The sequence below is a fragment of the Rutidosis leptorrhynchoides genome, chromosome 7 (assembly GCF_046630445.1).
Source record: "Rutidosis leptorrhynchoides isolate AG116_Rl617_1_P2 chromosome 7, CSIRO_AGI_Rlap_v1, whole genome shotgun sequence".
Taxonomy (NCBI): Eukaryota; Viridiplantae; Streptophyta; class Magnoliopsida; order Asterales; family Asteraceae; genus Rutidosis; species Rutidosis leptorrhynchoides.
Window position 1 is genome coordinate 316968605 of NC_092339.1, and position 72089 is coordinate 317040693.

A 72089-nucleotide genomic window follows, 5' to 3' on the forward strand; every position below is an offset into this window, starting at 1 on the left:
CCCCGGGTGGTAACGAATCTCAAAGTCGTAATCATTCAACAATTCAATCCACCTACGCTGCCTCATATTCAGTTGTTTCTGATTAAATATGTGTTGAAGACTTTTGTGGTCGGTATATATAATACTTTTGACCCCATATAAGTAGTGCCTCCAAGTCTTTAATGCAAAAACAACCGCACCTAATTCCAAATCATGCGTCGTATAATTTTGCTCGTGAATCTTCAATTGTCTAGACGCATAAGCAATCACCTTCATTCGTTGCATTAATACACAACCGAGACCTTGCTTTGATGCGTCACAATAAATCACAAAATCATCATTCCCTTCAGGCAATGACAATATAGGTGCCGTAGTTAGCTTTTTCTTCAATAACTGAAACGCTTTCTCTTGTTCATCCTTCCATTCAAATTTCTTCCCTTTATGCGTTAATGCAGTCAAGGGTTTTGCTATTCTGGAAAAGTCTTGGATGAACCTTCTGTAGTAACCAGCTAGTCCTAAAAACTGGCGTATGTGTTTCGGAGTTTTCGGGGTTTCCCACTTTTCAACAGTTTCTATCTTTGCCGGATCCACCTTAATACCTTCTTTGTTCACTATGTGACCGAGAAATTGAACTTCTTCCAATCAAAATGCACACTTTGAAAACTTAGCGTACAATTCTTCCTTCCTCAATACTTCTAACACCTTTCTCAAATGTTCATCGTGTTCTTGGTCATTCTTTGAGTAAATAAGTATGTCATCAATGAAAACAATGACAAACTTGTCAAGGTATGGTCCACACACTCGGTTCATAAGGTCCATGAACACAGCTGGTGCATTAGTTAAACCAAACGGCATGACCATAAACTCGTAATGACCGTAACGTGTTCTGAAAGCAGTCTTTGGAATATCATCTTCTTTCACCCGCATTTGATGATACCCGGAACGTAAGTCAATCTTTGAATAAACAGACGAGCCTTGTAGTTGATCAAATAAGTCGTCGATTCTCGGTAGTGGGTAGCGGTTCTTGATGGTAAGTTTGTTCAACTCTCGGTAGTCGATACACAACCTGAATGTACCATCTTTCTTCTTGACAAACAAAACAGGAGCTCCCCACGGTGATTTGCTTGGTCGAATGAAACCACGCTCTAAAAGTTCTTGTAATTGGCTTTGTAGTTCTTTCATCTCGCTGGGTGCGAGTCTGTAAGGAGCACGAGCTATTGGTGCAGCTCCTGGTACAAGATCTATTTGAAATTCAACGGATCGATGTGGGGGTAATCCCGGTAATTCTTTCGGAAATACATCGGGAAATTCTTTTGCAATGGGAACATCATTGATGCTCTTTTCTTCAGTTTGTACTTTCTTGACATGTGCTAGAACAGCATAGCAACCTTTTCTTATTAGTTTTTGTGCCTTCAAATTACTAATAAGATGTAGCTTCGTGTTACCCTTTTCTCCGTACACCATTAAGGGTTTTCCTTTTTCTCGTATAATGCGAATTGCATTTTTGTAACAAACGATCTCTGCTTTCACTTCTTTCAACCAGTCCATACCGATTATCACATCAAAACTCCCTAACTCTACAGGTATCAAATCAATCTTAAATGTTTTGCTAACCAGTTTAATTTCTCGATTCCGACATATATTATCTGCTGAAGTTAATTTACCATTTGCTAATTCGAGTAAAAATTTACTATCCAAAGGCGTCAATGGACAACTTAATTTAGCACAAAAATCTCTACTCATATAGCTTCTATCCGTACCCGAATCAAATAAAATGTAAGCAGATTTATTGTCAATAAGAAACGTACCCGTAACAAGCTCCGGGTCTTCCTGTGCCTCTGCCGCATTAATATTGAAAACTCTTCCGCGGCCTTGTCCATTCGTGTTCTCCTGGTTCGGGCAATTTCTAATAATGTGGCCCGGTTTTCCACATTTATAACAAACTATATTGGCATAACTTGCTCCGACACTACTTCCTCCGCCATTACTCGTTCCGACACCATTTGTTCCTTTCGTTCTATTAACCCCGGGTCCATAGACCTCACACTTCGCCGCGCTATGACCATTTCTTTTACACTTGTTGCAAAATTTGGTGCAGAACTGTAACATCCTCAAGTGGGGCTAGATGTAAGATTACTAGATTGCCCTTAAGTTGGTGTTGCGTTATTATATGCTTTTATTTTTATTTAATGTTTATTATTAATTAATGATGAGGTTAGGACCAGTTTGTGACAAGGGTCACAGAACATGTTTGTTTATTTAATTTGGACTTCGTTTGGTTTGCCAAATGATGTACGAAAGATATCAGATAACTGATAAATACCCGTGTGTCACTCAGTGTGGGAATTAAACCCAATTAAGTGACTAAGTGCTGGCTTCCCTTCTCATTTTCTAGAAAACTCCCAAACCCTCCCGTACCTTCATCTCTTTCACATACCAAACCCTAATTTCTAATCTTTGTTCTTGAGCTCAAATCATTTACATTTTCGTGTTCCTTATGATCTACTGATTCTATCAAGGTAAGAATCACAAGTTTTCATGATTTAATCTTCAAGAAAATTGGGTTTTTGTGATAGTTTTTACAAAGTGGGTAATTTGGGTCAAAAGAGTTGAATTTGATGTTGTTTGAGTCCAAATCTTGTGGGTTTATGTTTCTTGATGTATAGTGTCTTAGATTTGGTCAGTTTTGAGGTAAAAATCGAGCTCTAGAGCAAGAATTGGATGAATTTGGGTGAAACCCGTCACTTTGGCTTCAGCTTCTGCAGATGAACACGGTCGGCCGAGTGTCTCGAGACACTCGACCGACTGACTCGACCATCGACCGAGTGAGTGAGACCCACGGCCGAGTGTGTCTGTGAAAGACCATCGACCGAGTGACTTGTCAATCGGCCGAGTGTGTGTAGACAATCGGCCGACTGTCTCTGACAGTCGACCGAGTGTCTTGGGCAGTGGAAATTTTACCAAGTGTTGATTTCTAGCCGTTATGCTGCCCGTTTGTATTTTGAGATTTTGATGAAAATTTCAAAAGTGCATAAGTGTTAAACAGAAAAATTTTAGCGGACAGATTTTCTGACAAAATTTCTATATTTGTGTTATTTGGTGTTTATGGACATAAACTAACTCGTGTATATGTATTTCTCAGGAGAAAAGGAGAAAGAGAAGGTTCAGTGATTAGATAGCTGAACACCTTCTCGTTTGCTGGTAATCGGTGAGTGGGACTAACTGTGGAAATTAGTATAGAGTAGCATGTTATATTATGACTGCCATGCTAGTCAGTTGTACTTATTGATACAGTTAGTTAGTTTATTGTGATGACTGCATGTTAGTTGATGCTTGTCTGCTGGAGCCCAGTGCGTCCCTATTGTGTGGTAGCCTCGGTAGGAGAGATCAACCTGCGGGTTGGGTTCCTCTGTGGTAGCCTAGACAGCCGTGGTGTGTAATATGTGAATGACGCGTCCGTCGCGTGTGGATTATGTATATACATACGGTGGTGGAGGAACTTCTGGTAAGCCCCAGCCCGATCAACTGGTGGTTAATGGTTTGGGCCGAGCCGCCAGAGTCTCTGTAGACGGCACTTGGGTGATGTTTGTGTGTTAGCTCTTTGTGACATGATTAGTACAACTGTTCTGTATACTATTGCCTGTGGTTAGTCGTACTCACTTAGCTTTGTGCTAATTTCCCCTCCATTTCCTCCCTGCAGGTTATTAGCTTTTGTAGAGATGATGCTTTTGGGGAGAAGACGGGGCATGCTGATGTTATGTTTGACAGGAGCCAACTCTGATGTGTCTTTTCCTATAAAACTAAACTTTTGTTGAAACGTCACGTGACACCATATGTATTAGTTAAATGCTAGCTGTCAACTGCTTTGGTTATGTAATTATGATATGTTTATATTAGTATAATGGTTTAATTAACGTTAATGCTTCCGCCACGGATCATTTGGTTAGTATAATGGTAGTACTAATCGAGTTTATACTAAGCTTTGGTGTGAGTGTTGTGGTAGTGCAGTAATGGCAGATAATGAAGCTAACGCTACTGGCCCTACCGCCCCCGGAACTGGTACATTCAGAGCCCCTGACGAAGATGGGCACGTCTCATCAGAGGAAGAAACCTCCCAAGAAGTTATAAACCTACAGAGTCGATTATTAGAAGCTCAGGAGAAAATAAAGGAACTAGAACAAGAACGGGCGCAATGGAACCCTAATACCACTGCATTAAACACAACTTTTCCTCCAAACTATTATAACCAAGCTGGTGGTAGTTCCCAATCCCAGTTTCCACAAAACACTTACCAAAATCTCCAAATGCCATTCCCGTTTAACCAGGCATTTCCAAACCAAATGATGTACCCATTCCAAGTTCCTGAAACAAGAAAGAAGTGTACTTATAAACAGTTTATTGATTGCAAACCTCCAGAATATCATGGTCACACAAACCCTACCGTGACACTTAATTGGCTAAGAGAAGTAGAAAGAGCATTAGAAGCGTGTTTCTGTGAACCTGAATCTATGGTACTGTTTGCAAGTAGACTTCTCAAGGGTGAAGCGATGGAGTGGTGGGATTCTATTACAGCATACTTGCCTAGGGAACAGATCAGTCAGATTACCTGGGAACAATTTGCTGCTAAAGTTCGTGAGCAGTATTGTTCTGAGTATGAAATGGAAAGGTTGAAAACTGAGTTTTTGAATATGAGGTTGACAGAAAGTATGACGATTGATGAAGTTTTCAGAGACTTCACATCTAAGTTAAGGTTTGTTCAGCAATGGGTACCAACTGAGAAGGATAAGATTCAGCATTTCATGCGGGTAATTAAACCAGAATATAGAACAGTTGCGAGATTTGCAACAACCTTGGCACATGCTCATGAAATGGCCAAGGTTACGGAAGGTGATGTAATGGCAGCAAGAAGAGAAAGTTCACAAAGTGGATCTATTGGGGGAAAATCATAAAGTCAATCAGGTGGTCAGTCTGTTCAACAATCAAGTAAACAATCTGGTTTTCGTGGTAAAAAGTCAGGTGGGTTTAAACAGAAAAGTAAATCTGGTATGAGTGGATCGGGTTCTACTCAGTCTGGTTGGTGCAATGTTTGTAAGTCAACCCATACAGGCCCGTGTTCTCCAATGACTAGAAGGTGTTTGAAATGCGGAGTGTTAGGTCATGAATCAACAGCTTGTTCCTTTAAGTCAAATGTTTGTTGGAGTTGCCATCAAGAGGGACATAGATCAGCAAATTGTCCAACTGCGTCAAGATCCGGTTCTGGGGCAGGGTCAGGGGCGAGGTCGGCTACTTCTGGGGGATCTTCTGCTTCTACTGCCGGGCAGAAGAGAAAGAATCCTCCAACAGCAGAGGCGAGGGCGTTTCAGATGACGGTAGACGCTGCAACCGCTACCGATGGCGTCATTGCCGGTATGTTCTTGGTTAACTCCTTGCCAGCTCGTGTGTTATTTGATTCAGGAGCGAATCGTTCTTTTATGTCCTTAGGCTTCTGTGATAAGTTGAAGTTGCCTGTTAGGAAGTTAGATGAACCTTTGGGAATAGAAGTAGCTGATGGTAAGAGGGTTCCATGCACATCATCTGTGTCTGGACTTACCATCGAGATTGACGGCCATTCTTTTCCTTTAATCTGTTTGTTGATGCCTATACCTAGCTTTGATGTAGTCATAGGCATGAATTGGTTAAGAGCTAATAGGGCTAATATTAAGTGTGATAAGAAGATGCTTTCTTTCCGTTTGGCCGACGGATCCCGAGTGATAGCTAGGGGAGAGCGCAGTGGATTTAACTTCCCTATGGTTTCCCTAATGAAAGCTCAGAAGGCGATATCGAAAGGGTGTGATACGTTTTTAGCTTATGTGATTGATGTTAAGAAAGAAAAGAAACAGGTGACCGATATTCCCGTTGTGTCAGAATTTCCCGAAGTGTTTCCAGATGATCTACCCGGGTTACCTCCAGTACGTGAAGTAGAGTATAAAATCGATTTGGTTCCAGGTGCTACGCCAGTTGCAAAAGCTCCTTACAGATTAGCTCCGTCAGAAATCCGAGAAATGATGTCTCAGATTCAGGAACTGTTAGATAAGGGGTTTATCCGACCAAGTTCTTCACCATGGGGTGCTCCTGTTCTGTTTGTGAAAAAGAAAGATGGGTCGCTTCGTATGTGTATAGATTACCGCGATTTGAATAAGAGAACGATAAAGAATAAGTATCCGATACCGAGAATAGATGATTTATTTGATCAATTACAGGGTGCTTCCTACTTTTCAAAGATTGATCTACGTTCAGGGTATCATCAGGTACGTGTTGCAGAGAACGATATACCGAAAACAGCGTTCAGAACTAGATATGGTTATTATGAGTTTTTAGTTATGCCATTCGGGTTAACAAACGCGCCAGCAGTGTTTATGGATTTAATGAACAGGGTGTGTCGTCAGTATCTTGACAAATTTGTGATTGTCTTCATAGATGATATCTTGATATATTCGAAAACCGAGAAAGATCATGCTACGCATCTGAGGTTAGTATTAGAGCTTTTGAAACAGGAACAATTGTACGCTAAGTTCTCCAAGTGTGAATTTTGGTTACGAGAAGTACAGTTTCTGGGTCATGTGATTTGTGAGCAGGGTATCAAAGTAGATCTGTCAAAAATAGAAGCTGTAATGAATTGGAACTCGCCGAAAATGCCAACAGAAATTAAGAGTTTTCTGGGTTTAGCAGGTTATTACCGCAGATTTATCAAAGACTTTTCTAAAATAGCAGGTCCGTTGACTAAGTTAACCAGAAAAGATGTAGCCTTTCGATGGACTGATGAACAAGAAAAGGCTTTTCAGACTCTCAAACAGTTGTTATGTCAAGCGCCAGTTTTAGCTTTACCAGAAGGAACAGAAGATTTTGTAGTCTATTGCGATGCGTCACGTGTAGGTCTGGGATGTGTTTTGATGCAAAGAAATAAAGTTATAGCGTATGCTTCACGACAGTTAAAGAATCATGAACGAAACTACCTTACTCATGATTTAGAGTTAACTGCAGTTGTGTTTGCTTTGAAGCTTTGGAGACACTATTTGTATGGTACACATTGTGAAATTTATACAGGTCATCACAGCCTTCAATATCTCTTTTCGCAGAAGGAAGTCAATATGCGTCAACTACGAGGTTTAGAATTGATTAAAGACTATGATTGTGAGATTAAATACCATCCGGGTAAAGCAAATGTGGTTGCAGATGCTCTGAGTCGCAAGAAAATAGTCGAAAATGTCAGATTTAAGAGAATTGAGCTAGTTTCAGACTTGATCGATCGTTTGAAAACCGTTCAGTTAGTAGCATTAAATGATGAAAACCTAAAGACTGAGCTAATGAAGAAAAGAAAATTTGACCTATGCAATGATTCTAGAGGATTAAAGACCTATAAAGACCGAATTTGGGTGCCTATGCTTGGAGATTTGAGGGATTTAATCCTTACTGAAGCGCATAAATCTCGATTGACCGTTCATCCAGGTAGTACAAAGATGTATAGAGACTTGAAAACGTTGTATTGGTGGCCGACAATGAAGACAGATGTTGCAAGTTTCGTCGAAAAATGTCATATTTGTGCACAAGTTAAAGCAGAACATCAGAAACCGTATGGGTCTTTACGACAGTTAGAAATTCCTCAGTGGAAATGGGATCACATAACGATGGATTTTGTAACCAAGTTACCCCGAACCCAGAAAGGACATGACATGATCTGGGTGATAGTGGATCGTCTGACAAAGAGTGCTCACTTTTTAGCTACTCGTGAAACAGCTTCGTTGAGTGATTTAGCAGAATTGTACTTGAAAGAGATTGTTAGCCGACATGGTGTGCCGTTGTCTATAGTTTCCGACAGAGATACTAGGTTTGTATCGAACTTCTGGAACAGTTTGCAGCAGAATCTGGGTACGTGTGTGAATCTTAGTACAACTTATCATCCTCAGACAGATGGTCAGAGTGAGCGAACAATTCATACATTAGAAGACATGTTGAGAGCGTGTGTCTTAGAATATGGTGGTTCTTGGGATTCGCATCTTCCTTTGATAGAGTTTGCTTACAACAATTCATATCACTCGAGTATCGGTATGCCGCCGTATGAAATGTTGTATGGTCGAAAGTGTAGAACTCCTACATGTTGGTTAGAAGCAGGTGAGAAACAATTTGCAGGTCCCGAAATTGTTCAGATAACCGCAGAAAAAGTTGAAATTGCACGTGAGAAGTTAAAAGCAGCTAGAGATAGACAAAAGATGTATGCTGATCCGCGCAGGCGTCCGGTAACATTTGATGTAGGTGATCGTGTTTACTTGAAGGTTTTGCCATGGAAAGGGGTTATCAGATTTGGTAAACGTGGTAAGTTAGCACCGAGATTTATTGGACCATTTCCAATCAAAGAGATTTTAAATGATCAGACCGTTGTTTTGGATCTTCCTTCAGAGTTAGCAGGGATTCATAACACCTTCAATGTGTGCTATTTGAGAAAATGCAAGGTAGAGGATGAAAGTTTGATTCTTCCGCTGAAGGATTTGAAAGTGGATTTAAGTAAAAAGTTAGTAGAAGAACCGATTAAGATAGTGGACAAGAAAGTCACCAAGTTAAGAAGGAAGCTGATTCCAATGGTGTTAGTAGAGTGGCAACACAGTTTAGGTTCCAACCTAACGTGGGAAACCGAGGAGTTAATGAGGACGCGCTATCCCCAGTTGTTTGACTTTGATCATATTCTGAGGACGGAATCTTCTTAAGGGGGGTAGATTTGTAACATCCTCAAGTGGGCCTAGATGTAAGATTACTAGATTGCCCTTAAGTTGGTGTTGCGTTATTATATGCTTTTATTTTTATTTAATGTTTATTATTAATTAATGATGAGGTTAGGACCAGTTTGTGACAAGGGTCACAGAACATGTTTGTTTATTTAATTTGGACTTCGTTTGGTTTGCCAAATGATGTACGAAAGATATCAGATAACTGATAAATACCCGTGTGTCACTCAGTGTGGGAATTAAACCCAATTAAGTGACTAAGTGCTGGCTTCCCTTCTCATTTTTTAGAAAACTCCCAAACCCTCCCGTACCTTCATCTCTTTCACATACCAAACCCTAATTTCTAATCTTTGTTCTTGAGCTCAAATCATTTACATTTTCGTGTTCCTTATGATCTACTGATTCTATCAAGGTAATAATCACAAGTTTTCATGATTTAATCTTCAAGAAAATTGGGTTTTTGTGATAGTTTTTACAAATTGGGTAATTTGGGTCAAAAGAGTTGAATTTGATGTTGTTTGAGTCCAAATCTTGTGGGTTTATGTTTCTTGATGTATAGTGTCTTAGATTTGGTCAGTTTTGAGGTAAAAATCGAGCTCTAGAGCAAGAATTGGATGAATTTGGGTGAAACCCGTCACTTTGGCTTCAGCTTCTGCAGATGAACACGGTCGGCCGAGTGTCTCGAGACACTCGACCGACTGACTCGACCATCGACCGAGTGAGTGAGACCCACGGCCGAGTGTGTCTGTGAAAGACCATCGACCGAGTGACTTGTCAATCGGCCGAGTGTGTGTAGACAATCGGCCGACTGTCTCTGACAGTCGACCGAGTGTCTTGGGCAGTGGAAATTTTACCAAGTGTTGATTTCTAGCCGTTATGCTGCCCGTTTGTATTTTGAGATTTTGATGAAAATTTCAAAAGTGCATAAGTGTTAAACAGAAAAATTTAGCGGACAGATTTTCTGACAAAATTTCTATATTTGTGTTATTTGGTGTTTATGGACATAAACTAACTCGTGTATATGTATTTCTCAGGAGAAAAGGAGAAAGAGAAGGTTCAGTGATTAGATAGCTGAACACCTTCTCGTTTGCTGGTAATCGGTGAGTGGGACTAACTGTGGAAATTAGTATAGAGTAGCATGTTATATTATGACTGCCATGCTAGTCAGTTGTACTTATTGATACAGTTAGTTAGTTTATTGTGATGACTGCATGTTAGTTGATGCTTGTCTGCTGGAGCCCAGTGCGTCCCTATTGTGTGGTAGCCTCGGTAGGAGAGATCAACCTGCGGGTTGGGTTCCTCTGTGGTAGCCTAGACAGCCGTGGTGTGTAATATGTGAATGACGCGTCCGTCGCGTGTGGATTATGTATATACATACGGTGGTGGAGGAACTTCTGGTAAGCCCCAGCCCGATCAACTGGTGGTTAATGGTTTGGGCCGAGCCGCCAGAGTCTCTGTAGACGGCACTTGGGTGATGTTTGTGTGTTAGCTCTTTGTGACATGATTAGTACAACTGTTCTGTATACTATTGCCTGTGGTTAGTCGTACTCACTTAGCTTTGTGCTAATTTCCCCTCCATCTCCTCCCTGCAGGTTATTAGCTTTTGTAGAGATGATGCTTTTGGGGAGAAGACGGGGCATGCTGATGTTATGTTTGACAGGAGCCAACTCTGATGTGTCTTTTCCTATAAAACTAAACTTTTGTTGAAACGTCACGTGACACCATATGTATTAGTTAAATGCTAGCTGTCAACTGCTTTGGTTATGTAATTATGATATGTTTATATTAGTATAATGGTTTAATTAACGTTAATGCTTCCGCCACGGATTTATAAAAAAAAAAAAAAAAAAAAATTCAGCGGTGTCACAAGAACCCCGTGTGATACTTTTCACACCTTTGACATAGCTGCTTCTGATTGTTGTTGTTGTTGCGGTTATTATTGTTGTTGGGATGATTGTTGTAGTTGCTGTTGTTGTTGTTGTTGGGCCGTTTGTTGTAGTTGCGATTGATGTTGCGATTGTTGGGATAATTGTTGCGATTATTGTTGTAATTGCTGTTGTTGTTGTATTGGTGATTTTTATCACCGTTTTCCTCCCACTTTCTTTTGACTTGCTTCACATTGGCCTCTTCAGCAGTCTGTTCTTTAATTCTTTCTTCAATCTGGTTCACTAGTTTGTGAGCCATTCTACATGCCTGTTGTATGGAGGCGGGCTCGTGTGAACTTATATCTTCTTGGATTCTTTCCGGTAATCCTTTCACAAACGCGTCGATCTTCTCTTCCTCATCTTCGAACGCTCCCGGACACAATAGGCACAATTCTGTGAATCGTCTTTCGTACGTGGTAAAATCAAATCCTTGGGTTCGTAACCCTCTAAGTTCTGTCTTGAGCTTATTGACCTCGGTTCTGGGACGGTACTTCTCGTTCATCAAGTGCTTGAATGCTGACCACGGTAGTGCGTACGCATCGTCTTGTCCCACTTGCTCTAGATAGGTATTCCACCATGTTAACGCAGAACCTGTGAAGGTATGCGTAGCGTACTTTACTTTGTCCTCTTCAGTACACTTACTTATGGCAAACACCGATTCGACCTTCTCGGTCCACCGTTTCAATCCGATCGGTCCTTCGGTTCCATCAAATTCCAAAGGTTTGCAGGCAGTGAATTCTTTGTAGGTGCATCCTACACGATTTCCTGTACTGCTAGATCCAAGGTTATTGTTGGTATGTAGCGCAGCCTGTACTGCGGCTATGTTTGAAGCTAGAAAAGTACGGAATTCCTCTTCATTCATATTCACGGTGTGTCGAGTAGTCGGTGCCATTTCCTTCAAAATAGTCAAATGGAACAAGTTAATCATACAGAATATTAAGAGTAGTTAATAGTATTTTGTAGCATAGTATGAACTCATTTATAAAAGCTTTTTCTTCATATTAGCATTTTATAAGTTTAAATTCGGGTAGTACCTACCCGTTAAGTTCATACTTAGTAGCTAATATACAATTCAACTACTACAATTCTATATGAAAAACTGATTATAATAATATTTCGCGTTCAAACTTTTACACAATATTTTACAAACTTACAATACCGCTTATTTTACATATAGCATGAAATATAGCACACAATAAATTTGATACAAGATGGTTGTGAAGATAATTCTAGCTAGTACACAAGTCGTTCAGCAAAGGCAATAAAGACACGTAATTCATACGTCCAGAAACAAGTCATGCATTCTGATTTTACTAGGATTACTTCCCATCCTTGGTCTTGTGGAACATAACCATTATGGCCGTTGATAAGACAGCGTGTTGTAACGTCGTCAAAGGGACGAGGGTTACGTAATGTCCAACAGTCCCGTAACAATCTAAAAACCTCATTTCTTACCCCAATTACCAACTCCGTCACTTGTGGGAACGTTTTGTTTAATAGTTGTAGCCCGATGTTCTTGTTCTCACTTTGGTGAGAAGCGAACATTACTAATCCGTAAGCATAACATGCTTCTTTATGTTGCATGTTAGCCGCTTTTTCTAAATCACGAAGTCCAATATTCGGATATATTGAGTCAAAATAATTTCTTAACCCATTGCGTAAAATAGCATTTGGGTTCCCCGCAATATATGCGTCAAAGTAAACACATCGTAACTTATGGATTTCCCAATGTGATATCCCCCATCTTTCGAACGAAAGCCTTTTATAAACCAAGGCATTCTTGGAACGTTCTTGGAATGTCTTACAAACTGATCTCGCCTTAAATAGTTGTGCCGAAGAATTCTGACCGACTCTAGACAAGATTTCATCAATCATGTCTCCGGGTAGGTCTCTTAAAATATTGGGTTGTCTATCCATTTTGTGTTTTTATACTGTAAAATAGACAAGAGTTAGATTCATAAAAAAAATACTTATTAATACAAGCAATTTTTACATATATCATAAAGCATAAGCACACTATATTACATATATTACACCACACGAATACAACTATCTTATTCCGACTCGCTTGTTTCTTCTTCTTCTGTTTTGGTTCGTTTTTCCAAGTTTCTAGGGATATATGATGTTCCCCTAATACGAGCCGTCGTTTTCCACATTGGTTTAGAAAAACCTGGTGGTTTAGAGGTTCCCGGGTCATTGTTACAACTTAAGGACTTCGGGGGTTGACGATACATATAAAGTTCATCGGGGTTGAAATTAGATTTCTCTATTTTTATGCCCTTTCCCTTATTATTTTCTTTTGCCTTTTTAAATTCAGTTGGGGTAATTTCTATAACATCATCGGAATTCTCGTCGGAATCCGATTCATCGGAGAATTGGTAATCCTCCCAATATTTTGCTTCCTTGGCGGAAACACCATTGACCATAATTAACCTTGGTCGGTTGGTTGAGGATTTTCTTTTACTTAACCGTATTATTATTTCCCCCACTGGTTCTATTTCTTCTTCCGGTTCCGATTCTTCTTCCGGTTCTGACTCTTCTTCCGGTTCCTCTTCGGGAACTTGTGAATCAGTCCACGAATCATTCCAATTTACATTTGACTCTTCATTATTATTAGGTGAGTCAATGGGACTTGTTCTAGAGGTAGACATCTATCACATAATATCAAACGCGTTAAGAGATTAATATATCACATAATATTCACATGTTAAAAATATATAGTTTCCAACAAAATTTGTTAAGCAATCATTTTTCAAGTAAACACGGTCGAAGTCCAGACTCACTAATGCATCCTAACAAACTCGATAAGACACACTAATGCAAAATTCTGGTTCTCTAAGACCAACACTCGGATACCAACTGAAATATCCCGTTCTTATTGATTAAAAACGTTCCATATTAATTGATTTCGTTGCGAGGTTTTGACCTCTATATGAGACGTTTTTCAAAGACTGCATTCATTTTAAAACAAACCATAACCTTTATTTCATCAATAAAGGTTTAAAAAGCTTTAGGTAGATTATCAAATAATGATAATCTAAAATATCCTGTTTACACACGACCATTACATAATGGTTTACAATACAAATATGTTACAACAAAATAAGTTTCTTGAATGCAGTTTTTACACAATATCATGCAAGCATGGACTCCAAATCTCGTCCTTATTTAAGTATGCGACAGCGGAAGCTCTTAATAATCACCTGAGAATAAACATGCTTAAAACGTCAACAAAAATGTTGGTGAGTTATAGGTTTAACCTATATATATCAAATCGTAACAATAGACCACAAGATTTCATATTTCAATACACATCCCATACATAGAGATAAAAATCATTCATATGGTGAACACCTGGTAACCGACATTAACAAGATGCATATATAAGAATATCCCCATCATTCCGGGACACCCTTCGGATATGATATAAATTTCGAAGTACTAAAGCATCCGGTACTTTGGATGGGGTTTGTTAGGCCCAATAGATCTATCTTTAGGATTCGCGTCAATTAGGGTGTCTGTTCCCTAATTCTTAGATTACCAGACTTAATAAAAAGGGGCATATTCGATTTCGATAATTCAACCATAGAATGTAGTTTCACGTACTTGTGTCTATTTTGTAAATCATTTATAAAACCTGCATGTATTCTCATCCCAAAAATATTAGATTTTAAAAGTGGGACTATAACTCACTTTCACAGATTTTTACTTCGTCGGGAAGTAAGACTTGGCCACTGGTTGATTCACGAACCTATAACAATATATACATATATATCAAAGTATGTTCAAAATATATTTACAACACTTTTAATATATTTTGATGTTTTAAGTTTATTAAGTCAGCTGTCCTCGTTAGTAACCTACAACTAGTTGTCCACAGTTAGATGTACAGAAATAAATCGATAAATATTATCTTGAATCAATCCACGACCCAGTGTATACGTATCTCAGTATTGATCACAACTCAAACTATATATATTTTGGAATCAACCTCAACCCTGTATAGCTAACTCCAACATTCACATATAGAGTGTCTATGGTTGTTCCGAAATATATATAGATGTGTCGACATGATAGGTCGAAACATTGTATACGTGTCTATGGTATCTCAAGATTACATAATATACAATACAAGTTGATTAAGTTATGGTTGGAATAGATTTGTTACCAATTTTCACGTAGCTAAAATGAGAAAAATTATCCAATTTTGTTTTACCCATAACTTCTTCATTTTAAATCCGTTTTGAGTGAATTAAATTGCTATGGTTTCATATTGAACTCTATTTTATGAATCTAAACAGAAAAAGTATAGGTTTCTAGTCGGAAAAATAAGTTACAAGTCATTTTTGTAAAGGTAGTCATTTCAGTCGAAAGAACGACGTCTAGATGACCATTTTAGAAAACATACTTCCACTTTGAGTTTAACCATAATTTTTGGATATAGTTTCATGTTCATAATAAAATCATTTTCTCAGAATAACAACTTTTAAATCAAAGTTTATCATAGTTTTTAATTAACTAACCCAAAACAGCCCGCGGTGTTACTACGACGACGTAAATCCGGTTTTACGGTGTTTTTCGTGTTTCCAGGTTTTAAATCATTAAGTTAGCATATCATATAGATATAGAACATGTGTTTAGTTGATTTTAAAAGTCAAGTTAGAAGGATTAACTTTTGTTTGCGAACAAGTTTAGAATTAACTAAACTTTGTTCTAGTGATTACAAGTTTAAACCTTCGAATAAGATAGCTTTATATGTATGAATTGAATGATATTATGAACATCATTACTACCTTAAGTTCCTTGGATAAACCTACTGGAAAAGAAAAAAATGGATCTAGCTTCAACGGATCCTTGGATGGCTCGAAGTTCTTGAAGCAGAATCATGACACGAAAACAAGTTCAAGTAAGATCATCACTTGAAATAAGATTGTTATAGTTATAGAAATTGAACCAAAGTTTGAATATGATTATTACCTTGTATTAGAATGATAACCTACTGTAAGAAACAAAGATTTCTTGAGGTTGGATGATCACCTTACAAGATTGGAAGTGAGCTAGCAAACTTGAAAGTATTCTTGATTTTATGAAACTAGAACTTTTGAAATTTATGAAGAACACTTAGAACTTGAAGATAGAACTTGAGAGAGATCAATTAGATGAAGAAAATTGAAGAATTAAAGTGTTTGTAGGTGTTTTTGGTCATTGGTGTATGGATTAGATATAAAGGATATGTAATTTTGTTTTCATGTAAATAAGTCATGAATGATTACTCATATTTTTGTAATTTTATGAGATATTTCATGCTAGTTTCCAAATGATGGTTCCCACATGTGTTAGGTGACTCACATGGGCTGCTAAGAGCTGATCATTGGAGTGTATATACCAATAGTGCATACATCTAAAAGCTGTGTATTGTACGAGTACAAATACGGGTGCATACGAGTAGAATTGTTGATGAAACTGAACGAGGATGTAATTGTAAGCATTTTTGTTAAGTAGAAGTATTTTGATAAGTGTATTGAAGTCTTTCAAAAGTGTATAAATACATATTAAAACACTACATGTATATACATTTTAACTGAGTCGTTAAGTCATCGTTAGTCGTTACATGTAAGTGTTGTTTTGAAACCTTTAGGTTAACGATCTTGTTAAATGTTGTTAACCCAATGTTTATAATATCAAATGAGATTTTAAATTATTATATTATCATGATATTATCATGTATGAATATCTCTTAATATGATATATATACATTTAAATGTCGTTACAACGATAATCGTTACATATATGTCTCGTTTCGAAATCCTTAAGTTAGTAGTCTTGTTTATATGTATATAACTCATTGTTAATATACTTATGGAGATACTTACTTATCATAATCTCATGTTAACCATATGTATATCCATATATATATATCGTCATGTCGTTTTTACAAGTTTTAACATTCGTGAATCGCCGGTCAACTTGGGTGGTCAATTGTCTATATGAAACATATTTCAATTAATCAAGTCTTAACAAGTTTGATTGCTTAACATGTTGGAAACATTTAATCATGTAAATATCAATCTCAATTAATATATATAAACATGGAAAAGTTCGGGTCACTACAGTTTTCTTCTGCACATTTTAAAGGTCCTTCTCGGCATAAGGTTACGTACTCGTAATTAGAGTCCGTTTGGTTCTTTGGGCAATCTCCGGAGTGAGTCGGTTTTCCACATTTCACACATTTACCCAAATGACGTGCTTGACGCCTTTTAGCTGATTTAGATTTTCCTCTTGCATAGTTTGTCTCATTTAGTTTCTGTCTTTCTTCTTTCCTCGCCTTATCGCATCTTTTCTTAATATCTAACACCACATCCCTCGGTAAAATCTTATCGCACTTTAAAATGAAATGGTTGTTGATATACTGACTGCGCATCTTGAAATTACACAATAAAAACAAAAAGAAATTAAAAAGGTAGAATGGAGGGAGAAGACTAGTTCTTTAGGGTCTGCTAGGGAAAGACCAATCTAACCCCACTCTTAAAGATAAGAATAAAAATCGAGAATGGAGTTTAAAACCTTAGAGTTACCCTGAATTTATTTGTCCTTAGGGTAGAAGGTGGTTTCGTCTCTTTCCGTAGTATTGATTTCTTCAAAGTATAACTTGAGTCTGTGTCCGTTCACTTTGAAAGTTCCACCGTCTTTACCATACAACTCTGCATATCCAGATGGAAAAACCTATTTTATTATATATGGCCCAGTCCATCGGGATCTAAGTTTACCAGGTGAAAACTTGAAACGTGATTGGAATACCAATACTTTATCCCCTTGTTCAAATTCTTTCTTTTTTAATCGTGCATCGTGCCATACTTTAGTTTTTTCTTTATATGTTTTAGAATTTTCGTAGGCTTGTAATCTTAATTCATCTAGTTCGTTAAGTTGTAATAACCTATTTTCTCCGGCTTGTACAAGGTCAGTATTACATTCTCTCATAGCCCAGTATGCCTTGTGTTCAACTTCAACAGGTAGATGACACGCTTTACCGTATACAAGTCTAAATGGCGTGGTACCTATTGGTGTTTTATACGCAGTCCTAAAAGCCCACAACGCGTCATCTAACTTGCGTTGCCAGATTTTAGGGTTGTTATTAACCATCTTCTCAAGTATGCGTTTTAAGGCACGATTCGTGTTCTCCACTTGACCACTTGTTTGCGGGTGGTACGGAGTAGAGAAACGATGAGTTACGCCATACTTCTTCAACACCTTTTTAAGAAGGTTATTGGTAAAATGTGTTCCTCGGTCGGATATGAGTGCTTTTGGGATTCCAAAGCGTGAGAAGAGATTTTTCAAGAAGTTTACCACCACCCTAGCATCATTTGTAGGCAAAGCTTTTGCTTCAGCCCACTTGGATACATAGTCAACGGCTACTAGTATGTACTTGCACTTATGTGAACTTGGAAAGGGTCCCATGAAATCGATTCCCCAAATGTCAAAGATTTCACAAACTTGGATGCCGGTTTGAGGCATCTCATCCTTTTTCGTGATGTTACCCGTTCGTTGGCATGCGTTACAAGTCCGAACGAAATCATGGGCATCTTTAAAGATCGTGGGCCAATAAAAGCCCGATTCAAGGATTTTTCTTGCAGTGTGGTTTGGTCCGAAATGACCGCCGGTTGGCCCTTGATGGCAATGCTCAAGAATTTGTTGAGCTTCTTGTCCGTACACACAACGGCGAATTATTTGATCCGCACCAACACGAAATAGGTCTGGGTATTCCCAGAAATATGACTTCAAATCTGTAAAGAATTTCTTCTTTTGCTGATAAGTAAGTCCTTTTTGTAGAATGTCTGAAGCAAGATAGTTTGCAAAATGGGCAAACCATGGGATTTCAGATTCTTTTTCAACCCTCATTAGAGATTCGTCAGGAAATGTATCTTTGATGATTGTATCATCAAGTTTATCTAATTCGGGGTTTTCAAGTCGGGATAAATGATCGGCAGCTAGATTCTCAGCTCCTTTCTTGTCACGTATCTCAATGTCAAATTCTTGAAGTAAAAGAACCCAACGTATGAGACGATGTTTTGCATCTAGTTTCGAGAATAAATACCTAAGTGCCGAATGGTCCGTGTAAACAATGGTCTTGGACAACACCAAATATGACCGAAATTTATCAAATGCATAAACAACCGCTAGGAGTTCTTTTTCCGTGGTGGTATAATTAATTTGGGCTCCCGTTAGAGTTTTACTTGCATAATAAATCGGTAGAAAATGATTATCTTGACGTTGTCCTAAAACAGCACCTAAGGCATAATCGCTTGCGTCACACATTAGCTCAAATGGCATACTCCAATCCGGAGATACCATAATTGGAGCTTGTGTGAGTTTTGACTTTAGAATCGAGAATGCATTCTCGCAATTAGAATCGAAGTCAAATGGAGCATCCTTTTCAAGAAGTTTGGTCAATGGGCGGGCGATTTTAGAAAAATCTTTGATAAATCGCCTATAGAATCCTGCGTGACCAAGAAAGCTTCTAATTGCTTTAACATTTGATGGTTTAGGTAGCTTAGAGATAACTTCAATTTTAGCTTTATCTACCTCTATTCCCGCACGAGATATTTTGTGACCAAGTACAATGCCCTCTTTCACCATGAAGTAGCATTTTTCCCAATTTAGGACCAAGTTTGCTTTCTCACATCGGATAAGCATACGTTCTAGATTGAAAAGACATGATTCAAAGGAGTCTCCAAACACGGAAAAGTCATCCATGAAGACTTCCATACAATCCTCTACCATATCATCAAAGATTGCCATCATGCACCTTTGAAAGGTTCCGGGTGCATTGCATAAACCAAACGGCATGCAGCGATAGGCAAAGGTACCGAAAGGACAAGTGAATGTGGTCTTTTCTTGGTCGTTGGGATCAATTGGAATTTGAAAGTAACCGGAGAAATCGTCTAAAAAGCAATAATATTCTTTTCCCGCTAATCGTTCAAGCATTTGATCAATAAAAGGTAACGGGAAATGATCCTTTCTAGTGGCATCATTTAGACGTCTGTAATCAATATAGACTCTCCAGCCGGTAACTGTTCTAGTTGGGACGAGTTCGTCCTTTTCATTTAATATAACGGTTGTACCCCCTTTTTGGGTACTACTTGTACTGGACTAACCCATGGACTATCGGAGATGGGGTAGATTAACCCGGCGTCAAGAAGCTTGACGACCTCCTTTTTAACAACCTCTTTCATGTTGGGATTTAGCCTGCGTTGTCTTTATACTACGGGTTTGTAGTCATTCTCAAGGAGAATTTTATGTGTACAATAAGACGGGTTTATTCCCGGAATGTCGGTTGTTTTCCAGGCTATAGCCTTTTTATGGGTTTTTAATACAGAAATTAGCTTATCCTTCTCATTATCTGAAAGATGTGAAGCAATAATTACTGGTAATTGAGATGTACCTTCAAGATAAGCATACTCTAAGTGTTTGGGTAGCTCTTTAAGCTCTAGTACGGGTGGTTCTTCTAAGGAATTTTTTATACGAAATCTATCTTCATTTTTGATTTCCTCAAACGATTCCTCTTCCATGGGAATTTCTTCTATTATGGTCTCGTCATCCGTGACCACCTTCATCAACTCATCAAAATCTTTATCAATATTGAAGTATTCATTCTCACTTACCGGGGCTAACCCCGGGATATCCATTTCAAGTAGCTCCTTCAATTCATTCTCGACACAAAGATCTATAACATCAATTTGAAAACAAGAGTCATCGGTAGAAGTGGGTCTTTTCATGGCTTTGTCAATGTGACAAATTATTCTCTCGTTTTCCACACCTAGACTCAATTGTTCTTTTTGGACATTAATGATAGCATCTGCAGTGTTTAGGAAAGGACGTCCTAAAATGATAGGAACTTTTGTGTCCTCTTGCATTTATAGAATAACAAAGTCGACGGGAAAGATAAGTGAGCCAACTTTTACAAGTATATCCTCGGCTATACCTATGGGAGTATCAAATGATTGGTTTGCTAATCGAATACCCATTCGGGTTGGTTTTAAGTCTCCTAAGTCAAGTTTTAAATATAATGAGTAAGGCATTAGGTTAACACTTGCACCTAGGTCGGCTAGTGCATCGTACACCACCGAATCACCCATCATACATGGTATGATAAAACTACCAGGGTCTCCTAATTTTGGAGGTACATTTTGTTTCTTTAAGATGGCCGAACATTCCTCATGGAGGAATGTGGCAGAAACGTCGTGGTATTTACCCTTCGAGGATATGAGATCCTTTAAAAACTTCCCGTAATTGGGCATATCCCTAAGAACTTCTGCGAGTGGCATGTTAATGCTAATTTGCTTAATCATGTCCGCAAATTTCTCATACTGCCTTGCGAGTCTGTCTTTCTTTAATGCTTTTGGGTATGGAATGGGTTCCTTATGCACCTTTACTGTTGGTTCTTCACTTTTCTTTGGTATGACCTCGGGTGGATCATCTTTCTCTTGTTCTTTGTCAACTTGCTCATTTTCATCAACCGGTATTTGTAAAACAGAAGGACATAAAGGAACTTCCGGGGACTTAAGAGTCTCCGGTTTAGTAGTTAAACCACTTCTAGTAGTTATAGCATTTACATGCTCGTTCCTTGTTTGGGGGTTGTTGGGATTCACTTGAGTATTTAAGGGGAGAGTACCTGGTGGTCTCTCTGATAGTAACTGTGATATCCTTCCAACATCCCTTTCTAAGTTTTGTATTGTGGCTTGTTGATTTCGGATTTGCTGAGTTTGGAGCTCTGCATTTTGCTCGTGCTTAACCATAAAATCTCTTAAGAGATCTTCTAAACCAGATTTTCTCTCAGGTTGAGGTTGCATAATTGCTAATGGTTGTGGTTGCATAAGTGCTAGTGGTTGTGGTTGATTGTGTTGGAAATTATTTTGATAATTTCGTTGAGGTTGATTTCGGTTATTATAACCTGGTGGCGGATTTCTTTGATTTTGATTTGGGAAATTCCAGTTATTTTGGTAACCTGGATTTCCTCCTTGATAGTTATTATTATTTTGAAAGTTATTATTATTTGATCCTGAAGGTCCTCCTACTTGATAGCTGTTTATAGGAGGATATTTTCGGTTGTTTGCTTCTATAGCTGGAAAATCACTGAAGTTCATTTCACCTTTTCGTAAGTAACCTAAGAAATTTGCTTGCTCTTCCATTGTACTTTGATCACAATCTCTAGTAAGATGGGGACCTTGGCATAGTTCACATCCTACTCTGATAGCATGCATTTCCTTGGTTACTTTCTCGATTTGCCTTGCTTGATTTGCTATTTGAACTTTTAAAGAAGCAATTTCATCATTGCTTTCAATACTAGCAACATTTGATGATCTAGAGAATTCTATTTCTTGATGCCAATTATGGGAATGGGAAGCTAAATCAGCAATGATTGTGTGAGCGTCTTCAGGTGTTTTCTTCATGATCGAACCTCCGGCTGCAACATCTATATCTTTTCTAGTTGCCACATTGACTCCTTTATAGAATATTTGGACCTTTTGGAATGTATTCAACCCGTGTTGAGGACATACCCTAAGCATTTTGTTGAATCGGGTCCAAGCTTCATAAAGAGTTTCATTAGGCTTTTGCATAAAGTGATTTATATCACTATGCAATTTTGCTGCTTTTGAAGCAGGAAAGAATTCTGACAAAAACTTATCCATCATATCATTCCAGTTTTCAATATAACCTTCTGGTAATGAGTCTAGCCAATCTCTTGCATCATCTTTTAAGGACCATGGAAAGATTTTTAAACATGCAACTTCATCGGTGACATCTTTGATTTTGAAAAGCTTGCAAATGCTTACAAACTTACGAAGATGCTCGTTAGCATCCTCATTTGGGGCTCCACCGAATTGACATGTATTAGTCACCATGTGTAAAAATTGACCTTTTATTTCAAAGCCATCACTCATCGTGGGTTGGATGATTGCGTGGCCTTGACCTTTTCTTGTGGCCTTCATTAATGCTTCCATCGTTTGATTTGTATCAGCCATTTCTTCTTCTTCTTTAATAATCGGCTCTATGATTGGTTGAATTATTGGTTCAGAGTCGGATTCTAAGGAAAGTGACTCTAAATTTTTAGCAAGAGATTCTACTTCTTGAGCTCTTAAGCGTTCGTGGAATTTTCTTTCGGGTTCAGGATGTGAAGGAGTTAATTCAGCGTTGGAGGAACGTAAGTTCATACATTAATTTCTATTATGAGATCACTTCACTAAAGGTTTATCTATGGTTACCTATTTGTTTCTCTTTTTTAGTGTTTTTCGGTGTTTTAAAATTACTAGTACTTCCTATTTCTTTTTGTTGTTTTTGTCCTTTATTAATTCTTTGAGGTTCCGGATTAAGTTTAACGAGTTTAGGATTGAATGGATCATACAATTTGGGAAATTGTACAAAGAATTAAAGGATTTATTCAAAAACTTTGAACTTTCTTGGAAATGAATTTCCTCGAGAGTATCGAATAACATAAAAACAATGATAAAAACCTTTAAACAAACAGATTATCCTTCTGATTTTGCCCACGTTCCGAATAGCCAAAAGATGCAGCAGAGGGGCAGGATCCTTCTATTGACCAATAAAATTGGTGATCCAACAACCCGGTCCACGTACAAATCCAACTACTACTATGAATCAGAAAAATTATCTATTTATTTAACTGCCAACTCCCCGGCAGCGGCGCCAAAAAGTTGATGTTGTGAAACGTAACCTTTATTTTGAACGGATTTGAGTTGTTTTGTTACACGAATTGATTTATTGTATATGTGGTATTTTATTGAGTTTAGGTTGATTTCACACATATATAGGCAACTAGTCCTATCCGTGCAGTTTAGTTTGTCGATAAATCCGATTCGTTCCACAGGGAGATGGAGTGTTTAATGGTTTTTAATAGTCTTTAATGTTAAACTTAATTAAAGGGGGTTTTGGATTAGGAATTTATAAAATAACAGTAAAAGAAAATAACTTAAACTAATTTACTAAATAAAATTACAAGATTATAATAATTAACTTAAAAAGGAACTAAATGAAATTATACTAATTATGATGCATTAATTATATTACTAAATGGTAATTAGTAAAATAGTAACTTTTAATAAAACTATATGTGTAGAATTTTGTTTTGAGCAATTATAATATAAACTTATTTAAATTAACTAAATGACATGTTTAAAAAGATTAATACAAATTAAAAGGAATTAAAATAATTAACTAATTGTAAACTAATTTCTAATTATAAAGTATTATAATTAACACTAATTATTAGGATTTAACATGTATTAAAGTATTTTATAAGAACTAATACTAATTATATAGTAATAACCTAAATATAAATAATTAAATAACTAAAACCCTAATTTTAAACTAATTAAATAATTAAAACCCTAATTTTAACCCTACTGGTACTGTAGCCGGATTACTGTCTACGCGTTTCGCGTATTTATAAGCGTATCGCGTATATCTTAAACCTTACACGAATTGTGTAGATCTGATCGTACAGTTTGATAAACAGGCGTACGCGTTTCGCGTATACATACGCGTTTCGCGTATGACTTATACGATGTGACAAACAGTCTGGTACGAATTTTAAGTATTTTTATATAATCTTTTATATTTTATAATAATAATTCGTAAATAATAATAATAATACTTTTATAATAAATATAAATGAGATAAATGGGAGTGTTTACTTAAATGTGTCACCCCTAGGTCCATGGATTGTTTTAAGTTTACGCCCTATTTAAAATGTTTTAGTAATAAACTTTATATTTTTCTTTCGAATAAATATAAGGTTACAACTAACTAAAATAAATCTAATTTTCATCGGATTCTTTTTAGATAGCTACTATTCCCCAAGTATTTAAATTGAGACCTAGCCTAGTTTTGACTTTCGCCAATACCCAAATCGTAACGGTTTCCCTTTTTACAATTTCACTATCATATAATTATTGATATTACCCAAACCACCGAAGTTTATTTCTAAATTGGTGTTAATAACTTATCCATAAATTCGTCTAGATTATTTTTAATGTTGAAGCTTAATTTATATAAATAAAAACAACTTTCGTTATTTAAATTTAATAAATTAAGTGGCAAGGGTTAAATACCTAATTACATAAAAATGGTTCTTTTAACTAGGCTCAATATTAAAAATACTAAAGTTACATTTTAACTTTTACAAATGTTAACAATCCATTTCACTAGGGGCTCTACATCTAAGCAAACACTATAGAAATTTAGCTATTCATTACACTAGGGTAAACATAAAAATATAGATATGCAAACATAATAACAACGCTAATTTTAATAGAGTAAACTTACTAAAATATCTTCACTTTCATTAACTTCAAACGGTAGGAAAATTACAATAATAACACCCCTTTCACGCGTACAATAACACCCTTCATCACGAACAATACACCCTTAATATTTGAAACTATCCTAAATACTTGAAACTAATTATACAGAGTAATAAGATGACACTATATTTGACTATAGTAATTGTTGTGTGTGTTGTTTTTTGTCTTGTACTAAAAATATGTCTCTTCATTCTGTTGATAGTACTCCATATTTATCATCACAATGGAAGTAGTAGGTAAGTTCAATTGAATCCTTGCTGTAGCTCATTGAACCAAAAGAATTGATTTAAAACACAAAAAGCAGCCGCCCCTTATCTGATTCATAATTAAATTCGGCCTAATATTACGCGTTTCGTGTATGGCTACACGATTCGCGTATGACCAATATTCTACACGTTTCGTGTAGCTCTACACGATTCGTGTAAGAGTAACTGACAGTTTTCTTTATTTTTCTTTTTCGTTTGTTCTTTGTTGATCCCGTGTTGACGTGTACTGATTTGGCACTTTCCATTTAAACTCTTTTCTTCTTTTATCTTGTACTTTCATTCGGATAAACGTTTCTTGATATAAATTTGGTTAAAACTATCGTTTTATCGTCGTTTCTTCGAATAGCAAGCTCTTGTCTACTTTTATCGTTTTTCTCGTGAAATGCTCATTGAATGTCTTTGTAGATGGTAAAAACCTATGAAATATAAGTGATATTGCGTCGAATAATATGTATGTTTAGAGCAATATCAATCACTTATGACCTTTGACGATGCCCACGAATCTTTACTAAACACCTTGGAGTTCTATTTTTCCAAATAAAATACCCGGTAGCCCATGGAACCGCTTGCCAAGCCTTCTTCAACGGACCCGAAATAAGACTATCTCCTTCACCTAGAAAAGCATTTGCTATACTCAAATTTCCCAGGACAATTAAATCCCACCACCTATAAATACCTTGCAAACATGTTTCGCGAAGCTACACGATATGATAGTATGCTCCACTGATTCAACATCATTGTTACAACACGGACAAAGAAGGGAGTCGAGGTCGATGTCACGCTTATCGAGCTCAACCCGGACCGGATTCCTCTCACCCATAGCACGCCACACAAAATTGCCAACCTTATCAAGAATGTTCAAGAAAAAGGATCCGATATCTCGAATAAAAGTACAAATATTAGTCATAGGTATTGTATTAAATAGACTTTTATGTTCTCTTAATTTATTGAAAAACCAATGTCAAAAGAAGGTCTGAACTTTAGCCCAAAGGTAGAGATTCCTACAATGAACGCGTATTACAACATTTATTTATTTATACTTTTTTTTTTTTTTTTTTTTAATACTTGTTAGCTCTCTCTATATATTAATTGAATCAGTCAATATACATTTTAAATCATGCACAATCGTATTTTTATAGCATTACAAACGTAACTTCACATATTATATACGATCATCAGGTAGGTAGGATATATTAAAGTTATTATTACTCCGGTAAGAGCTCCCGGAGTGGTACCCCGTCTCCCTCGGGTCGCACCCCAAGTGACTTAGTCACCTACTCCCCGATCGCGTCGCAGTTGCCCGTTCCCCCTGGGTTAGTCGCATATGCGACGCAAATTGCATGGTTAATAAAAAAAAAAAAATTAAAATAGCAATTGAATATAACGGCTAGTTTGAAGTTTTTTTTTTTTTTTTAAATCGTCTATATATACAACTAACTCAACTCATATTCAGACAATCAAATCCACATTCTTTCATCAAATTCAATATATTTCTTTAAAAGATGAGTAGTTCCGACGAAGAAAGTGTGATGAACGCAATGCAAACTATTTTTGTTTATCGAAATAACGTGCTTATTCCTAGAGTGTGAGGAACAAAATGTCGCTGAAAGCTCACTTGTTGGTGCATAATCCCAAGTTCTATGTTGTAATGAGTTCTATTCGTTTTGTATTTTCTATTTCAGTCGTGTAAGGATTACGTCATTAATACATTGTGTTTGGATTGTTTAATATGATGACGTGAAATGGTTCGAGCAGTTTGGTTGGCTGCTCAGACCATCGACCGATGGTAGAGACCATCGGTCGAGGGACTATCACCATCGGCCGTAGGTCCCAGACCACCGGCCGATGGTCACTGTGATTATATATAAATACGGGGTTTGGGTTTCATTGTTAGGTTACACACCCAATATCCTTTAGCCGTCGTAATTCTCTGTGATTACAGTCCCAGACCAAACCCCAACCGAATACAAACCTCTAGGCGTCGATTATATCAACGTAGTGTTGGTTAGATTGATCCCGAAAGTGAAACACGTATTCGATTCACCCTAGTTATTGTTTTCCGCCTTTCATCTAGGTTTCATGTTTGATCTAAGATCCAAATAACGTCTTCAAAGTGGTATCAGAGCTGTGGCTTCCTGATCAAAACGTTTTTGAGTTGAATCAAGTGTTTTTGTTTTAGGGTTTTGGTCTAAACGGGTTTTTGAGTAAAAGTTGAGATTTTTACGTTTAATTTTTGTGTTTTTGTGTTTATTATTGTTACTGGGTGTTTTTCTGAAGTTTCTACCGGTTTTGTTTAAGTCTAGAACGTCAAAATTGATCAGATTTGTAGTTTTTATCGAAAACCCTAGGTTTTTCTGCCCAGAATTCGTAAGAACTACCCTCGGCCGAGCGTCTCTGACCATCGACCGTTCGTCCCGACCCTCGACCGTTCGTCATACACAATCGACCAATCGTCTCTTATTGAACCGGAGGACAGTCTTTCATAACATTGAATCGTTTGTCTTTACCCTCGGCCGTTCGTCTCTTGACCATCGACCGATCGTCACCTACCATCGGCCGATAGTACCTTCCATCGACCGATAGTACCTTCCATCGACCGACGGACATAATTCTAAGATTCAGTTACAAAGTCTACACCATCGACCGTTAGTCATCGACCTCCGGCCGATTGTCTTGTCCTTCGGCCGATCCTCTTTTGAGACAGAATCTTATAATTATTTTTAATTAATCTTAATCAGTTAAAATGTCTGACTCAAACGAACAAGTGATGAGTGAATACAGTGCATTAGTTATTGCACCTGGACTACAAAAGCTATTACTGAATGAAAGTGAATCTGGTTCTTCGAATAAAGTACCTAGACTTGACAACCTTAAGAATTTCTTGGACTGGAAAGTTAGGTTTGTTATTTACTTAAACGGTGTCGACTCTAGACTTTGGGAATGTATTGAGAATCCGTATGTATGGCCATGCGGAGCAGATGGTGAACCCAAAGAAACATCACAGTTTAGTCCCACAGAGCGTGAAGAGTACAATCTTGAGTGTAGATGTTATGCTCAGCTAACCCAAGCGTTGTCTAAGGAGATTTTTCAGCAATTTAAGAGCCGAAACAAAACATCGTATACTATCTGGTTGGCTATTCAATCAGCAACAGAGGGTACAGCTACTTATCGTGCGACTAAGGGTAAGGTTTTGAAGGATGAATGGAGGGTGCTTGCAGCTCTTCCATCAGAATCTCTAGGACAGACTTTGGAAAGATATCGATTATTGGTTGCAGAGATGGCAGATTATGGGATTGAGGTGCCTGATGAAAAGGCAGTAAGGGTGTTGAAAGATGGTCTTCCAGAAAAGTGGGATCATGAGATTGAAAAGATTCAGAACAGGTACAGCTCATCAGGTCGTCCGTTGACACTAACAATGTTTACGTCGAAGTTGATGGAGAAGGACATTCAAGATGAAGCAAAGAGAAAGAGACTTGGTTCTGTAGCTGTTGCTGCATCATCTTTAGCTTCATCTTCTGGTACTCATGCTCCACTACAGACAGCATACATATCAGCCAATGCTTCACAAATGTCTGCACCATCGTCTCAGTCCGGCTACTTTAATGCTAAATTACAAGCTCAAAATTCTACAATTAAGATGATTGAGGATTCTCCGATTCAACAGACTCAGACTCAGACTCAAACTCCTGTTTTTCAAACTGAGAATATCAAGAAGAGATCTCGCGAATCTATTAAGGAAGATATGGCATTGGCAGCTATTGTTGTTAACTCATACAACGATATGATTGGTGGACAAGAGCTTAATAGTCATCTTGAAAATGAAGACTATGATCAGATTGATGAGGACGAGCTTGAGAGAATGGATATACTCTACTGTATGGGTAGCATTGTGAGACGCGCTAGAAAGTACTTGAACAGAACAGGACAAAGATCGTTGAGTTTGAATCGAGATTCGAAATTTGGTTTTGATATGTCAAAGGTTAGGTGCTACAATTGTGATGAATATGGTCATTTTAAGAAGACTTGCACGAGACCACCCAAGCCTGGTTTTCATGATCCTTTTCACCAGACAACCATCTCAGTTACACCACAACATGTAATTATAGAGAAAGAATCTTCGGGTTCTGTTCAATCCAAGGCTTTGACTACAACGTATGCGGATGAAGTATGTGACTGGTCCATCTCGGTAGATACGCAAAAAGCTAATGTTGTATTTGTAGGTAAAATCGAAGCAGAAATTGAAGAGGAAAGAATTGATCGGAAAAATTCAGGTTGTATGGGTAAGGATAATCCGAATTGCACATGCTATGTATGCAAATGTGATGCTAGGTTGAAGAGAGCAGAAGAGCTGATGAAATTTTGCTTCAGGAAGAGGATTAAGGATAGGTTGTATGATAAGTTTCGCAAAGCTCAGGACTTATCAGATCTTGAGTTTACTACTGACTCGTCTGATGAAGAAGAAGGGATGAGTTGTCATGTTGGTACTTGGTTCAGAAAGGAGCTGGAACATTTGCTCAACTGTGATCTTAAGAGTGGTGATGAGAAGATTGTTACTGTTCAGAGTCCAGTTTGTGGAGATCAAGGTGAGGGTAACGGAGGTTATGAGGCTGATTACTCGGATAGTACGAGCTCAGAGTCAGAGTCAGAATCAGATGCAGATTCTCAGGTTGGAAGAAATGACTATGCATTCATGGCCAACAAGCCCGGAAATGATAAGGTATGTATTGACTCAGTTTCTAATTGTTCTAAATGCATTGGTTATGAACAGGAAATTGAGAGGCTTGAATGTGTTATCACAAAGCTTAATGAGATATCGGTTACATGTGAGACTTGTCCTAAGCTTAGAATTGACCTTAAGAATTTAAGTTTGGAGAATCAGACTAATAAAAATGAAATGACCCGTCCTAATCCATCTGGACGAAGTCTTCAACAGCTGATTCCATTGCGATGATCGACTCCAAATAATATCTTTAAAATGAGCAAATGCACAGCGGAAGGTTTCTTTCATACCTGAGAATAAACATGCTTTAAAGTGTCAACCAAAAGGTTGGTGTGTTCATAGGTTTATTATAAAACAATAAAATTCATCATTTTGATAGACCACAAGATTTAAATCCTGCATGGTATAAATGGGCCCGAATCCTATACCCACCTGTAATGTACATGCGATATCTTTTAAATACAGTACACCTTTTTCGTGTACAAAATCATGTTTCATAAATCTTAGTAATCGTACACATATCTCGTGCACAAAAATAACATACACGTAACCTGTGTATAAAATCATTCTCTCGATACATAACATTCATATCAATTGGTGGCAATTATCATATCCACATAATTCAATGGTGGCAATTATCATGTCCACATAATTCAATGGTGGCAATTATCATGTCCACATAATTCAATAATAATCCGCAGAACTTCTGTCTGCATAATAATTCATTCGAGGAATGTTTTGCTTGTGTCTATCTCGTCAAACATTTATAAAAGCATTTCATGTATTCGCAGTTCAAAATATATTTCAAAAGCATTTAATAAATCAGTTGTAAAAACAGCGCATGTATTCTCAGTCCCAAAAATGTAAAGAGTAAAAGGGAGCAAATGAAACTCACTATCCAATATTTTGTAGTAAAAATATTCATACGACGAAACTGAACAATGCAGGGTAGGCCTCGGATTCACGAACCTATATCAATTATGTATATTAACACATTGTAAACGAACAAATTTATATATATAATTATTAGTGTTAACAGTGTTATTTTAATAATTTAAGTGTTTCATTATTAACTTAAATATATTTATATAAAAATTTATAAAGTATTAGTATAGTTTTATTAAGTATATTTTTATATAATCAACTTTAATTGTAATAATAATAATAATATTAATTGTAATATTGATAATAATAATAATATGGTTTTTATAAAAAAATAATAAGGATGTTAGTAATAATAGTAATGATAATAACAGTAGTAATGATACTACTAATAATAATAGTACTAATAATAATAATAATAATATTAGTAATAATAATAATAATAATAATAATAATAATAATAATAATAATAATAATAATAATAATAATAATAATAATAATAATAATAATAATAATGATAACCATAACAATAGCAATAATACTACCTTAAGAGAATTAATAATCTTCAAAAAAATAGAAACTGTCATTGCCCGGATTAGAACCCACGACCTCTTGATAAACAAACACAAGCCCAAACCATTGCTCCACTCGTTCATTCACATATCAATCAGTACGTTTAATTACATAATCCCTTTTTTCTATGTTTCCCCTTATTCTCCAACTTCATAGGACCCGTTCTGCAGGCAACACATCTCGGCCCATACATAAATTAGAAGCCCAATACATGTAATCTTATAAAAATGTTCACGGGCCAATTGTAAATCCATGAATACGGATCAAAATAAAAAAAACAGGGTGGCCCAACAAAAAAACTTTGTAGCCACCGATTTACAAAACAAGTGGGGTTTAACTTGTTAAGGGTTGTCAACGAATCAAGGAAAAAAAAATCAAAATTGCTGTAAAGTGTGGATATACAGAAATAGCTGTAAAGTTTGATTATAAAAGGAAATAATAGTCGCCAATATTCAATCAACAAAATGCATAAGTGGGGTTTTGATGGTGAATTTGTTTAGGGTTTCCTCTTGGTTTATACATAGCTAACATCTAACAGACATGGCTAATAGTAGCAGCAAAAACATGATTAATAGTGGTGGTTGAGTGTTGAATTTTGATGGGGTTGGGTCTGTTTCGAAAGACTACTATTACAGCAATGTCTTGGTGATCGAAAAGGAGGGAAAAATAATGGTGAAGGTGATGATAAGATGATCACGAGTGGTGGAATGGTGATCACGGCTATATATGGTGATAGTCATGGTGTATTGAAGGATGTTAAATTGGTGACGGTGACTTGATGGTTTCTTAACTTGATTCAAATAGAAATACCAAACTAGAAAACGAATATCATAAGGTTCAAGGGTGGTTGAACATGGTGGTTTCGATGAGAGAGAAAGTAAGGGGGAGAGAGAGTGAGAAACGAATCATGGGTGCTCGATGAAGGTGATCTAGGGAGATGTTCTCGATGGTGATGGTGACTGTAAACACAAACCGATTCATAGTGATGAAATGGGTTTCGAAGTGGTGGTATGGTGATTAAAACAAAAGACTTCGAACAAGGTGGTTTTGGTTGTGATGATTTAGGGTGATGCTAGTGATAATGATGGTGTTCTGGTTGAAGGAGAAACAAGAAAGAAACAACAGCAGTAAACAGTTCGATTGAAGCATGGTTGTGGTGATTCTCGTTTAACTGTAGTGGCGAATAAGGAAGGTTTAGAAGTTTAAATTGCAGCTGCAATTATACATGCCTTTCCTGTGTTAACTCGAACGGAATGGAAGTATACAGAAGTAGTAATAGTCGAGCAGTAAATAAAGAATAAAGGGGGTTGTAGTGGTGGTTTCTAATGGTTGTCCATGGTGTGTTGTAAGTTATTATTTGGGTTGAGGTTGAACATGAACTAGAAGCATAAGTAATTCAAACATGGACTGGAAGTTTGAAGTAGTTGTTCGAGCAAAAATAAATAAAAAGGAGGAACAGAGGAGAAGATCAATTGTTGATGTGTGTTATAGTACAATGATATATAGATATTATATAGGTAAAATTGATGTACATGATTGAAAGGGAGCAAAAAGATAAACACTAATATCCACACTACTTTTAAAAGTAAAATTTATAAATCTTAAGAATGATTCTATTGTCAACTTGTGTTGGTATAATATCTCGGTCAGTAAAATATAGTAGTAAGCAATTAAGATGGTTTCTTGTGAGAATATCCAATTATATACAATAACAAATGGGTCGATGTTGATATATTAGAAAGTGATACCATGTGCTAGTAATTGCAATATAGTGTTTGGTGGATAATTATGCACTGCATGATATAACATAATAATAATAGCAAATAGATATATAATATGTGAATCATAATTGAAAGAATCTTGCACAATCAAACAATCAAATAGTATGGCATCAGTGTTTTATCCATTTTCAGTCGACATCCAAATTTTTATATTAGTTATCTTTATTTATTTCGGTCATTATTGTATAAATTTGGTCATTAACTGTTTTTAAAATTTATTAAATAAAATTTAAATCACTATCCATGCTCGATCTCAGCTAACATAAATGTTACCATTTAATAATTAGATCCTAAATACATTTCTAATAAGTCTATTATATCACTCATTTTCGTATCAATGTTTATTTTTAAAATAATATAAGTTTGAATTATTTGCTTAATATCAATCGGAACATCAAACGAGTATTCCAATCATTTAATATTTATTTTTAATATACTTTATTTATATATAGAGATATATATATTTTAAATAATAGTTATTATAATATCCTTTTTTTTATTTTATTAATTTTTAATAACAACAACATATAATACTTCAAATTATATTTCGAATTATTATTTATATATACATACACACATATCTATTTACAATTAATTGTTCGTGAATCGTCGAGCACAGTCAAAGGGTAATTGATTATATGAACATAGTTCCAAAATGTTTGAGACTTAATATTACAGACTTTGCTTATCGTGTCGGAAACATATAAAGATCAAGTTTAAATTTGGTCGGAAATTCCCGGGTCGTCACAGTACCTACCCGTTAAAGAAATTTCGTCCCGAAATTTGAGTGTAATCGTCATGGCTAACAATAAAAATATTTTCATGACGAATATGAGTTGATAAAATAGAGTTTTATTACTGTTGAGTAATATGTATAAAATAATTCGATTACTCGAAGAGTACGAGTGAAGCTATCACAAAAGAATAAAATAAGTAAATGCAAGTTCTTCTTAACCGATGACGTAGTCACGGCTGATTTCCGGAATTCCAGGGATTTAAAGATAATCTTCGAAATCTAAAAGATTTGATTCGTCGGCGAGTAAAGAAATTAAGATCTCTATAATTAAATACGGTAATCTGCCTCGATTACTCGGTCTGATATTTTCACTATAAATAAACTCCTTCCTCTCCATTATTCTCACTACTCCTATACTTTCTTCCTTAATTCATACTTTCCAAGATCAGGGAAATGCTCAATCCAGTTCTAATCCTTGATATTTTCTTGATTATCGTATCAATCATTCTTCTTTTTCAACTACCACCAGAGGAATCTGTTTACTTCTACTATGCTCTAGTGATTATTATATTTATAATCCTCTCGTATCTTTATATTGCTATACGCACTGATATCCATGGTTTGTAATTTCGATGTTGTTGTTGGGCTTTGTATTTTCCCTTATATATCGGAGTTTCATGCTCTTGCCTTCTTTTCCCGACTTTAAGTCAAGCGAATAATGGTCCAGAATTTGTAAGTACGGAATTTAGGATAAACATCATGTTCCAAATAAGAAAGAATGTTTTAGCACGATTTGATTTGTCAAATTACCAGGATATTCGAAAAGATAGAACTATCAAGAAGATATGTTCTTAATATGTTTGGAGATTGGTTAGAATGTAAGAGTCGTGTAAATGGCACATGATGACGGTATGTTCTGTGAATCATCACGTTCCATTAGAAACTCAGCATGAATTACTGTAATATAATCACGTTGATCAAGTGTCATTATATTATACTAACTCATGCATCAGTTTCCAACACTACTTCAAAAACATTCATAATTTAAACTCGAAGGTTTCAGAATATAGGAACTAAACCAGTTTCCTTTTATTATATAACACTGATATCGCGAAGAGATAAATAATTTCGGACGAGAATATTTATGAAAATATCCTCAGAAATATCGAAGATATTTATGATGATATTTTGGAATTTCTAAGTTCGATGGTTGATGAAGAAAGATCTTTTTTTTCCCGCAAGATTTTAACATGAGTACGGAGCTAAATATTCGTTGAAGGTTTCATCGGATCCATAATTACCTGATTTCTTTGAATATATGGTATGGTCCTTGTATTTGGCCTTGGTCTCCTTCATGGTTTGCTCAATCTGTTTTTCAGTACCAAATTTTCTATCAAACGTTCCTAACACTCCTTTCTTCATCATCAAACCTTTGGTCGTTTAGACCATCTACAATTTTTCTGTTTTCTCTGCATTTAATGCTACGATATCAGAATCATCGGTTATCAATCCGAGGTGGTTTCAGGAGAATTGTGTTTTTAGATGATTAAACGCTGATGGTAATATGGTGACATGTAAAAGGTTCCCCGGTAGCAATAAAAGAGCATACATATAAATCAAGGTGATAATAAGGTTGTTTCGAACGAAAAGTCGAAGTTGACTTGCTGGAGCTGTGACAAAATTTGCTACTTTGAAAGGAATTACCAAGTTATTTTGGGTAATAATAACACTAAAGGAATTAGCACAGATACGTGTTAAACGTTTAATCAGGTTCCGAGTGTTTTCAGGTGCATAACTATATGCATTAATCTTTTCTTCTGTAGATGAAGTGCGGTTAGTTCATCCTCTCGATTGAGGTGTTTTCAAGAATCATGAAAGGTTTGAACGCAGAATGTAATCGTCAAGATACAATGAGGTTTAGGATGGAATCAAGTGGCAAACTTGAAGAATTGTTTAGTTTCATATGTTATAATCAATATTTTAATTCATTTTAATTGTCCAATATTATTAGTCCACAATCGATAGTCTGCGGTTAACAGTCCAATAATTCGTATATAGTTTAATATATAATATTCGAATTAATTAATACGTATCGTGACCCGTGTACATGTCTCAGACTCGATCACAACTCAAATTATATATATTATTATAGAATCAACCTCAACCCTGTATAGAGAACTCGATCATTACTGCATATAGAGTGTCTATGGTCATTCCAAATAATATATATAGATGCGTCGATATGATATGTCAAAACCTTGTACACGTGTCCCGATATTTACAATGCGTAAAAATAAATTCAGAAATTAAATGACGATAAATAAAGTGCGTAAAGTAAATAACAGCAATTAAATGACGATAAATAAAATTGCGAGAATTTAAATTGCGATAATTAAATTGCGATAATTAAAATGTAATACGGAATTAACAGTTAGCTAGGAACAGTTAGCGTGGATTCTTAACAAAATTTCTCATAGTTAATTTGTCTGTTTCTAACAAATTTTATTTTGTCAAATGTTTTCTTCATTATGCCACTTGTTGGATTTTGATAGGTCAAAATCCAATATGAAATTGATTAAAAAAATGGTTATTCTGCAGTGAACGGATACATATGTCTGTAGACGTAAGTAGGATATTAAATGATCGTTGAATCAGATTCGAAGAATGTACAGTGTAACTTATTAAAGTGAAATCTAAATATTCCTCGGGTATTACCTACCCGTTAAAATATTTTCACCATTAACAGTTTGTACGAAAGAATTTTTAATTACCATCTTTATGAAAACATATATACATATATATTTTCTTCAGATGTAATCATGGATTTAATGAGTTAACATAATATTAAACTCATTTAGTTTTCGGTTGGAACTAGAATAAATAATCTCTAAAACTTTAAAGATTACATATTCGCCATGTCGAACGAAGATAAATGAGGTAGAATGATACGTAGAACGATACGTAGAACGAAGATCATACTCGAAGTACAGATGGTGATATTGAGGCATGGATTGTTAATGGTACTGATGCTGTTATTGATGGTACTACTGGTGCCAGTGATGTTGCTGAAGCTGGTACGTTTTGCACCATATTTTCCAAGGCTACCACTCGGGCTCAAAGCTCGTTGACTTATTACTCCAGAATGATTGTCGGTAGGAACGAGCGAATGAATAAAGTTTTAGAATTTTTGATATCATATTAACATTACGTGGTATCCTGGAAATGAGTGTAAAAATGCTGTTTCGGACAGGTTCGCTAGTAAGTGCTTCAGGTTCTTTGCCAAGAGTGCAGGTTGGTGGGTGGAAAGGATCACCCTTTTCTCGTCTCCATCGGTTAAGTCGACTACGAACCCATCAGATGAATTAGGGATGGCTGACTGGTTGCTCCATTCCGGTTACACTGCTTTCGGAGTTCGAGTGGAAATCCATATCGGATTAGCTGTCGGAATAACTATTGGAATAGCTATCAGAATCTGAGGGACTCGAACTGGTTGAGGGATTCATCTCGTACAATCAGCTGAAGGATTTTCGATAAAAAACAGATTATAGGATGTATATTAGTACCCTGCAATACATAAGTTACATATGCATATATAATACTAAAATTCCATATTTACGGAGGAATATACAGAAGCTGTCAAGCAAAGGTAACAATAACAGATACGCTAAGATATGAATCAGCAGATACGCTAAGATATGAATTTTGTCCATACACTATTCATGCAATCATTGCAATATGATGTGTCTAGACTAAGAATAATGAGTAGGTGATTTCCTAAGGATGATAAGCAGATGATTTCTGACAAAAATGATAAGTAAAACTTTTGACATGCAGACACGGTCGAAGTCCAGACTCACTAAGGCATCATAACGAATATCAGTTAGACATATTAATGCAAGACCTGGTTCGCTAAGACCACCGCTCTGATACCAACTGAAATGACCCATCCTAATCCATCTGGACGAAGTCTTCAACAGCTGATTCCATTGCGATGATCGACTCCAAATAATATCTTTAAAATGAGCAAATGCACAGCGGAAGGTTTCTTTCATACCTGAGAATAAACATGCTTTAAAGTGTCAACCAAAAGGTTGGTGAGTTCATAGGTTTATTATAAAATAATAAAATTCATCATTTTGATAGACCACAAGATTTAAATCCTGCATGGTATAAATGGGCCCGAATTCTATACCCACCTGTAATGTACATGCGATATCTTTTAAATACAGTACACCTTTTTCGTGTACAAAATCATCTTTCATAAATCTTAGTAATCGTACACATATCTCGTGCACAAAAATAACATACACATAACCTGTGTATAAAATCATTCTCTCGATACATAACATTCATATCAATTGGTGGCAATTATCATATCCACATAATTCAATGGTGGCAATTATCATGTCCACATAATTCAATGGTGGCAATTATCATGTCCACATAATTCAATAATAATCCGCAGAACTTCTGTCTGCATAATAATTCATTCGAGGAATGTTTTGCTTGTGTCTATCTCGTCAAACATTTATAAAAGCATTTCATGTATTCGCAGTTCAAAATATATTACAAAAGCATTTAATAAATCAGTTGTAAAAACAGCGCATGTATTCTCAGTCCCAAAAATGTAAAGAGTAAAAGGGAGCAAATGAAACTCACTATCCAATATTTTGTAGTAAAAATATTCATACGACGAAACTGAACAATGCAGGGTTGGCCTCGGATTCACGAACCTATATCAATTATGTATATTAACACATTGTAAAAGAACAAATTTATATATATAATTATTAGTGTTATCAGTGTTATTTTAATAATTTAAGTGTTTCATTATTAACTTAAATATATTTATATAAAAATTTATAAAGTATTAGTATAGTTTTATTAAGTATATTTTTATATAATCAACTTTAATTGTAATAATAATAATAATATTAATTATAATATTGATAATAATAATATGGTTTTTATAAAAAAATAATAAGGATGTTAGTAATAATAGTAATGATAATAATAGTAGTAATGATACTACTAATAATAATAGTACTAATAATAATAATAATAATAATATTAGTAGTAATAATAATAATAATAATAATAATAATAATAATAATAATAATAATAATAATAATAATAATAATAATAACCATAACAATAGCAATAATACTACCTTAAGAGAATTAATAAGCTTCAAAAAAATAGAAACTGTCATTGCCCGGATTAGAACCCACGACCTCTTGATAAACAAACACAAGCCCAAACCATTGCTCCACTCGTTCATTCACGTATTAATCAGTACGTTTAATTACATAATCTCGTTTTTCTATGTTTCCCCTTATTCTCCAACTTCATAGGACTCGTTCTGCAGGCAACACATCTCGGTCCATACATAAATTAGAAGCCCAATACATGTAATCTTATAACAATGTTCACGGGCCAATTGTAAATCCATGAATACGGATCAAAATAAAAAAAACGGGGTGGCCCAACAAACAAACTTTTTAACCACCGATTTACAAAACAAGTGGGGTTTAACTTGTTAAGGGTTGTCAACCAATCAAGGGAAAAAAAAATCGAAATAGATGTAAAGTGTGGATATACAGAAATAGCTGTAAAGTTTGATTATAAAAGGAAATAATAGTCGCCAATATTCAATCAATAAAATGCATAAGTGGGGTTTTGATGGTGAATTTGTTAAGGGTTTCCTCTTGGTTTATACATAGCTAACATCTAACAGACATGGCTAATAGTAGCAGCAAAAACATGATTAATAGTGGTGGTTGAGTGTTGATTTTTGATGGTGTTGGGTCTGTTTCGAAAGACTACTATTACAGCAATGTCTTGGTGATCGAAAAGGAGGGAAAAATAATGGTGAAGGTGATGATAAGATGATCACGAGTGGTGGAATGGTGATCACGGTTATATATGGTGATAGTCATGGTGTATTGAAGGATGTTAAATTGGTGACGGTGACTTGATGGTTTCTTAACTTGATTCAAACAGAAATACCAAACTAGAAAATGAATATCATAAGGTTCATAGGTGGTTGAACATGGTGGTTTCGATGAGAGAGAAAGTAAGGGGGAGAGAGAGTGAGAAACGAATCATGGGTGCTCGATGAAGGTGATCTAGGGAGATGTTCTCGATGGTGATGGTGACTGTAAACATAAACCGATTCATAGTGATGAAATGAGTTTCGAAGTGGTGGTATGGTGATTAAAACAAAAGACTTCGAACAAGGTGGTTTTGGTTGTGATGATTTAGGGTGATGCTAGTGATAATGATGGTGTTCTGGTTGAAGGAGAAACAAGAAAGAAACAACAGCAGTAAACATTTCGATTGAAGCATGGTTGTGGTGATTCTCGTTTAACTGTAGTGGCGAATAAGGAAGGTTTAGAAGTTCAAATTGCAGCTGCAATTATACATGCCTTTCCTGTGTTAACTCGAACGGAATGGAAGTATACAGAAGTAGTAATAGTCGAGCAGTAAATAAAGAATAAAGGGGGTTGTAGTGGTGGTTTCTAATGGTTGTCCATGGTGTGTTGTAAGTTATTATTTGGGTTGAGGTTGAACATGAACTAGAAGCATAAGTAATTCAAACATGGACTGGAAGTTTGAAGTAGTTGTTCGAGCAAAAATAAATAAAAAGGAGGAACATAGGAGAAGATCAATTGTTGATGTGTGTTATAGTACAATGATATATAGATATTATATAGGTAAAATTGATGTACATGATTGAAAGGGAGCAAAAAGATAAACACTAATATCCTCACTACTTTTAAAAGTAAAATTTATAAATCTTAAGAATGATTCTATTATCAACTTGTGTTGGTATAATATCTCGGTCAGTAAAATATAGTAGTAAGCAATTAAGATGGTTTCTTGTGAGAATATCCAATTATATACAATAACAAATGGGTCGATGTTGATATATTAGAAAGTGATACCATGTGCTAGTAATTGCAATATAGTGTTTGGTGGATAATCATGCACTGCATGATATAACATAATAATAATAGCAAATAGATATATAATATGTGAATCATAATTGAAAGAATCTTGCACAATCAAACAATCAAATAGTATGGCATCAGTGTTTTATCCATTTTCAGTCGACATCCAAATTTTTATATTAGTTATCTTTATTTATTTCGGTCATTATTGTATAAATTTGGTCATTAACTGTTTTTAAAATTTATTAAATAAAATTTAAATCACTATCCACGCTCGATCTCAGGTAACATAAATGTTACCATTTAATAATTAGATCCTAAATACATTTCTAATAAGTCTATTATATCACTCATTTTCATATCAATGTTTATTTTTAAAATAATATAAGTTTGAATTTACTTGCTTAATATCAATCGGAACATCAAACGAGTATTCCAATCATTTAATATTTATTTTTAATATACTTTATTTATATATAGAGATATATATATTTAAAATAATAGTTATTATAATATCCTTTTTTTTATTTTATTAATTTTTAATAACAACAACATATAATACTTCAAATTATATTTCGAATTATTATTTATATATACATACACATATATCTATTTACAATTAATTGTTCGTGAATCGTCGAGCACAGTCAAAGGGTAATTAATTATATGAACATAGTTCCAAAATTTTTGAGACTTAATATTACAGACTTTGCTTATCGTGTCGGAAACATATAAAGATCAAGTTTAAATTTGGTCGGAAATTCCCGGGTCGTCACAGTAAAAAGAACTATGATGATGCGCTTTTCTAACTTAATAAACAGAAAGACTATGTTGATGTGATTAAGTCTTTAGAAAATCAGGTGGGTCACTTAAAATCAACGGTTATAGATGATGGAAAAGTGATTACTATGTATTTGGGACAGATAGATACTCTTAAGGCTGAAAGGGATTCATTTAAGTTGAAATACGAGTCTGAAAAAGCTAGGATTGACAATTGGCAGAGGATGTCTTATGTAAAACAGACTTTAAATCCTCCTAAACAGCAGGGTTTAGGTTACAACCAGTTTGCCCCGCCACTTTTAGGTGAGTATATTAACAAACCAGTTGAGAAAAGTAAGGGTCCAGTTGTAGAACTAGAATATGGTAAGCCTAAAGAAACACCTGTTGAGAGTTCTGTTAAGATAGTTGAGTCGAAGAAGCCTTTAGATGTTGTCTATGAAATAGAGTCAGATACTGATATCGACACTGAGAAAGGCAGCAAACCTTTTGAGCTTGTCACTAAACCAGTTACCATTCGGAAAAATCCTGCTAATGCTGGTAAGATGACTGAGAGTCAAAAGGCTCAGTCTAAGAAAACTGTGACTCCCAAACAGAATAAGAAGAAGAACACTCAGGGAGTGTCACTTAAGTTTGTCAGTAAGGGAAGGATAGATGAATCAGGTCCTAAGGTAGAACAATCACCAACAGGTGCAAGTTCCAAATCTGGTAGTGTGTCCAAGTATGTTCTGCCTGGTCGTCGACAGACTGTTAAGCTACAAATCTCGTCATCCCCTACGACTAGACAACATACTGAACCACCTAGGAGACAGTTTTCACCAATTAGACGCAAATTTTTTAATTCTCATGATTTTGATAATGTTAACTGCTTCAATTGTGGGAGGTTGGGACACAGGGCTATGAATTGTAGACCCATTCGACAGACACCAGGAAGGAAGGTTGATCTTAGTCCAAATCGTCCCTTTAATAGGAGATCACCTTCACCAGTGTTTAATTCTTTTTCTGTGCAAACAAATGATAAAAAGGTTTTTCAAACTAATGATTATTATAGAAAACCATTACCGAATAACACAGTTTGGAAACCTAAATCAGAAGTTAAGAGTGTTCAAAATCCTGAAGGTCCTTCTGGATCTAAAGGACAATGGGTGGAGTTGCCAGTTGTTGGTGTTGATGGGAAACCCACTGCCATTAGGGCATGGGTGGCCCTTTCTAACTAATCCTCTTACTTTAATGTGTAGGTCGCCTACAATCTATACTGTAGTACTTGGATTGTTGATAGTGGGGCGTCCAGGCACATGACAGGGAATGTATCTTTGCTGTCTAATGTGAAAACAGTGGATGGAGGACCAGTTTCTTTTACAGGTAGTGAAGGAGGATTTATTACTGCTCAGGGTGTTATTGCTAATGAGAACTTCAGCTTTGATAAAGTTAATTATGTAGAGCAGATGTCAAACAATCTGCTTTCAGTTTCACAAGTTGCTGACAAAATGTATACCATTGCTTTTGATGATAAGTTTTGTTATATTTTGAGAAAAGAGTTTGTAATTCCGGAAGACATGATTCTGATGACGGCTCCAAGGTGCAAGGATCTCTATATCCTTGATATGCGTAAGGCTCATGTTAAAGCAGCTACAGGCCATCAGGCATTTGTTTCTAAGGCTACTGAACAGGAGTCGATTATCTGGCATAAGCGTATGGGTCATCTGAGTCTAAGGAAGATGAATAATCTAGTCCATAATGAATTGGTTGAAGGTGTGAATGTTAAGAGTTTTCATATTCCTGAAGGTTGTCTTCCGTGTAAGCAAGGAAAACAGACTAAGAAGTCACATACTGCCAAGAAGCATCATTCAGTTAATATTCCTTTGGAATTGCTGCACATGGACCTCTTTGGTCCAGTTAACTGTAAAACTCTCACCGGAGAGTCTTACTGCTTGGTGGTTACAGATGAATATTCCCATTTCTCGTGGGTTGTGATGTTGAAACACAAGTCAGATACTTTCGATCATATTAAAGTTTTGATTCTGAAGCTCGAAAGTTTGTATAAGTTGAAGGTTAAAAAGATTCGTACTGATAATGGTACGGAATTTAAGAACAATCAGATGCTGCTGTTCTGTAATGAGAAGGGGATACAACAACAGTTCAGTCCTACTTATACACCTCAATCAAACGGTGTTGCTGAAAGAAAGAACATGACTCTAATTGAAACCGCAAGAACAATGCTAGCAGATTCATGTCTTCCAATTGTTTTCTGGGGTGAAGCCGTGAGTACTGCATGCTACGTGATGAACAGAGTTCTAGTGGTGAAGAGACAAGGTAAAACATGTTATGAACTGTTACACAAGAGAAAGCCAAACATTAAACATTTTGAACCCTTTGGTGCACCTTGTACTATTCTGGTACGAGACGCTGGAGGAAAATTTAATTCAAAGGTGATCTCTGGTATCTTCTTGGTATATGGGAATCCGAACAAACGGGTGTATAATACTGAGTCCAAGTGTGTGGAAGAACGTTATGAGGTTGATATTCAACGCAATGATCCACCTCGTGTCAGTAAAGGATTCGCATGGCAGTTTGAATATGATAAGTTATTTGATTCCTTTAATCTTCCGCTAGATGCTACAGATGAAGAAGTTCTGACTCAGATATTGTTTGATTTTCAAAAAACTTCTGAAAATGTTATCACTACTCCAGTGCAGGTTCAGAATCCAGTTTCTAGCTTGCAACCAACTCCGCAGAGTGTTAGAGGTGATTTTGATTCAAATGAGGATGGGGTAGTATATACAGATGAAGATAGTGAGCTTAAAGATGACGAGGAAGTTAGTCAAACGCAACTGACTGAGGAACATCTTAATCCTCTATATAATCAACCACAAACTGTAACAGTGACTGAACCGCCAACTGAAGCAGGAGGTGTACGTAGATCCAATCGTGTGATTCTGCTACCTAAATGACTTGATGATTATTATGTGGATTCAAGAGGCATTCCTCACATTAGTATTCCTCTAGGGAAGTCTAATGAAGCCTCTACATCTAAAGTTCCGACTACATCAGAGGTTCCCGTGACTAGTGTAAGTTCAACAGTAGCGGAAGATGTTCAGACAGAGAGTGCGAATGTGGTAACAGCTTTTTATTCAACGTTGAATAAGACAGGAAGAATATTTGTGCATGCTCACTCATGTTATGTGTGTCAACTTGAACCTAAAGATGCTTATGAGGCATTGAAGTTTGAGAAGTAGGTTAGTACAATGCAAGAGGAGCTGTTACAATTCAAACATTTAAAGGTTTGGAAGCTAGTCAATTCACCAAATGGTTGTGTACCCTATGGTCTTCGATGAGTTTTGAAAAATAAGAAGGATGAACAAGGTATTGTTATCAGAAACAAAGCTAGACTGGTGGTAAAGGGATATCAAAAGATCCCTGAAATTGACTATGATGAGGTTTTTGCTCCGGTTGCACGACTGGAAGCAATTAGGATTTTCTTGGCCTTTGCATCCTTCATGGGTTTCAAAGTTTTTCAGATGGATGTCAAAAGCGCATTTTTGTACGGCGAGATCAATGAAAGAGTGTTTGTTGAACAACCACCTGGTTTCGAAGACCCGCATTTCCCAGAAAAGGTTTATCGACTTGAAAAGGCACTTTATGGTCTTCACCAAGCTCCTAGAGCATGGTATGTAACATTGTCAAACTACATGATTGAAAACGGTTTCAGGAGAGGTGTCATTGATCAGACACTTTTCATCAAGAAGAAGGGACAACATCTTATGTTAGTGCAGGTTTATGTTGATGATATTATCTTCGGGTCAACAGATCAGGGAATGGTTGATGAGTTTGAGAAAGTCATGCAGCAGAAGTTCAAGATGAGTTCGATGGGAACGATAAAGTTTTTCCTAGGTCTACAAGTAGCTCAGACGGATAAAGGTATCTTTTTGCATCAAACCAAGTATGTTGCTGATATTCTGAAAAGGTTTCAAATGGAAGCAGAAAGACCCACTAAGACTCCGTTGTCTGTAAATCATGGGATATCTCCTGATTGTGAGGGTGCTTCAGTGGACCAAATGTTATACAGGGCAATCATCAGTTCTTTACTGTATCTTACCGCTTCTCGACCAGATATCATGTTTGAGGTTTGTCTGAGTGCTCGTTATCAGGCAAATCCTAATGTTCATCATATGTTAGTGGTTAAGAAGATTCTGAGGTATTTGAAAGATACACCGAGCTCAGGGTTATGGTATCCGTGTGAGGATGGTTTTGATCTCACATCGTATAATGATTCGGACTATGGAGGATGTAAGAAAGATTTTAAGTCAACATCAGGAGGTTGTCAGTTTCTGGGAAGCAAACTTGTTACCTGGCAGTGTAAAAAGCAGACAGTTGTGGCTCAGTCCACTTGTGAAGCAGAATACATTGCCGTGGCCAGCTGTATATCTCAGGTCATCTGGATTCAAAAGCAACTACGTGACTACGGTTTGCAAATTTCTAACACTCCTATTTATGTTGATAATACTGCTACCATAGCTATCACTAAAAATCCCATAAATCATTCTAAAACGAAATACATAGGGATTAAATACCATTTCATTAGAGATTGCTATGAGAAAAAGCTGATAGATGTAGTGCAGATAGACACAACAGCCCAAAGGGCTGATCTCTTCACAAAACCTTTTAATAAACCACGCTTTGATTTTCTGTTAAAGGAAATAGGTATTAAATTGCTTACTAACGTGGTTCCTGAAACTGAGGTTCCTGACACGGAGGAATCTAAGCAAGAGACTGAGTTGTGAAGGATTTGCAACTGCCTGTATTATATGTGTAGCCTTACAAGGTAGTTTGTAGACCATCTGCATGTTTACTTTCCATTTGCATGATAGATTAGTTTTTGATGATGTTTCTGCATGTTTGCTTATGTTTTTAGATAGTTTTATGTTTTTGTACAGAGAAAATCAAAAAGACATAAAAATCAGAAAAACCAGAAAACCAAATAAAAAATTGAAAAATAGAAAACCCATAAAAATTGAAAAACCCGAAAATGAGTTGCTTTGTCTTTGTTGTGGGAAGTGATTGTAATACTGAATTGACATGTAAGTTGTGAAAAACAAGTAATACAGGATGATTGATAGTGTGTTAGTGGGCTTTATTGGCCTAACTCTAGATAGAGATGATCACATTAACAAAGTGTAAATATCATGATGAGGAAATCATGGAAAGATTTACAGCGGTTGAGGGTAGTCACCTACTTATCACAGAATATGTACTGAGAAATGGTTGTTCAGAAACTCAACAGACGGTTGAGGTCTCCCCTACTACGATTTATACTCGGTAGCAAAAGGATAATTTTGTGAGTCCCCAAGGTGAGCATACTTTGTCTAGGATGCATACTTGTTTCTATTTACCTTTATTACTTGGACCGATATTCAACAACACACATATCGGGTACCCGAAGGGAGGTGCTTTCTCTAAAAAGGTTGAGAAGTGCATTCTTGTATCACAGACACAGAATGATTTGTATTTTGCAACGTCATCAGTTCTAGATTTCAACATCAGAAGATTGGCTTTCCGTGCAGTCTCTACTAAAGTCAAAGATAGTAGTGCATCATCATCTTGTATAGTTGTATTTATTTATTTTGTTTGTTTTATGGAGAAAAAGTAATATCAGAAAATTAAAAAAAATAAATAAATAAACAAATAAATAAATGTATGTTTTGTTTTTGTTTATTTATTTGAAGTTGTAAATAACATGATGCACCGCATAATTGCAAGAGGTTCATGGATCAAGAATTGAACCAGAGTTTCAGCAATTCCTATGTTTTTAAAGTCTGAGACAACCGATATTTTAATCGGAGGATTATTTGAACGATTTAGTTACCTATATCCGAGGGGGAGAAATTTTTCAGATCATCAGATATAGAGAACTTAAATCATTCAGTTCACATCACATTTGGTGGACTTTATATCTTTTGTCTGTGATATGGGATTGTACCTATTGACCTGGATAGAGGGAATATCTTCTGGAGGATATCTTAGTGTTCCATCACTCAAATATATTTATCACTTCCATCCATCAAACATCAAACATCATACGATTTCCGTTTAAGTATGGGGTTTATAGCGGCCGGTATGTGTCTTTAACAAAGTATGCAATAAATTTGAGATTCACAGGGTTATCTGAAACGAAAGGTGTAAGTTTAAGGTACAAGCTCATGGCTGACAGGGTTGCTAGTAACATCGTGAGATGGTTATGTTTAATCAAATTGAAAGTACATTGATGTGATAAGAGGACAGCGTCAACATGTTGTGCTAAATTGTTCTACCTGAAACATCGTGCGATCTCAAATGAGGACTAACTTCGTGATCAAAGTCTAACATTGAAAAGTGTTAAGGTAATTAATATAACTTGATCATCGAAGTCTGGGGTGAAAGTTGATAAATGTTTACTGATATATTTGAAAGTTGTTCTGTATATGCTTTATCAAATAAGTTAATGAATGAACTGTGAAAAACATGTCAATGTAGTTCAGTTCTGATCCCCGAATCAAAATATTTAATCAATTTAATATGTTAACTCACAAAAAGATGTGTCTTACTTCTTGAAGTGTGATTCATGATAAGCAGTTTTATCTGTTCCTATGCTGATAACATCATATATTCTTCTTATGCTATTGTTTAATGAAACTGATGTTAGAAGTTGTTTTATTTCAGATCTAAAAGGTTAATTGTTACTGATTATGCCTGTTATAATGTGGATAATCAGGACACACTGGACTTTGTACAGTTATTTGTTTTGTGCTTTTGCATGTGCATGCATATTTGAGTTTGTTTGCATTCATAAGATTAGCTGCATGTGTATTTCTGTTTATGTATTTAGCCAAACAACTCAGTTCTCTGAAAGGTTTACTGTGAAAGGAATCTTATGTTCTCCGTGTTGACGTATACTGTGGAGATCAGTCCCAGGGGGAGTGAATGTGAAAAAGAAGGTAAAGTTTGAATGCGAAAAGTGTTAAGTTTTTAAGTTTTTCAAAGCATAGACCACCGGCCGAATGAAATTACCCTCGGCCGAAGGACTAAGACACTCGACCGAGTGTCTGGACCATCGGGCCGAAGGATTAGTCCATCAACCGATGGTCACTGACAGAGTATAAAAGGACCCAAAGTCAATCGGGTCAGTCACTTTGTGTATTTTTGAGCGATTTTACCCTAGATTTTCAAGTGAAAGAGAAAGGTGATTTCGTTCGTGTGTTTTGTACATCTTTTCATTGTGATTCCAGCGCCATTAACGAGGTAATCTAACTCGTTTTCATTCGTTTGAAATTGTTAATTTTAGTTTCGAAGTATATGTTGCTAGTCGAGTGATTTTTGGCCATTAGATGTTAAAATTGATGATGTATTTCTGTTAATCGGCCTCCTTAGACACTACTGTGACCAGGAATTGAACCTAAAACAATATATTAATCGATTTGAAAAGTTTGGGAAAACAGATCTGATGAACTACCCTCGGCCGAAGGTCTTTGACCCTCGACCGATGGTGTGTTACACTCGGCCGTATGACTCGTCACTCGACCGTAGGTCTCCTGTTGATCAGTTTGTTAATGTGTTTTAGACCAATTGCCGTAGGTCTAGACCATCGGAACGATGGTCCAGTCCATCGACTGATGGTCTCTTAATTGGACCGATGGTGAATTTTTATGTTTAAATCTGAATGAATTTTAAGTTTCTGATAATATTTGTTATACATATCTAATGCTAGTGCTTGTAGTATGTATTAGAATGTCATGTGGTTCCTTTGTTGGGCAATGGATGTTTAACATCGACCGTAGGAGAATTCTAGCTAGTAGACGACCCATCTTAGTAGAACAAAAGGTCATTGCGACTCGACAGACCTATGGTCCTTGGGAACAAATTGGATGTCAAGCATTCTTAGACATTGGGGATTACTTTTGTCCTGATTTGGTGTGGGAATTTTATGCAAATGTTGCCTTAGAAGATAGCAAGAAGAAATTTGTCCACTTTGGCTTATTTGACCAACAGTATAAGTGGACCATGGAGGAATTCTCAAACCTGTTAAATGTTCCTTACACTGGGGTTAAAATACTATATCCTAGCAAAGATCTTCGAAAGATTCCCAACAGATTCAAACTGTCTGACATAATTGCAAGGTTATGCAAGCCAAGGAAAGTAGTCAATACCGGTAGGGTTGAGATTAGTGATGACGAGGTGTCACAACAACATGAGATTCACGTAAGAATAATCAAAAGTAATGTGACCTTTAGGAGAGAAGGAGATAATCTATTGTCTGGTACTGAAGCTCTGCTTTTGTATTGCCTACTAGAGGGTATTCAAGTGAATATGGGCCACTTTCTCATTCATGTGATGAAAGATTTTCTTGAGATGGAAGAACCATTTCCGTATGCAGCCTTATTGCATAATGTGTTTGAGAAACTTGGTGTGGTTCAATATGAGGAAAAGCTAGTGCCAGAGAATCTCATTGTGGGATAAGTGTTTATGAGTTTATGATTCTGTGTTTGTCTTTGTTATTATGTATTTTCAGCTTAGTATGTAATTTGATGATGCTAGTCTGTTAGAATTGATACACTATTCTATGTCTGTAATAATCGTACTTCGAACAGGGTATTGTGACTTTGGTATCATAGATTGAATGATGTAATATATTCTGTTATGACCACCATGTGATGTCTAAATATGTCATGAATACTCTGTGCTGATTTGAATTGTGTTTGCAGTTATTTTCATAATGTCAGGTGTTCAAGCTGATCCAGAAAACATTGCACATGAATCCGATACTGAGTCTTCGGGGGGTCTGTTTTCTATTGATCTTCCAGGATTGAAAGCTAACATTGGTTCCAATCTCACTGCATGTCTAAATGAGAAAGGTCCTAATGCAGGTAAGTACAAGGGTGTAATCGAGTTTCTGAAATGTTCAAGAGTATTTGCTGCTATCTCTATGCCCTGTACTGCTTATTACTCACATCAGAGAGAGTTCTGGGAACATGCAAGGGTTGAGACCGAAGATGACAGGAAGGTTATTGTCAGTACTATTTATGGTCAGGAGATTAAGATATCTGAAGATACGATTCGAAACACTTTCTTATTCAAGGATGATGAGAACATGCCGAAGAAGCTGTCAAAGACAAAGATTACTGGATGTGTGCTAAGATGCAAATATGCTGGTGATATCATGAGGGCAACGATTAAAAGAAGTGGATTCACTCCACCGTATAGATATCTGTCACTTGTGCCGAGGTGCTTAAGCCCATTGCAAGGAGGATTTGATGAACTGAGCGAGATCTATCAAGGAATGTTTGCTACTTTGGTTTTGAAGGCTGATTTCAATTTCTCATGAGTTATCTTTGATCTACTGGTGGAAAATGTGACGAGCAAGTCATATCTGATTTATCCGAGGTTCTTACAAATTATGATGAATCGTTAAACTGTTGATTTGCCTAGATTGAGAAAAGACGTCATTAAGTTGAAGCATATGACAGATCTTACGTTCAATCGACTGAATCAGATGAAGAGTGCTAATGATGGCAAGCTTGTGTGTCATCTTGCGAAAGAATCTTATCAGTGTCCTCCATGGAAGAAGTGGAGAAATGAAAATAGCTTATCTGATCGAGAGCCTGATTTTGAGGTAGCGAATAGTGATGAAGAAGTAGAACAACCAGTGAATACTCAAGCGGCTGGTGGGTCAGGTGCTGGTGGATTAGTTGATGAGATTGGCGATGTTAATCCAAATGTTGGTGTTGAAGAAGCTTCAAGGGGATCAAAAAGAAGAATGGTTGAAGATGAGAGTTCTCAGGTTTCAACAAAGATAAAGTTGAAAAGAAGGTTCAAGTTGGTTTACAAAGATGCTGGTGGATCTTCGGCTGGAACTCAACTAGTGACACCGATACCGCAGACTCAAGGACAACAAACTTCACAACAACAACGTCCTTCAACGCAATAGTCACCACCTGTAGTTCAACAAGTCTCCCAAGGGATTGTTTCTACGCCTACTCCGGAAGCTCCGATTCATGCTGGAACAGAAGGAGGTGTTAATTCCTCGACTCTCCGCAATTTGAATGATTTGTATGTTTAAGGTATGGCTGATTATTTGAGAATGAGGAAGGAAATGGATGAGAAGATTGAGCAGTTGAAGGAGGAGAATCGTGTTAAGTCTGAAGATGTTACAAGGCTATCGTTGCAAGTTGACCTGTTGCAAAGAAAAGTTGGTGATCAATCGTTGTTATTAACTGATGCGAAACGAGAAGCTTCTCAAGCTAAGGAGTTGGCTGCATCAGCTCTGGCTAAGATGACTGCGTGGGAAGAGAAGTTTGATCTGGTTGAGATGCCTGAGGATGAGACTGATAATCGGATGTTGGAAGCTCTTGGTTCCTCCAAAGCTACAGCACTGTCAGTAATTCCTCTTAAAATTGATTATAGTTTTAATGATTTCTTTTCTAAACAGGATGAGCTCAAGCATTCTGTTGTTTATGATGAACTAGAAGAGGGAGAGATCCCTCACAACCTCTCTAGAGAAGAGCTGGACGAACTGGTGTGTCTAGAGCAAGAGGAAGCTAAAGCTGCTGACACATAGTCCGACGATTCTCCATCTGAGGATGATTCTTTTGGCCCTGAGATTACAGAGGATTTTAGTGATAGAGATTTAGATGATTTAGTTGAGGATGTTACTCATGAAGATTTTTCTACATATCAAAATGATAAGAATGAGGATCTTCCTGGTTTTGAGGAGTTGTTTAGAACAAATGATGAACTTTTGGATAGAAAGTGTAAAGAGAAAGAACGAACTGAAGTCCGGCCTGAAGGATTTTTGCCAGTCAAATATCACAAGGAAAGAACTGAAAAGTTGGAAGTTGATTGGAGAGATATCTTGAGGATTAGAAAGTATTGTGAGAAATCGAAGCTTGAGCCGAAATATTTGAAGACGATTAATCTGAGAAAGAGTGCGAAAGGGAGAATTCTAGCCTGGCCTTACATTGAAGAATTCAACATGTTTGCAGTTAAGCAAGAGTTTGGCGTTGATTATTTCAAACATGGTCACGAATTCAAGTCACTACCGTACTTTGAGTTAATGCAGATTGCGAGGTTGAGAATGCTGTATTGTGGAATGAACGATCGATCTTCGTTGCTGGTGAAGAAGATTTGAATAGCTTTTAATTCAAAGAATTGGAAAGGTTTTAGGCCACAGTTTCCTAGGATCAGTTTCAAAGTTAATCCTAAAACTGGTGAATCTCGAAGAATTGTGAAGTACAAGCGGGCAAAGACTATGAAGAAGGTACCATTGAGGAAATTTTCGCAAAATTGGAATCAGAGATTCAGATGGAGGTTTTATGATGATCGTTCTGAAGAAGCTGTGATTGTTTTGGATAAGGTGAATGAGAATGATATTGAATGCATTCGTGTATTGGATCCGATTTGGCTGCAAAACTGTACCGAGGCTGATATTTTTACATTGTATTATGATCGTATGCTCTATCGACGCGAGAATAAGGTACAAGCAGAACAGTATGTGAAAGTAGCTAAGCTGTGTTACTTGAACAATATGGTGATCGATCCGTATGAATGAATTGAATGACGACTGAAGATTTTTGATATAGAACTAGGTCTTAGGGGGAGTTTGTTGGTGCATAATCCCAAGTTCTATGTTGTAATGAGTTCTATTCGTTTTGTATTTTCTATTTCAGTCGTGTAAGGATTACGTCATTAATACATTGTGTTTGGATTGTTTAATATGATGACGTGAAATGGTTCGAGCAGTTTGGTTGGCTGCTCAGACCATCGACCGATGGTAGAGACCATCGGTCGAGGGACTATCACCATCGGCCGTAGGTCCCAGACCACCGGCCGATGGTCACTGTAATTATATATAAATACGGGTTTTGGGTTTCATTGTTAGGTTACACACCCAATATCCTTTAGCCATCGTAATTCTCTGTGATTACAGTCTCAGACCAAACCCCAACCGAATACAAACCTCTAGGCGTCGATTATATCAATGTAGTGTTGGTTAGATTGATCCCGAAAGTGAAACACGTATTCGATTCACCCTAGTTATTGTTTTCCGCCTTTCATCTAGGTTTCACGTTTGATCTAAGATCCAAATAACGTCTTCATCACTAGCTACATCAAGATGAAGACGTCGCTACAATTATCGTGATCGTGTAGAGTCACACAATCGTTTGAGGAAAGATTACTTTGTTCAAGATCCGAAGTATCCCCCTGAATATTTCAAACGGCGTTATTGAATGTCACAAACATTTCTTGAACAAATAATTGAAGGTATACTTTCTTACTCTACTCGTCCCCATACACCAGAGTGGTTTACTTATTTTCAACAACGTCCCGATGCACGTGGTAATCTCGGAGTATCTACTATTTTAAAAGTCACGTCTGCCATTCGTCAATTAGCATACGGTGATTCACCGGATCTATTTGACGAATATTTACAAATTTCAGAGAGAACATCGCGTGAGTCTTTGCAAAATTTTACAAGATGTATTATAGATTTTATATTCTAATGTATACATGAGAGAACCAACCGAGGACGATATACGTCAGTTTGTATCGTAAACATGAAGAACTTCACGACTTTCCTGGAATGCTTGGAAGCGTTGATTGTATGCATTGGGCTTGGGGAAATTGTCCAAATGGATGGAAAGGGCAATTCACACGAGGCGATTACGGTTACCTAATAATCATGTTGGATGCCGTTGCATCATATGACAATTGGATTTGGCATGCATATTTTGGAATGGCAGGTTCGAACAATGACTTGAATGTCCTTAATGCGTCTCCATTGTTTGATAGTTTACTAGCTGACACGACTCCTCAAGTTCCATACGAAATTGGAGACGTTGATTTTGATCGAGGCTACTATATTTCCGATGGGATTTACCCCTCGTGGGCTTCTTTCGTTAAGGGATTCTCAAGTGTTGTTGATCCAAAAAGGACATACTTTACAAAGAAACAATCTGCAGCTCGTAAAGAAGTTGAGAGGACATTTGGAATTTTGCAAGGTCGTTGGGATATTTTAAGATAACCTGCTATGACATATAGCGTAAACCCAATCAAAACAATCATGTATGTTTGCTTCATATTGCACAACATGATAATTGAAGACAATAGTTTTAACATCGCTGAAAATAAATCTTACTACTTGTCGGTCAACAACCTACAAGGATCAACTTGGTACGAAAGGCGTGATTTATATGCTAAGAAGACAAAAGAGCTGCTTGACAAAGACGATCATGAGTATCTTCGACATACTCTTGTTTCGCATCTATGGCATAATCGCGAAAGCGAAATAGTTTAGGAATTGTGTTGTTTTAGGATGTGTAATGTTTGCTTTGTTTTTTTTTTTTTTTAGGAATTGTAATTTTTAATTATTTAATGTAATGTGTGATTTTTATTTTTAATGAAGTTAATTCTATTTATATTTATTTTTATAATTATATTAATTTATGTTATATTTAAAATCATTAAAATAATGATAAAAATAAAACTGACATACTTCAAGTGACATAGGTTACCACTCCCCACTTTTTCTGACTCAACAAGTCAGGCCTGACATGCCAAGTGACCTGGATCACCACTCCTAGTACTCTAATACTTAGAGAGTTAGAAGTGTAGCCACTTTATTGGCAAGAAGGGCCAAAGCCACTCAAAATATTTCAATCTTAGTGTATATAGATCAAGTTATATTCATTTTCAACAAAATACTTTATGGCTCACCATAAATGTCATGCTTCAAAATATTTATTGCTGGTTTAGTGTGCACGCCAAAACACAAAATTATACTACCGCTTATATACAAGCCTACGGGGTCACACACAATGAGCACTTAGATATCCGGTTATATGTATATATGGTATATACATATTTATGATCACCAATTATTATATATTGTTGATATATAATTATAACCTATAGTCTATAGTTTAATTAAATATGATTTAATTAAATATTAAAAAAAAGGTCACGGACTATTAGATGACAAAATGATGAAAATATATTTTGATCCGTGAGCATATATCTTTGAGTAGGCAACAAGTCAAAAAAATTAATATATATATATATATATATATATATATATATATATATATATATATATATATATATATATATATATATATATATATATATATATATATATATATATATATATATATCATCTCATCTCATAAGTGTTAAAAAAGAGAGTGACAATCTCTATCCACGATTAGTTTTTGACACAAGTTCCACCAACTTGAATATTTATTAATCTTATAAATATTCTTGCCGTAGTTTTTGGTTTTGGAGACATGTTGTTCAAGATGTTGCATACATCATCATAGTCATCATAAAACCAAAAAGGGAGTCAGTTAAATTGTTGGTGGAGTCTAATGAGAGTAAGAGGCATTGATGTTCTATTTTGTTTCTTTTCGTTAATAGTTAGCGGAATATAAACAAAATAATTAATTATTTTTGTTGAAAGCAATTTAAACACATCAATTAAAGACTAGTGTTTGAGGTATTTGGTGATTCAAGATCTAGCAATCTCTGGTGTGTTGTTTGACGTGTTATGTGGATCAACCATAGAGATATTCATACTTATGAATATATGTTTCAACTTACATGCGAACATCAATTCGTGAGAGCATTCGATTGATGTTGTTTGACGTGCTGTGTGGATAAACCATCGAGATATTCATACTTATGAATATATGTTTCAACTTACATATGGACATCAATTCGCGAGAGGTATATCTAAACTCCACTTTGTGAATTTAATCATTTGACAATCATTACTGGTGTAATTGGATCTTGTTAGGATCGTTAATCGTGTGAAAGTTTTACTTGAAAGTTTATAATAAAATAAATGAGGTTTATTTTAAAGTTAATAAAAGATGTTTATTTTTCATGTTCCGCTGCGTTTATAAAATTTAAAAGTACACACGATTTTCTATCAGTGGTATCAGAGCCGCTTTTACACCATTTTAATTATGGTGTGACTATTCTTTAGATTTAGCTTTGTGGTGTATTGATGAAAGTCGAAACTTTTTTGGTTTTTAAAGTCAACACGGTTGATTTAGACTTAACATAATGACGCACAAATATGATTGAAAGAATATCACTAATTTAAATTGTAGATTTAATTATTATGGCTTGAAGATTTATTATAATTGTTGATTGATGTATTCCATGCTTGTACACATGCATTGTAACCATGGACAAGCCATATGTAGATTTTAATAATGTAGTTATTAAAATTATGATTGCACACATAGCCCATAATGCCCCGACCTATGTATGATTGTTGTGATTGTTGATTACGGCAATATTATGCCATGTTGGTTATTTATTTTATTGGAAAGGCCATTTTGGAGCCAAATTTGTATTATATTTATTTTTCAATTTCATAGTATTGTATTTAGATTTATTTAAATTTGTAAAAGTACTAGATTAGTTGTATTTTTAATTTTAAATAAATGTAACAAGATGAAGACTGAAGATAAAATACAATGCGGAGTTTGGCTTAGAAAATGGAGGATGGTTCAAGTTAACAACGATGGTGTTCGTTAAGTTTTCACTTGGTTCTTTGATCAAGTGGGAGCTATGATACTGTGCTTAGTTTGACCTCTTGATCTCATGTCGGCTCATGGAATCAAGCATAGGATTATTGACCTCTTTTATTGTATGCATTTATATTTAATTGTTGATTATAATATATGCTAAATGTTTTTGATGAAAACATCAAATAAAACCGGTAACGAGTTTCAAGATTAAAATTGATGATTTTAAAAAAAAGTTAAACTCTAACGAGTTTAAAGTTAAATGTTTTTGAAACTCAAATAATATATATGTGCGACATCTTTTAAAACTGTTTTAAAACGATACACAATGTGTATTTGTTATTTATATATAAAAAATAAAATAACAAAATAGACACATACACACGATTGACATATATATAATTGGTTAAAATGTTTTTTTTACTAATAGAGTAGCGAATCTTGTGTGCATGCATTATTGACACGAACGTTTTCTAAAATACCCGTCAAATTTAAGTCATGCCATCCAATGAGCTTGCAAACACTCCTCGTTATTTTTCTGATCTAGTGAGATTAGGCTGAATTATAGCCACGAGGTAGATTTTTCAATCTAGTGAGACTTGCGTGAATTTCTACTGTTTCCAAATTGGACGACTTAATCGTATTCACGGTGAGACCTGAGTTCGAGGCAAGGATGGGACAAACATGCCATTAGATAATAGTGGTTTGTTGGACTACATATATCTCTAGGTCCCATAAAGATCTAAGAGTTGTACTTGTAATGCAATTGGTACCCGCTACCTACCAATGGACTCTATAATTGCTAGCTGATCAACATATGTGGCTATGGAACCTCTATGTGGATCTTAGACTTTCGTAAATTAATTGTTTTTTTAAAAATATTATAAAAACTTGGGTAGTTAATTTATTAAAGCTCAATATCGAAAATTCTAAATTGAATCTTATATCTGTTGTAGATGTCAAATAATCAAAACGTAAACCAAAACACACTTCCTTCTTTGTTGGAAAAGGATAAACTCAATGTTCAAACTTCCTAGACTGGCACTGCAACCTGAGAATTGTTCTCAAGCATGAATGGAAGTTGAACAAAATTAGAACCCTTATCCGATCATCCTGTTTGCGCAGCTCCTGCTGCTAAGCAAAATGCTTATCGAAAGTTGTTCGATGAGTAGGAGAAGTAGGATGAAAGGGTGAAAAAGAATAAGTCAAATACTTTGTGGAAGGGATATGGTAAATCATTTTCCAGGAAGATATTCCACCTTCCAAGAAGTAAATCCCAACAAAAGACGCCGAATGTTTTCATTGTGGAAAGGTTGGCAATTGGAGAAGGAAGTTGTCCTATCTACCAATCTGAGCTGAGAAAAAGGCAACACTGGTGAGACTAGAAATCTCAAGTATATTTCATATACAGTTATATACTTCCTCTAGTGATTCGTAGATCATTGTTAACCGGTTGTGACCTTCACACCTGTAACAATATAAAGGGAATGAGAAGAAATAATAGACTGAAGAAAGGCACATTGGATTTGCGAGTGGGCATTGGGAATCAAGCTTCGATTGAAACCATTGGTCACTATGAGCTTTCTCTTCCAAGTGATCTTATTGTTTTGTTGGAACAATGTTATTATGCTCCTAGTATTAGGAGCAATATGATTTGAAAGATGCTGGTTTTGAACTTGCATTTACGCACTTTGATATTTCAATTTATAAGGATAATATTTTTTATCTTAATGCCTATTCAAGTGATGGTATTTTTTAAATTGATATGCATGGTGTGTATTCAAATGAGAATTTTATGTATACCTGTACCGCCAAGCAATTCAAGAAATGCTTGAATAAGACCTATCTATGACATTGTCATCTTGGTCATACAAACAACGCATTTCAAAACTCCATTCTTATGGACTTTTGGAATCAAATGGCTTTGAGTCATTTGATGTATGTGAGTAATGTTTATGTGAAAGGATGACAAAAGCTCATCTCTCCGACTTAGGTGAAAGAGCTACATATCTTTTGTGACGACCCGGAAATTTCTGACCAAATTTAAACTTTATCTTTATATTATTCCGACACGATAAGCAAACTTTGTTAAGTTTAAATCTCAAGAATTTTAATCTTTGTTCATACATTCATTTAACCTTGACCAGAACTTGACGATTCACGAACCATTATAAATGAATATGAATATATGTGTATATATATATGTGTACATATTATAACTTGAAAACGTTAACAAAGTATTAGATATATAATACTTTACCTTAACGTAATTGTTTCAATATAAGTTTAGTTATCGATGAGATTAAAAGATAGAATTATCAGATACATTGATATATGATTACAAGTCTTTGTAGAGAGGTCCACACTGATTTGAGAAATCTTTTCATTTTAACAATATTCGGAATAAATGATAAAGTAATCTACAAGTGAGAACAAAGTGTCAATTAACGGGAACTAGACAAAAGTTAATGGAGATTCCTGCTTAATATTCAATGCATAATTTACAATAATTTCCTCGTAACTTTCGATAAGATAAATGTAAAGCTTCCATATTAAATAATGTGAAGAAAATGAATATCGACGTTTTATATTAACATAATTTCATGCACTTAACTATCCATTGGACCTTATTTGACGATTCACGAACCTTTAAAAATGCAAATAAGAATGTATATATAAATGATTATATATGAAAATAAGTATATCTTATAAATTAAACTATTATGTGATTTAATTGTCAGGAAAGATAACTTAGATTAGTTAAAACTGTTTATTTAATTATAGAAAGTATATTAAATGTAAATGTTTTTGAACATAATTTGTCAACGATAACAAAGTATTAAATGTATACTTTGAGTCTATTTATTTCAATATATATATATATATATATATATATATATATATATATATATATATATATATATATATATATATATATATATATATATATATATATATATATATAATATACTTATTTAAGTAATAAAATTTGATAAATAAAACATAATTATAGATATAGTAATTTGAAAATATATGTATATGAATTATATGCATAAATATTATTATATGTATATTGTTAAAATGGATAACTATTAAATATATATATAGTATATCTATAAACATATAAAAGTTGACTCCTATTTCCATTAATTAGGTTATAACCCATGTTCTTGACTATGGTTAGTTTGTTAACCATCCATGAATAAACCATGTTATTTATTGGCAAAATAAAAAAACAAAAACACCCCGGCCACACAAAGGCGTATGTTATTTATAGTTCATTTTTTATTTTTAATATTTACATTATTTTAAGTAATCAATTATTTATTGAACACCCAAAAAAAAATATTTGAAAAAAAACACCCGCACGTGTTTAAGATTGTCAAACATACGATGTATCTGTAAACCTATAAAACCACATCGGACCAAACAACCGGTGTCTTATTTCATCTGGCTCATCTCCACCGCTTTTCACAACCTCGCACATGCAACCTCCAACATCCAACCGACGGTTGTTTAATCACAGCTGCTCATCCTACTCAGCATCAGATCTTTGATGCGCCACCATTGCCGTCGCACAAAGTCCCATCGTTTGGAATTCATGGCCTTTCACATGCACATCCACAACCAAACGGTTAGTTTCATTAATTTAGATCTTAAAACATTAAGTTATGTTGCAATCGAATTCAATTGAGACCCAAATTATGTCAACATTTATTAATTGTGTTTAATTGTGTTTAATTGGGTAAGTCGAATGAACTGAAGGAGTTTCAACAATTTCAGCAACGATTCAGTTACAATTTAAATTCAATAACATTTAATCATGTTTGTAATTCCATGAATGAATTGAATTTACAGGTTTTTAGGCCCCTATATATTGTGGGTATATGGTTTATGGTTATGCATAACTCCCCAAAAAACACCAAGTATTCCAATGGCCCAAACTTCGCAATCATCCAATCCAGTTGCAAACATGAGTTACGTGTACCTCAATCAACTTGAAGTTAGAAAGCAAGCTATTGTCAAGGTAATGATATGCAGAATGTGGGATACCCACACACCATATGAGAAGTATTTGAGCTCAGATTTCATCACATATGACGAAAAGGTATACCATTAGCTTTTAATATTGACATTATTTTTCACACCACATCATACACTTATGTGTTTTCAAGATGTTTTTGTCATATCATTCATGTGTGATTAAAATAGTCAATGTTGTTGGTTGTTTATATCGTTTGACTTCTTATGTGTAACAATGCCATGTTGAACATGTTATCTAATTTATTTAATCTATGTTGAAGCTTCAGATTAGTTATATTATTCTATCTGCTCATGATGTATACTATTGTGTTTTTTGTTTGTAGATGATTTTTAAAAATTGTTGCATACACTTAATACTCTGTCATTCTTAGGGGTTTTTTCTATTTAATCCATTGCCATTGCATCCTTATACTTTCACACTGTACTATGTATAAACACATATTTATCTATATGCATACATTATATATGATGGTTATTTGTGGCTTTCCTTTTAAAGTAAATGTTTAGGTATCTGAATATTAGTAGTAGTCCCTCTGAATGTCTATTGTGCATAACAATGCCATGTTGAACATGTTATTTAAGGTATTAAATTTGCATAGAAACATTAGATTAGTTATATTATTATATATGCTGCTTATGTTTGATACAAGCATGTTTAAGTATATGAATATTAGTAGTGGTCCCTCTGAATGTATGTTGCGCATAACAAAGCCATGTTGAACATGTTATTTAAAGTATTAAATTTAAATAGAAACATTAGATTACTTATATTATTCTATCTGCTGATTATGTTTGCTGTTTTATCTGTTTTATCCATCCGCACTCCAACCATATACATTCACAATGTACAGTTATATACGGGGGTTATTTATTGAATTCCTTTTGGAGTCATTTGTTAAAAATTCACACAGACCTAAAGTTTTCCTATTAGGTTGTTTAACTATTTGAATAATGATACTTTTGTCTACAAGTGGATGTGTATGGAAGTTAGTTTAAAGTTATTTAATTTTACAAAATTATGGACCTCCTTTTGAGGTCCTTCATTTCACACTTGCAGATACGTACATGTTTCGTATAACATTGTTTAAGCATCTGAATAGTAACCATCGTGTCTCTGAAAGCATATGCATGGGGGTTGCTTTAATCTCATTTTATTTCAACCGCCAATTGTCTGCATCTTACGTACGATAGTGTCTCACAATGTGTAATATGCCATGTACAACAGGGTAACGTGATCTAACTAACCGCTAAGCATAACATCGCCCACCATTTCATCACCCGGCTGAAGGAAGGATCTGTGTACTTACTGAAGGACTTTGAAGTGGTGGCGAACTGAGATGAGTACCGTATCCTAAGGGCCAAAAATGTCATCATCCAGTTGCAAGGTGTAACATACTTTGAAAGGCATACAATCGCTGTGACGAAAGGTTTTATCAGCCACCCATTTGATTGCATTGAGATCGAAGACTTGGTCCCGACAGAGGGCAAATACTTAGTTGGTATAATTTTAATTCTACGTATCCACCGCTTAATCTCCGTAAACTTAGTTTAACAGACACACTGACTGGTAAATGTATAATGTAGATGTGGTGGGACGTGTCACGAACGTCGACTCGGTCAAACCACAGCGCAACGGTTTCTCAACAATGGAGTTTGAACTTGCCAACGAAAGGTGGACTCTACAATTAACCCCATTTCTGGAATGTTTTCACCCTGCGTCTGTATATTACTTACTAATTACAGCTGTAACCACGTTTCTTTACAGGGGTCATAAGATCCATGTGACACATTGGGGGTGCATGGGTCAAGCTTTACTCGATAAGCTACCTGCATCGTCTGCGTTGCGGTGCATCATTCTAACGTCGGTCTCCGTCCGAAAAAACTACTTTGGTAAGCCCCAAGCTCTTTGGATGCCTAGGTGTGTACGTTTACGTAGCCACTGAACAACCTGTTACTGCCTGACTTTACATACGTTCTTGCAGTTTCAAGCTCCTCAGCAACCATGATCATTGATGATAGCACCATACCCACCCTGCATGGCTTTATCGAGAAAATGAGGTACCACACCCCCTAATATAATACAAACACATTTATATCATGTATATCTGGTTGCTAACAGATTATAAATGACATGAATTTCGTAGTACAATTGACCTTCCTAAAGACGGCGAACATCGTTCCCCAGTACGCCATTTCCCATTGCCAAAAGAAGGAACCATGGCCGAGCTACTGGATCTGGTTCGAAAAGGGAAACACAACATTGTAATGTCTAGTTCCTTTCTTAGATTTTTTACAACACTCTCTATTATCAAGTAACCAAACCATCTAACCTACAACTACTCCCATTAACTCTAAATATTGCAGCTTGATGTTTTCAAACTCGAAGTAGAACTCGCCGGAATCCGGCTGCAAAATGGTTGGTACTACACTACGTGTAGCATTTTCAAGTCCAAAAAAGGGATGACAAGAAAGAATCGCGGTTTTTACTGCGAGTCTTGCAAAGATAACGTACCAGAACCCATTACTCGGTATTTACTATAAAAATACCTTATTAACAATGGTTTTCAAGCCCCGCTTTACTCACGTTTCTCTACTTAACCACGGGCAGAATTGTATCTTACTATCTTACCCCTAAGATTATAACTTGGCAGGTTCAGGATCGAGTTTGATGTCAGGGATGCGACCAGTGAGACTGTAGTAGTTGTATTTGATGAGTTGGGGGAGCAATTAACGAATACAATGGCACCAGCTCTCTTACTTGAGCTAGAAAAGGTTAGGGTACGCTTCTACATTGTGTCCACTTGCTAAGTATGACTGCCTAACTCACCTCTTCATATATGTATATAGGCTACATGCAGAACTGTATTGCCCAATGCGCTGGCCAACCTCATTCACACCAAGCAGGTACTATTGTTGAAGGCACACTCATACTACAACCACGGTATATTTGAAAGCTTCAATTGCATAAAAGTCTACACAGACGAGGTCGTTCCCGAGACTCCACCACCCACACAGGCAGACCAACCCCTTGCACCAACAATCACTGCAAACCCCGATAAAGAAATCACCGGGTCAGGCTCCACAACAGCAGGGAAAAAGAGAAACATTGCTGTTCCGACTCCGAGTAAAGATTTAGAACGCACAAACCGGGGCAAGTAAGCTCTTAACTACTTTAACTTAGTGTGTAAATCCCTGGCCGTTCCCAATGTTATCCTACTTATTGCCTACAACATTTTCAAATATTATAGGTTCATTGTAACCAGTGACTCAGAAGAGGAAAGTGAAAAAGCAGGCGAAGAGAAGAGAGATACGGCTGAGGCATCTGATCCATAGGATGTTTTCCAGGCTTAAAGATAAATAACTTAAACTATTTAATTATAGTTATGCTGACTTATATTTGTTTCCCAATATTAGGGCTTTTTGTTTTTGAATATGCATTCCCGAACAGTTTGAATTTTGGTTTTTCGTCTTGGTTTTCGAAACTATCTGCAATAATATAGCCCCTGGTTTTGGGCTTATGGATACATTTCTATTCCAGCACATCCACTTATGTTTCTAAAATGTTTAATATTTATTGTTTTACTAATGTTGGTAATTTAATATCCACTGAATCAGTTTCATTTTTATACTTGGTACTTTATGTTGAAACTGTGGGTTTAGTATGCATCATCTATTGTTAGTCCATTGTAAACATTTCCTAGCAGGTAAATATCACTTTCTCTATTTGCTTGCAAACCATTTGGCTGTCATTTGTTATCTTTCCTTCTGCTGCTGTATGAATGTCTACTAATTTTGTCGGTTGCTTTATATGTATTATTAGGCACCGTTACCTCGTGATTTCTGCGGCATTGTTGCTCCTATGGGGAAATTTGTGGCTTACATACGACTGATAGCAGGGATGCAAATTATGCAGTCCATGGAGAATATATATTATGTCATGAGATGGAAAGGGTAAAAAACAATGAATCATTGTTAGAGTTATCATGTATGTAGCCTGCTTTTTCCTCTATTTGTATAAGTTCCATTTCACGAGAATATTAAAAACTAATCTATATGTAGATGTAGATGCTGATGTCGAACAAATTTTATTGACTGTTACTTTTTTAAATTTTTTTTTTAATTTTTGGAGATCTTTCAATAACATCATCTAGCGTAACTATATTTGTTATTCGATTTACGTTTGTCATTATCATTTTATGATTGGTATCGAATGTTTTTATCTTTTATCCCAAATGCTCATAACACATTCAATTAATTTCTTCAGTAAAAAGATATGTTTGCCAAGTGCTGTGAAATGTGATATTCCATATGTGCGTATCAGGTTCTAGAAAAAAGATGTAATAAAACAAAGGCGATAAGGAGCGAATCAGATTCATACGGTGAATTTCAGTCAGCCGATTATATCTAGGTCACCCACAAGGTACTACTAAAAGTTACTCTTCCAGAATTGTACATGATCTCTTGATTTGGTGAGCATATCGCTTTAAACCCTTTTAACGAGTTAAAATAAACTACGGCCAACCTTTGACTATATTCCTTTCCTAACTAAAGTTTTACAATGATATTGTGTGACATAAATATGGCAATTTTAACCCATTCACCTATGTTTCAGTCAAGCTGGTACACATAACCCTAATTGCATATAAAGTAGAGACTAATAACACATATTTCAGAGCAACCCAACATAAAGGTTTTCCTAAACATTCCTGCCTATATGTGTAACCGTTTTATGTATGTATGTATGTATGTATGTATATATATACACACATTATGTATGTATGTATATATATATATATATATATATATATATATATATATATACATACATACATATGTATATGTATATGTATATATACATATATACATGTGTATGTATGCATATACACATATATATGTATATGTGTGCATATATATATGCTTATGTATGTTTGCATTTATACAGATATATATATATATATATATATATATATATATATATATATATATATATATATATATATATATATATATATATATGAATCAATCTATGTTTGTGTATATATATATATATATATATATATATATATATATATATATATAATTCTATATTAATTATCCAGGCCTTTGAACTTCCACTTCTGGACCCTTTGCTCTACCACCCACACAAGTTACGTGCCACTATAAATGTAGTTCAGGCAAGTTGTATCTCCTCACCATGCAATGTCTACAACTGAAAAAGCCACCACTTCTACGATTATCTACCCAGGTATGACTGTCATTCTCAAGTGTTGAATATATTTACTAACATTCCATAGGTTTCACCTTTGTTTCCTTAAATTGCAAAAGGTCGGAGCAGCATACACATGTCACAATTCCTAAATGACCCTATATCAATATACTCATCAACGACACTCACGCGTTATGGGAAACGACAAACGTACCATGGGCTCATGATAAATGACACGTGTACCAACAGCTCAGGTTCACCTTTTTTCCTACCACCATATTATAATTGTATATTTAACATGCCACACATTTACTTTCAGAACATACTATTGTGCAGGAACAACTCTCAATACAGAGATCCCCGGTTTCACAAACATGCTAGGGCATTCAATCATGATACATTTTAGAAATTCAACAAGCAATACCGACACACACCAGTTTGTCGGCCTCAAACTCATTGGTCCAAGTTCTCCAGTATCATTCGGTAACTACATCCTACCAGATCCCTGTCCTACCAAATAGATCAATAACGTACCTGTACGCGTATTTGCATTAACATTAGATTCAGCTAATCAACCAGACTTACAATGTAATTATCTCCACAGGTGAAACCCCTGCACGTGTAAACTGTCGTGAGGCGCCCGGCTTAAAAAGTAAGCAGATTATTAAATAATGTACCTTTCATGCACACTGTCACACTGTTTTAACACACAGTTTTAATATTGCAGACACGATACGGTCCCACTCAAATCGTAGCAAAAATGCCATCCAAAGGCGCGTAACCAACTCTTCAGGTAACGACTTCCGACATCCACTGTTGAATAACCAGTATTTATTTATGAATGGGATTGCAGTGAGGATTTTTCATTGTCGTGTTGGCCAACATGTGAAAAAAAATTACTTTTGTTCAGAAATTATTTATGTCATATTAATGCTTAACTGTTACAACTTGGCCAGGTATCAACGTTGAATATCATAATCAAAGACCTCCGGCATTCAGTGTCCTACTTGCAACGCAACTATGTGGTATGATGATAGGAACAATAAACCAAAACATACCAAAAATCCAACCTTCTCTATTTACTGCCAAAATGAAAAAATACTCCTGCCAAAACTCAAGCCCCCACCTCCGCTCTTGAGGACATTACTTGATTATACTGACACATCAATAGCAAGATTTCGAGAGCAAATAAGGGTTTTTAATAGCATGTTTTCATTCACATCTTTCAGAGCACTCATTGACCACAGCATCAACCGGGGCCGCACCCCGTACACATTTAGAATAAGCGGTCAAACATATCATAAGATTGGTTCACTCTTACCGGAGGATGGAGGCTCACCGAGGTATGTGCAGCTATACTTTTATGACACACAAAATGAGGCTGCAAACCGCATGTTGGCTTTTTTAGGTAGTGATTTAAGAGAGACGGTAGAAGAAATCTTAACTAACAAATTGATTGCAATACTCGATCAATTTAGTGCAGTTGCACAGGCATTTCGTATGGCACGAGATTGGGCCATTAACAATAGATCGACCGACTGCGCACTTCGATTGATTGCAAAAATATCAAACTCCCGCCAGTATAACGTACCAAACGTTGGTGAGGTGGCAGCTCTTATCACTAGCGACTTTGGCCACTGTAATTCAACACCAGAGAATCTCTGAGCTTCATCAATTATATATGGCGTTACAGTACCCATTACTCTTCCCATACGGTGAAACCGGGTATCATGAAAACATACCCTACCATTGTAACAGCGGAACAAGGAAAACTTCGCGGGGTTACATCACCATGCGAGAATTTTACTACTATAGAATTCAACAACGGGAAAACAAAGGTACAACCCTCCTAAGGGGTGGACGGTTATTCCAACAGTATTTGGTTGATGCTTATACAGCAGTCGAAGAACAACGTCTAAAGTATCTTAGAAATCACCAAAACGAGCTGCGCACCGATCTATACAACAATGTATGCGATGCTGTAACAAGGGGCGACACCAAAGCCTCTTCAATTGGAAAACGAATAATTTTACCATCGTCTCATACAGGCAGTCCACACTACATGCTTCAAAATTACCAAGGTGTTATGGCTTTGTGTCACGAATTCGATAACCCAGACTTATTCATCACATTCACTTCTAACCCCAAATGTGTAATAGAATGAAACCAGGGCTAGTTGTAAGTTGTCTATTTTGCCCTCAGGGTTTGTGCTTAGTCTTAAGTGCTTTTATTTTAATTATTTAATTAATGTTTTATTATATTTGTGTTGTGACCAGTTTGTGACAAGGGTCCCAGAACAGGTTTGTTTATTTTAATTGGACCTCGTTTGGGTTACCTAATCTTGTGCGAAAGATATCAGTTAACTGATAAATACCCGTGTGTTGTGGGGTATGGGGTTTTAACCCCAAAATAAGTGTAGAAGCAACTAATTCCCCTCATTTTGTTTCCTGAACCTTCCTTCCACTCACACTCTCACCTAACCTCATCTTCATCATCTCAAACAACCCTAAATCATTTGATCTCGAATTGAAGCTTGATTTTGGTGTCAAATCGTTCCTTGTGTTGTTGTGATTCTAACAAGGTAAAGTTTGTTTGATTTCGTGATCAAATCAGTGTCAAAATGGGTGTTTTGGGTAAGTTTTATAAAAGTGGGTTTTGATGTAAAAATTGGTTCAATTTGTTGTTGTTTGTGCATAGAAGTTGTGGGTTTATGTTTCTAAAAGGTTAGTGTAAAAGATGTAACCAATTTTGAGGTCAAAAACGTGTCCAAAGTCGAGATTTGGTGATTTTGGGTTGAAACCCGTCACTTTGCTGCTGTTGCAGCTGATGAACTACCTTCAGCCGATGGTCGTTGACCATCGACCGATGGTGAGGGACGATCGGCCGGTGGACAAGACCATCGACTGATAGTGTATGACTTCTGACCAGCGGATGTAATTTTGACGATCGATCGATTGGGGGAGACCATCAACCGATGGTGTGTGGACGATCGGCCGATGGATGGGACCATCGACCGATGGTCTTTGGCAGTGAAATTTTTACTAAGTATTGAATTATAGCTGTTATGCTGTCCGTGTGTTTTTATGATTTTCAGGATGTAAATTCTGAAAATGCATAAGTGTTAAGTAGACCTTTTTGTGGCGCTTTTTGTGACTGATTTTCTGTACTGTGCTGTTTTGTGTTAACGGACAGAAACTAACTTGATTTGCCTTATGTTCAGGTGATAAGGATAAGGAAGCCGCTCAGTGATAGATTATCTGAGCTGGTTGCTAGTATTCGGTGAGTGGGTCTATCTCCGGATAGAGTTTAAGTAGCATAGCATGCTACTGTGGTTGACTCTTTTACCATGCATAGTGTAAAAATTGCCATGTTAGAATAATATAGTATGCCTGATGTTGTATGTGAATTATGTGTACACTGTGTGAATGGCACCAGTCTGGCCTAGGGAGACTGGGGACTCGAGACCGTGCTTAGGTGAGGTTAAAGTCCGTATGAGGTCAACCGTGCTTAAGGGAAGTTGGGTCCATAGGCTACTGATTGTGAAGTATAGTGTGAATGATACACCCCCTGCATCTGGATAACTATACTGTGAATTGAGTAGCATGGACTATCGGTAGACTCAGGCCCAATCAGCTGGGAGTCGTATGCTCGTACAAGCCGCCGATCCTCGTATTGTCTTATTGTATGCTAGTTGGTAGTTAGCAAGTGTTGTTGTTAGTATATAGCTTGTGTGTAGCTTAAGCTATATCTGTTAGATAGATTCCATTCACTTAGCGGTGCGCTAATCCCCCACATATTCTCCCCTTGCAGGTTTAGGTACTGCTAGTCGGGATGGGTGCTGTTGCAGAAGACATGTTTGATAACCCAACTCTGATGTGGACTTTTGTATAAATAATGTTTTGTAATAACGTAAGTCCGTTGTCTAAACTTAAACCTAATTACTCAGATTAATGTAATGACATGACTTATATTGTGTTTGTTAATAAAGTCTTTCGCTGTGTATTTTTTTTTTAAAAAATGGCCGGTGTTACAAGTTGGTATCAGAGCAAGGTTTGGCAGCAAGTACGTATGCGTACTTTGTTCCCAAACCCTTAGGCAAGTCAAACATGTTTGTGGGAGTGGGGGCTAAGTGCAAATAGGATATACATATGTTAGTTGTGATTGAACTAACTGTTATCCACTAAAATTTTGTGTGAGCTGTTTTGTAGCACATGTATGGCTGATAGAAATGCAACTGGCCCATCCAACCCCAGAACATTTAGAGCACCAGAAGAGGGTGTTGAGTCTGATGATGATCAGAATAGTTACATCCTTCAGTTAGAAAGTAAGCTAAAAGAGGCCGAAGACAAAATTAATGAGCTTGAATTGGCGAGGCATTCTGGGAATGATGATACACCACCTGGATTCCCAACCGTGCAATCCCAAACGATACCTAATGTGCACCAGAACCAGTTTCATAATCAAATACATAACCAATACTATATGCCACCGCAAAACACTTTTACTTACCAAAATCCCATGATGATGAACCCATACCAAATGCAAATGTTCCAACAACCTTACACGCAACCACCCAAAAGATGTACTAATAAGAACTTCCGTGATTGCAAACCCTCCGAGTTTTCTGGAAGTACTGAACCGACTGTAACTATCAATTGGTTGCAAAAAATTGAAAGGGTATTTGAAGCGTGTCAGTTTGAACCTGAACTAAAAGTAACATATGCTAGTCAAATGTTGAAAGGTAGAGCTATGATTTGGTGGGATTCTTTAATTTCCAGTATACCAAAAGAGCAAGTGAGTATGATCACATGGGAGCAGTTTTATGGGAAGGTGTGTGAACAGTATTGTAACCCGTTTGATATGAACCAAATCAAGACTGAGTTTCTTGAAATGAAGATGACACCTCAAATGACGATCGATGAGGTTTGTACAACAATGGGTGCCAGACGAAGAGTCTCGTATCTAGCATTTTGTTAATATCATTTTGCCAGAGTATCGAACTTTTGTTAGAACAGCTACATCGTTTTCTCAAGCTGTTGTGATGGCTATGATGGTAGAAAGTGATATTCAGGCCACTAGAAATAGAATGTTTGGTAATGTGCTACAACAAGGTGGGCAAGTATCTGGTTAATCGGGATCTAAATCCAAGAAGCCTAGTGGGTTTAAATCGAAGGCTAAAAGTGGTCAGAGTAGTTCTGGGTCTGGATCAGGTAAAGGGAATTGGTGTCACGCGTGTCGATCTTCTCACAGTGGTCAGTGTTCTGAGGCTACAAGAAGATGTTTAAAGTGTGGTGTTGTTGGGCATGAGTCTTCAGCATGTCCGTATCCGAATAGTGTGTGTTGGAGTTGTCACAAACCAGGGCATCGTGCAGTTAGTTGTCCGTCGAAGAGTGGTAGTTCCGGGGCAAGGTCAGGGGCGCGTTCGGCATCAGCAGAGGAAGAACCCTCCAACAGCACCAACGAAGTGGGCAAAAGATGTTTTATCCCTCCAACAGCAGAGGCTAGAGCTTTTCATATGTCGGTTGAGAATGTCGTGGCAACCGACGAAGT